This window comes from Coenobita brevimanus, chromosome 40 (genome assembly GCF_032717465.1).
Source record: "Coenobita brevimanus isolate Jiangsu-jjx chromosome 40, ASM3271746v2, whole genome shotgun sequence".
Taxonomy (NCBI): Eukaryota; Metazoa; Arthropoda; class Malacostraca; order Decapoda; family Coenobitidae; genus Coenobita; species Coenobita brevimanus.
The window spans coordinates 67,350,335-67,422,423 of NC_136993.1; the positions used below are offsets into that span (position 1 = coordinate 67,350,335).

General features: G+C 45.0%; 1 protein-coding gene across 1 annotated transcript; it reads right to left on the reverse strand.

Moving 5' to 3' along the window:
* Positions 1-27,612: 27,612 nt before the first annotated feature.
* Positions 27,613-58,030, reverse strand: cathD (cathepsin D). Its single transcript, XM_080270422.1, has 9 exons — positions 57,935-58,030; positions 48,329-48,455; positions 47,224-47,347; positions 40,844-40,962; positions 34,799-34,998; positions 33,328-33,450; positions 30,957-31,074; positions 29,033-29,161; positions 27,613-27,902 (listed from the first exon to the last, which is right to left on the reverse strand). Exons 1-9 carry the CDS (start codon positions 57,988-57,990, stop codon positions 27,741-27,743), a joined length of 1,158 nt encoding a protein of 385 aa, XP_080126548.1. The 5' UTR covers positions 57,991-58,030; the 3' UTR covers positions 27,613-27,740.
* Positions 58,031-72,089: the final 14,059 nt, after the last annotated feature.

Below are 72,089 nucleotides of genomic sequence, written 5' to 3' on the forward strand. Positions count from 1 at the left end.
TCAAAACCCACTGATAGCGGGCACGACCTTTCTTAAACCGAATTAAAAAGAAAACATTTATTCTTCCTAAATTCACTATGAGCTGCTTTGTGGACACAGCTAAAGCACACTTCTCATCCCACCAAGGCATAGGTCTCCTACAAAACTTTCCAGACGTGGAATAGAAGAAAGGCCAGCCTGATAAACAGAAGATATGAAATACTGTTCTTTGTCATCAACACACTGAAAGTTGGGAACATTACAGTCAAGACAGAATACAGTATTCTGCAAAGCCTACCCTGTTAGTTGCACCCACACACCAGCAAGCGAAATGCGTCACCAGCACAGAGTTGCATGCTTGAACCACAATAGGGTAATTATCAATACCATTCAAGTCATTCAAAATCTCACACGAAAAGTTCAGCGAATAATCACGGAAGACCAATGTAAGATCAGTAACAGAGTACCAGTTTGTATATGAAATGTGTCGGGTCTCCCGTGCTCAGAAGAACCAAGTCCAAATCCTCAGTCAAAAATGCCAGGAGATCACTGTAGGTGTTACATATAGTTTCACCCCACAAAGCATGATGGCCATTTACGTCACCTAAAAGACAAGATGGCCTAGGAAGCTGAGGAATAAAATGGTCAAGGCACAGAGGGGCGGGGAGGGAAAGGGGGTAAATAAAGGCAATAGAACATGTAGCACCTCCCTAGGTGTAACTGAACAGCCACAGCCTGGAGGGGAGAAGAAAATGGAACATCAGTATGGCGCAGGAGAGCACAGCCATCTCGAGAACCACAATCCATAAGAGCTGGTGAGTGAAAAACTGTATATCCTCTTGGAGCAGAAGTCATGTCTCCGACCATAGTCTCCTGAAGGCAAACACAGACCGTGAAAGTTAGATAGGAGCAGTTGGCATTCCTCCCAATTTGCCCTAATATCTCTACAGCTCCACTGCTGAGCAACCGTTACTGGGTCAGACATGGCTGGCTATCTCACACAAATAACAAGAGAGTTTTATTGCAGATTTTAAAGAATATTATGAAAGGTGGGTTACATACTCAGCTGCCACACTTAACCTTCCAAAATGCTGAGTTGCTGCACATGGGGTTTTGTGGGGAAGGATCTTAGCATACCACCAATCGTCTATCAGTTCACAGTCCCTAAGTCCATTGGACCCAACCTGGGGCTCTCTCATTATTTATGTAAAATGTTGCTCTGAACCGTCACCCTAGGGTGACAATGGTTTCTACGGGGTTAAATTATGAGATCTCTATGTGAGGCCTGTTCAGACTCATAGTAAAATGAAAAACAAATGCATTCGGGGTTCGAATGCTAATGACTGGCAAAATCTTGGCAGTTACTTCAACAAGCAAGGGATGAGGCTATGGCACACCTAATTTTTGACTTGGCTCGTATCTCTGACTGGGGTAAAAATAATCTTGTTTTTAATGCATCAAAAACTCAGTTTTTACACCTATCAACCTGACAAAATCTTCCACAGGAGTACCTACTAATGTTTAATAATATCCAGCCGAATCCTGCATCATCCTTGAACATGCTTGGGGTTTTATTCACTCGGGACTTATCTTGGAAAGATCATATTACATCTTTTGTAAAATCTGCTTCCAAGAGATTAGGTGTGCTAAGCCGACTCCATACCTTCTTTACCCCTGCATAGTTGTTGACTTTGTACACAGATTTTATTTGCCCCTGTGTAGAGTACAACTCTCATGTGTGGGGAGGCTCCCCACATACAGCTCTTCTCAATAGGGTGGAGTCAAAGGCTTTTCGTCTCATTAACTCTCCTCTTACTGGCTCCCTTCAGCCTCTGTCTCTTCGCCGCACTGTGCATTGTTGCATCTTTATCTCTTTTCTATCTTGACTTCAATGGTCTCTGCCCTTCTGAACTGTCTGCTTGCATCCCTCCATCTCTATGACAGGTGCATAGCACCCGTCTAGCAACAAACTTTCATCCCTTTTCTGTCCAACTCTCTAATGCAAGAGTTAACTGTTACTCCCAGTCCTTCATTTATGCAACAAGTCAACTCTGGAAATGTCTCCCTCTGTCTGTATTTCCTACTTCCTGTGATCTCCAGTCTTTCAAACAGTGTGTCCAGGCATCACAAAATGAAGGGATCCTGAATTTGGCTTTCTTTTGTGTTGCTTTTGTTTTATCTCAGAAAGAACGGTTCACGGGTCCCTGGCCTTTGGTTCCTTCTTTCTTGCATAAAAAAAGCTACCTACAAACCAAGCTTTAAGAAAATATCTGTATCCATTGCTGAGATATTGACCAAAATGCAGTTTGAAGTATAGCGGCTGGTATTTGGTCATCTTTAAACAAATAATGACCCAAAGTTGATCACTTCTGCCTACCCACATAGTTGTTATTTCCTCATGGTTTGGTGAAAATTCTTCCACAACTTTTCAAGATATTTTGGGCACACACACACACACACACACACACATGGGCACCGAGCAGGGAGGACGCACGCCGCATCTCTCTGGAACTTGGCCAAACTTGGCCAAGTGGCTATACCTAAATTAGTATCTTTATATGAGTCAAGCTCTGTACTAGGTTAAACTAAATGGTGTCCTAATATAAAAGAGGAAGTTTGTAAGACTCCTGTTCGAATATCAAAATAAACAAAGAAGTAAAGGAATGCACCATCAGTGTCAGCCGATTTGTTTTGACTGTGCCAGCCACCAAGGAATGTAAGTAGAATCTGTGCTCTTAGTACACATGATGTGCACCTGCTTTAGTAAAGCAACTTTGGAAAAGAAAAGGGATAAAGGTAGAAAGCAGGATGATGATTTCTACCAAGAACTGGTTGAAATGGAGACGTATAACAAGCCGGTAGAACAGGTTAACAGATTGGAGATGGCATTTCAGAATGAAATGGATGAAATTAAAAAACAGTTGCATATGCAGAAGGAGGAAATAGAAAAATTAGGAAAAGAAGTCAACAAGAAAAACACAATAGATGAGCTGACAGTAGAAGTGGGTTCACTTAGAAGGAAAATTGGTGAAATGGCAAGTAGAGTAGTCAACCACAAGAGTGTCATGGAAGAGTTCAAAAATTATACAGAGACAATTAGGGAAGTAAGCAGTCTGATAGATCAGAGCAGTGACACTGAGGAGAAGATAACACAAGTGAATGAAGGTGTGCAAAGCTACAAAAATGATATGGAAACCACTTATGCTGAAATGGTGGAAGTAAAGAAAGACTCAGAATCAAGAGTTGAAGAAAAAAGCATTAAAAAGGAAATGAAAAGAATAATCCAAAAAATCCTAAATTGGTTAGAGATTCAGCAGATATCAATAAATCTATAGTAATCACTGGTATAGAAGAGGAAGAAATAAAAAACAAGATCTCGAGAGACAAAAAGGAGATGGCAAATGTAAAGAGTATACTGATGGGAATATCAGAGGAAATTTGTAATAAAGACAGAAGAACACAAAAGGCTAGGGAAATATGAGAGAATTAAGTCAAGGCCCCTTAAGGTAACCTTCCAGAGTGTAAACACTGTGGAGGAAATATTAAAAAATGCTAAGAAACTCATGGACAGAGTGGAATTCAAAAAGTATGGATAAAAAGATGCCTAACTCAAGAAGAACTGGAATTACTAAAGAAGAAAAGGGAGGAAGCAAAAGCAAGGAACGAGGGAAGATCAGAGGAGGAGAAGAATACATTTTTTTTACAAAGTGATTGGATTGCAGGTTCGAAAGTGGTACATAAACAGGAGGGAATAAAAAGGAGGAAGGTAGTAGATCCAAGTCATGACAAGTATATAAACAAGATGATTAAGTTGATGTACTCAAATGTGGATGGAGTGGTATCTAAATTATTAGAGATGAATGATTATGTCAGAGAAAATGAACCACATATAATATGCCTAACTGAAACAAAATTAACACCAAGGATATCCAATGACATACTAAACTTAGAGGAATATAATATATGGAGAAGAGATAGAAACTTAAAAAAAGGAGGAGGAATTATAATATTAACTAAAAAAAATCTAAAAGTCAATGAAATAAAACTAGATATACCCTCATAAGTAGAACTGATTGCAGTAGAGATCAACATATCTGAAGGGAAAGTAATTGTAGCCAATATGTACATGCCACCCAGATCAAACACATGGGAAAGAGACGAATATGAGGACCTGGCAGAGAGTACAATTCAGAGTTTAAGAGCATTACTACATAAAATGGAAGAGAAATCGGAAAGAATTATACTAACTGGAGATTTTAATACAAACATAAATTGGAATACTCTAGATATAATTAGCCAAGAAAGCTGTTGGGACCAAAAGCTCCTGGATCTCATGCAAGACTTTTTCCTAACGCAACATGTGAGGGAAACCGCCAGAAAAAGAGGACTTTATGTACCTTCAGTGCTAGATCTCATATTTACTAGTCAAGAAAATGATATTGACAGTTAATATATCACCCTCCACTCGGCAAAAACGATCATGCAGTACTAAATTGCAACTTCAGGATAGCATGTGACATAGTAAACAGCAATGAAAATTACAAAAAGAGCCTAAACTATAAAAAAGGGAAATTATCAAGACCTAAAGAAGTATTTCTTAGAAGCTGATTGGGAAAAAGAGCTTAGAGGACAAGATTTAAATGCTGTATATAAAAAAATTCTGTTAATTTTATGAAATAGGAGTCCAGAAGTACATCCCACAGCACAAAGAAGCAGATAAGAAAATACAGAAATGGTTCAATACAGAATGTAAAAAATCAAAAGAAAGAAGAGATTTGTTGTGGAACAGATACAGAAGACACAATAGTGAAAGGGCATATAATAATTACAAACAGGCAAGAAACGATTATACAAGAATAAGGAGGGAAGCCCAAAAACAGTTTGAGGAGGATATAATAAATAAAAGTAGTGATCAACCGAAGCTATTTTACAGCTACATCAGAAGCAAAACCAAAGTAAATTCAGTTCCCCAAACAGAGCAATTGATCAGTGGAATGCACTACCGAATGAAATAGTGTGTGCCAAAACAATTCACAAATTTAAGGATATGTACGATAAATATGGTTTAAGACACGGGACAGTACGAGCTGGACTCATTCCTGTAAAGATACAATTAGGTAAGAACAATTAGGTAGGTAAGAACACACACGAAATTACATCGCCTCTCAGTGATAAAATGACAATACAAATCATTACTTGTGTGTAGCATCCCAGCTCTCTTTATGGTTCTTTTAGCAGAGTGTATTGTTAACAAGAGTGAATGTCAAACTCTAATCCCAGAATAATATCAAATAACCAGCATGTAAAGAGAAAGCCATATTATAACACGGATAAATAATTGACCTATTTACTGTTATTTTCCTCTCTACATTACCTACTGATGAAGTTACTTTTGTTATATAGCCTCGTTACTCCATCTGAACCAGTTGTTGATACTCCTCCAATGACGATTGCACATGATACAATAAGCAATTTTTTCACATATAAGATCTGATGCATTTGGAATCATATACCAGCACAGGTAGTTGACAGTTCCTCGACAAAGCAGCTCAGAATTTTGTCAAACATGACTTTGAATACCTCCTCCCATTCTAAGCCTGCCCTTTTTACCCCGGGTTATGGGTGTATTTCCATTTCCGTGCTTGTTTCGTGTGGTGGGAGAGTTGGGTGAAGAAAGCTTTCATCCCTACTATACTTTTCTTTCACTAATTGATTAACAACTTATACCTGATAAATTCATTCATTGTATCTCTGAGGTACAGGTCGTAAGACCCTCTGAGGTACTACTTCTCCTTGGAAATCCCACCCCGATCTCTCTCTCTCTCTCTCTCTCTCTCTCTCTCTCTCTCTCTCTCTCTCTCTCTCTGTACCAAAAATTTCCTATAATGTCTTATCCCAGCGATCTTAAAGGCAAAAGTCGGTGAAATCTGCATTTACCTTCACTATATTTGGGAGGTATAACAGGTGAAGGGTTTTCTTTGATGGCTAAAATATGCATTTGTAATCCACAATAACAGCCTGTAAGAAGTGTGGTAGTTGGGGGCGCTCACCATCCACTCACTCAATGTAGAGTGATGCCATATGAGCTCAACACTGAGTGACAAGCCAAATGGTTTCCTGCATCCAGGAAACCATTTACTACGCTGGGTGGTAACCATATAACCGGGGTTTCTGGCAGGGTTAAGTGTCCCCCAGATTCCCCTATTCAAAATCACTTGATCATGGCAGTCGCTTCAGAGAGCCTCGGAGTGCCCAATACCTGCCCAGGGCCCCAACCAAATGGGCAGACTCGCGTGGCCATGTGGAATGTGAGAGGTGTGAATGAGGAGAGCAAGAGGGTGGAAGTAGTGAATGTGTTCAAGTGTGCAAGATATGCTGTGATGGCATTGTGTGAAACGAAGATGAAAGGGTGCACAGTGGAGGAGTGGGAGGGTGTGAAATGTGTAAGATCAGGAATGAATGGGAGAGGAAGACGCACGGAAGGAGTTGCTTTGTTGATGAATGAGGTGTGGCAGAATGAAATGAGAGACTACAAATGTGTCAGCTCGAGCTGCATGTATGTCAAGTTCAAGTTTGAGAAGATGAAAGTGGCAGTGATTGTAGCGTATGCACCATGTGAGGACAGGAGTGAGGGAGAGAAAGACAGGTTTGGGGATGAGCTGGGTGAAGTAGTGGGAGAAATGCCCAGGAGCTATAAAGTGATCGTGATGGGGGATATGAATGGAAGAGTAGGCACTGGTCCTGAGGATGACATAATGGGTTGTTTTGGAGTACCAGGAGAAAATGATAATGGGAAGCAATTAAAGGATATGTGTCAGGAGAGGAGGTTGTGCATTTGTAATTCGTATTTCAAACACAAAGATGCACATAAATATACATGGTATAGAAAAAACGGGGATTATGTTGAAAGAAGTCTGATTGATTACGTGCTCGTAGAGAGGTCGATGATGGGAATGGTTGCTGATACAAGGGTTGTGAGAGGACGATGTGGAGGTCTGTCAGATCATATGATTGTGGTATGTAAGATCAAGCCGAGAGAAGTGAGGTGGATCAAGAGAGAGAAGAACAGTCAGGGTGAAAGACTGAAAGTTGAGAAGCTGAGGATCAAAGAAGTGGCAGATGATTACAGGACCAAAGTAGAGGACGAGTTAGATTCAGTGAACTGGAATGAATCGGATCTGGACAACCTGTGGAATGCATATAGGGATTGCCTAGTTAGGAATGCTAAAGAGGTGTGTGGTGTGGCAAGAGTATCAACAAAAAAGAAGGGTACAGCATGGTGGGATGAGGAGGTTAAGAGAGCGGTGGAGGAAAAGAGGAAGAAGTGGCTAAAGTGGTTACAGGATAGGGGTTCAGTTGAAATAAGAACTGAGTATATAGAGAGCAAGAAGCACGTAAAGAGACTATTGAAGAGGAAAAAGAAGGAGGTAAATGATGATCTGGGAAGAAAAATGAATGTAAACCACACTGAAAATAGGAAGTTATTTTGGAAAGAGGTGCGGAAATGTAGAAGTGAAAGCGGAAAGAAATGTGATAGTAAGGATGCAGGTTGTAGGTTACTAACCCATGGAGATGAAGTGAGGACCAGATGGAAAGAATATTTTGAAAGCCTGATGAATGGGAATAGAGAGTAGTGCGGCTGTAAACATGATTGGTTTTGGGGGGGTGCAGAGAAGGAATGCAGTGCCAGGAGACGTGACACTCGCACAGGTGAAGAGTGCTGTGAAACGGCTGAAAAATGGGAAAGCAGTTGAGGCTGAAGAGGTGTATGCAGAGATGCTTAAGTGTAGTGGAGCGAGTGGAATGAAGTGCTTGTAGGAGATATGTAAGAAGGCATGGATGAGTGAAACTGTGCCTGCAGAGTGGAAAAAGGCTGTGATTGTACCCCTGTACAAAAATAAAGGTGAGCGAAGTGAGTGCAAGAATTATTGTGGCATAAGTTTATTGAGTGTGGTAGGGAAGGTATATGGAAGAATTATTATAGAGAAAGTAAGAGAGATATCAGAAGTCCTAGTGAGTGATGAACAAGGTGGCTTTAGGAGTGGCAGAGGATGTGTGGATCAAGTATTTGCAGTGAGACGGATAGCTAAGAAGGCTTGTGAGAAGGACCATAAGGTGTTTATGGCGTTCATGGATCTGGAAAAAGCAAATGACAAAGTAGACAGAGAGGGATTGTGGAAAGTTTTGCGTATGTATGGTGTAGATGGTAAGCTGCTAGGTGCTGTCAAGAGTTTCAGTGGACACCAGAATCGAAGAGAGTGTCCTGAGATGGTATGGTCATGTGGAAAGAATGGATAACAATAGAGTGGTGAAAAGGGTATACCTGAGCAAATCTGATGAAGGGAGGAGGTGAGGTAGGCCAAGGAGAAGGTGGAGAGATATGGTGGATGAGTGTTTGAGGAAGAGAGGTTTGGAAGTCGGTGAGGCTAGGGAACTGACAAGAGATTGAGCTGGCTGGATGAATGTTTTGAGGAGAAATGCATGATAAGGGATTTTGGCACCCCTTGTGAGCATAGCAGCGTCCGGATTGACTCAGTCGGATATGTTTGTGTGAAGCTGCAGAATGTGGTGAATGGTTTTTTTTTTTTACGTATCCAGTAGAGCCAGGATTCCGGGGGCTTGAATGATGAGTAAATGGAAGTGTGGCCTGTTTGGATTGGGCAAGTTTGTGCTGTATGGACATTGCTACTCCTCACCCTGCTCTTGGGTGGGAAAGGAGGTCCGGATGATGATGATGATGATGAAGATGATCGCTTAAGAACAAAACGGATACTGTGCAATCTTGCTTCAAACAGACACTTTATTGGCATAAACTAATAAAGGACGCATTTTACAAGAAGTATTAACGGACCTTGTTTGCCTGACTGTTCATGTTCCAGTAGGAACAGATTATGTAAACAGACTAAAATGCAGTATAGTGCCACAGGGGGCGACCCGACATCCCCACAAGGAGCCCATAGAGGAGCAATGACAGCGCGCTGGGGCTCAGGGCTACAACGGCATAACTCTGCCTGGGCCGCACGCCCCTATGACCCAGAGCTCGCCCGCTACCACCATAGCAGAAATACCAGACTACCTTCCAGGCGAGCCTTCCCCAACCAACATCGAGGTGGAGCTGTTACTCCAGCTCCTGCCAGCACCCTGAGACGGCCTGCAGCTGCTCAACCCTCCTGAAGGAGACGGCCTGTAGCCGCTCTGAGGGAAATCAAGAGACAGCCTGCAGCCACTCCCGCCTTCGTCAGGAGATGGCCTGTAGCCACTCTGAAGGTGCCCTCCCCGAGATGGCCTGTAGCCGCTCTGAGGGGAATCAGGTGACAGCCTGCAGCCGCTCCCGCCTTCATCAGGAGATGGCCTGTAGCCGCTCTGAAGGTGCCCTTCCTGAGATGGCCTGTAGCTGCTCAACCCTCCTGAAGGAGACAGCCTGCAGCCGGTCCCACCTTCATCAGGAGTTGGCCTGTAGCCGGTCTGCAGGTGCCTTTTGGTCTGCTGGTAGCTCCTCCTTTCCCCAGGCCATGGCCAGTAGCCGGGCCTTGGCGACGGCCTGTAGCCGCACCCCTAGAAGGCCATGGCCAGTAGCCGGGCCCTACGGCAGGAGACGGCCTATAGCCACTCTACCAACAGGAGCTAACCCCTGTTCTCCCACCCATGACTGAAGGAGTACTGAAGAGGCCCCGTAACTTCCCCCGGCCTCTTCTCCCTGCAACTGGCTCTGGAGAAGACCCACCTGATGGACCCCAGCGTAGGCCGGTGCCACAGCCCCTTCCTGACGGCACAGCCGAGCACCAGGGACCGCAAACCCCAGACTGCCCCAGGATCCCCGGGCGGGATCTCCCCACACCCTGACTCTGGAGATCTTCGTGCTCCGTCAGGCACCTGAGCGAGAAGTTCAGGCACTTGTTCAGCCCCAGTTCTGAGGGTCGTACTCCCCTCCCCCAGCCCTGAGAGCGCAGGGCCCTTCGCCACCTGCAGCCCCAGACGAGAGAGGACGCCCTTGCACGTGATCCCGTGGCCTCTGGATGCAGAGGCCCCCGGCGGAACCCAGCCCCGTCAGTAGTAAAGCTGTGACACCTCCGCTGCCCTTGTACCTGACCGCCACAATGCCCAGATCAGAAAGGAGTGACAGTGATAGCATAGTGTCCCTGACTCAGTGACATGAAGGCAGGGCAGTGAACTAACCTCATAACGGAAGTCAGTAGGAATGCAACAGTGGTAATATCAAAGTGGTGAAGTGAGTAAAAGTGACAGTGCAACCTTGAACGCGGCCACACAGTCTATTATAGTGAATACGCTACCATCGGATAACACCTCCTAATACTAAAACTGTACACAGACCCTAGTGCTAAAGTAACACTTACCAGCGGTAAAACAGTACCAGCTTCTCCACGAATATATAAAACTTAGACTTCCTGTAACTAATAATACAGAAACCTCTGCCCCAAGTGCTATTCATCTTGACCCGAGCAGTATCCTGCGCGATACTACTAACCCATATCTAGGCATAAGAGTTGTAATTGTCCAGTGTATCTGTAAACGTGACATCTACCCGTTCCACTCTACAACTTAGTAATACACGTGTAAAGTTGTTGCCCTGAGTTTTTGTGTCCTGCCTCTCTCCTATTTGTCTAAGCTCCGGTCTAGAAAGAGATCCCAGCTACACACTAGGCGTTTAAGGGACGGGAAGCCGATCCCTAAAACACCTAGCATTACACAGGCAGTTTTGTCAGTCCGTCGCAGGTGGGCCTTGATAACCGCGGCATATACTTTTATATGTAGGTCAAATGTGTTATTCATTATAATTTATATCTTTCTCCTCCCAGTAATAGTGGAGATGCATAGGAATATACCACAGGGTTCTATAAATCACAATAGTCCTATATAGGCTTATGAACCGATGAATGATCATTGTCACAAGTCCAAAACATGAAAATAATCCTTTAATCTGATTATGAAGATTTTTGAGGATGGTTACCATTTACTTTTATACAGGTAATGTGATAAACGGTTCATACTTGAACAATCTGTTCCACAGAAGACCCGGTCCAGCGATTAAACATCGGAGTTTTACATGTTTTTACTGAATGTGACATGAAAGTATATCAGCGTTCATATTTATAAAAGGTGCCTTTTTATATTTGCACCCTGAAACAGAGTAGCAAGCATTCATTTCAGATGCATTATACAGAAACAAATACAGATAATTTTGCAGTATTTAATAGTAATGGCCCTCATTTCACAGGCTGTTTGATTAAGCGATATACTACTCAAATTATCGTATTTGTACGGTTCATATGCACCGTATCTTTTTCCTCAAATAGTATAAATAGGATCAACTGGGGAGGATTATATTCCCTGATAATAAAATAAAAAGTAATTATTGATAGGCTGTCACCCTGTTCAAAAGCATGCTACATAAGGGCATGTAATGGCAACATTAGTTTAGGCCACGGTTCAGTATATCGAAATAGTCCAAACGGGCGAATAAAAATAATGTGGTGATGGTAAAACTGAGTACCAGGAGGCGGTACAGTATTCATAGCCGTTGCCTGAACTATCACCTAACCTGGCTGGTTAGATGATGGTTCAGGCAACAGCTGAATGGGAGAAAAGAGCGACCAGCCTAGACTGGCGCATTATATTTAATGCTTTCGCTTTATCAGACTTGTAAAACAGATTGTTAAATCGATTCTTAATATGTTATCATCATCATCATCATCATCATCCGGACGTCCTTTTCTACCCCAGGGCGGGGTGAGGAGTTGCAACGTCCAGACAGTCAAAGTTTGCCCAGTTCAATGGGTCATGCTTCCATTCGCTCATCATTCAAGCCCTAGAAATCCGGGCTCCATCAGATGGGCAAAAAAGAAAAAAAATTCACCCCGTTCTGTAGCTTCACATATACCTTTCTGATACAGCCAATTCGAACCCTGTCACGTTTAAAAGGGGTGCCAAATCCATGGTTATGCGCTTCTCTGCAAACAATTCATCCATCCATTGTATTGCCATTAAACTCTGTGTATGTATGCACATATCTGGTGACTACTCATGAATTTGGTATGTCCATTGCATTAGAAAACAAAAGGATAAATATAAATGTTAAAACAGTATTGGTTATGAGATTTCTTCACATTTTACATAAAAGATATGGAACATTTACTGCATTGGGACGTGACGAAGTCTGTTCTAGGTTCTTCCACGACTCACAACTGCAACTTTCTGTTTTCAGGCTGGTCTGTATGGGCAGTGGAAAAAGGAAACACTGGAAGCCGCTGCACGTGAAAGTCGAGTAAAACAGAGGAAAGAAATAAAACAGCAGGGGCAGGAAGCAACAGAACACAGTCAAACTAATTTTGGGAGTCTGTCCATTTCCCATATGCTGGGACCTCTGCTGCTCCTCCTGGTGGGTGTCATCCTGGGCAGTGTGGCCTTTGTGATGGAAAGGCTACTGGTGTTGGAGCCTCTCTCTTCTCCTACACCAGGACCTGCGAAACTAACATTAGACTCATAATTCTTCCTTACGATTCCTGCATGAAGATTTTTTTTTTTTTTTTACTGATATAAAACAGGCCCATAACATAATTTAGTATCTGACCTCTTCAGTCTTAGGACGTCATTATTGTTACATTCATTCTATTAATAATCATTTGGAGGAAACATGAGTAATGTAAAAAATACTAGTCCACAAGTCCTTACACTCATGGGGTGTATGCAAAGTCAGATTCTGAAAAAATGAAAACTCTAAGTGATACACACGAATTTTACCAGGTTATAAAAGCTCGTAACACAAAGGTGTTAACATTAATTGTTCCTGCAACTCTTAGGCAATGAACATAGTTAAAGTGAAAGTAATACGACCCAATTATTAACGCATTTTTTGCAAAGGAATTTTTTTTCACCTTTCATGCATCGAAAATGTGACTACAATAAGATAGATGTCTGTTGTTGACATTTGGCAAGCCTATCACCAAGACAAGTGTTAGAGGAGGAAGCCTTCATGGTGTGGCAAGAATGTAACTGGGCAGTTCCCTTGCCTTTCTATAAACGTCCCTTAACACCCTGTCCCTGGAAATGGCGATGCTGGATCTAAAGTATAGAACAACTTTAAAATTCAGTTTACTGAGTTCATATCCAGCTGAACCTGGGTCAGCAACAACGACAACAAAATCATCACCATCACCGTCATCAACAGCAACAAAATCCCCACCATTGCCATCAACAAAAACAGCAACCAACACTACCACCAACAACAACTGGATCAGTGAAACAGATAGTCCAAATAAAGTCTTCAGGTATTTCAGAATCTTTAATTCAGCTCTTCAACGTACAGGTATAAAAATCCATAGTAACAAATGAAGCACTATATGGGGCTTAATAAAATGAAGTTCCTTGAGTAAGAAAATCCTTAGGCACTAGAATAAAGCACTATATAGGGCTTCAGTAGAATAAACCACCACCGGTGTGAAAATCTTTAGTGGTGACTGACTGACTGAAGAGGTTCTAAAATAGTTCCGCATCTTCAAAGGGCAATGACCCTCCAGTAAGCTTAAAATCTGTAGAGTACATTCATGGACAGTAATAATGGGACAAGGAGGATGCCAATAGTCTACCACGAGAGAGAAAGTTAATTACACACTTCCCCCCTCCACACACACACCCTCCTTACCCCCACCAAAGCATTGATTTGCAAAGTGTACGAATCGTAGATGTAAAGCCTCTCTCTCTCTCTCTCTCTCTCTCTCTCTCTCTCTCTCTCTCTCTCTCTCTCTCTCTCTCTCTCTCTCTCTCTCTCTTGGCGCATGTAATGTTAGTTTCATTTATCTTACAATTTCGTGTATCATTAAGTTTTTTTTTTTTTTTTTTTGTGTCCGACTCTGGGCATAGGCTTCACAGCCTGCTATCAAGGCCCAGCAGTCCTCCTACATACCATACACCTCTAAATGTCACCACTTCGGCGCTAACACCCACCGTCCATATTGAATACATGCTAGGGCTGTCTCGTACAGGACTGGTGTATTGGTATTAGCGGGGGTAGTTTTACGACATGTCGGCGGGTCTTCTGGTAGATCAGTAAAGCCTGATTTAATGAAATTCAAATCCTTTAACTGTTCCCTGCCCCAGCCGGGATTCGAACCTGGGTGCCCCAGCCGGGATTCGAACCTGGGTCCGTAAGGACTGCAGGCCACCTCTCTACCGATTGAGTTCCACGAGAAAAAATTACTTTTTAGTTTTAACATCTATCTGTGAAATGACCTCATGGTGTAGAATTTGGTATTCACATATTTATCCATAGTTTTCAAAGGTATATTATAAAATCCAAGTAACACCGACATAATATATGATTACTAGCCATATAAGTCTGCCACATATCCACGACCCACCCACTCATCTCAACCAACACAACCCATCCCACCCTGGGCTCGTGTTTTGTCTTTGGCTACGAGTGCACAGATGGTCATCAGCTTGAAATGGCAGTTCTTGATGGTCTTGGGATCCACTGTGGCACGAGATACGTGTACTTGCCGCCACTATCACTGCACTTTTACCACGAACCACCGCGCCTCGAGACGGGAAAACAGCTGAGCTCGCTCACGCAGCGTTAGGAGATGAGCCATTCTGGACTGCTTTCTCCACTGATACCTGATATAAAAAGTCATAAATTAAATTCTGCCACTCAAAGGACCGACACAAAATTTCTCATAAACACAGAGCAATATTTACAAGAGTTACATATAATTCCTGGTGGTGGGTGGGGGTGCCCATCATCCACCCACTCAGTGTAGTGGTACTCTGTTTTTAGGGTAGCTCTACATCGAATGGCAGGGCAAATAATTTCGTGTAAACCAGGAAAGCATTTACATCGCTGGGTGGTAACCTTATAACCAACCAACACGTGTTCCCTACGTGACAACAAGTGGGTTGGCGGAGGGTTAGTGCCCCTCCCCGGAAAACATCTATCTATCTATCTATCTATCTATCTATTGCCAGACGCCATAATCCTGTAAGGGGTGGCCATTTGACTTTGAGTTAGTTGTTTTACGGGGAGGGGCACTAACCCTCCACCAACCCACTTGTTGACACGTAGGGAGCACGTATGGTTTGGTTATATGGTTACCACCCAGCGCTGTAAATGGTTTCTTGGCTTACAGGAAACATCTAACTAAAAATAAGGACAAGAAGCCACGGACCAGGACTGACCAAAAGGTGACGACTAAGGACTGAACAAAGGACATGATACGGATGGCGATGTGGAATGTAAAGGATGCAAATGATTAGGTGAAAGAAAGAGAGATGGTAGATTACCAGTGGAGAAGGGAGAAAAAGTGAGCAGATGGAGAGAACACTTTAAGGAATTGTTGAACATAGAGAATGAAAGTAATGTGAGTATAAGTGGCTGGGGAAATACTAGGAGAAGGGAGGTGAGAAGACAGGAAGAAATCAGTAGGATAGAAGTTGTGGAAGCAATGAAGAAAGTCAAAATGGTGAAAGCCCCAGGAATTGATGGCGCGTGTGGTGAAATGCTGAAGCATGGGGGAGAGATAGTAGTAGAATGGATGTGAAAGATGTTCAGATTAGCCTGAGAGGAAGGTAGAGTCTCGGAGGATTGGAAGTCAGGTATAATTATTCCCCTGTACAATGGGAAAGGGGAAAAAGAAGTGTGTGGTAATCATAGGGGTATTTGTCTTCTAAGTATAATAGGAAAAGTGTATGGTAGGATACTTATTGACAGAGTTAGGGAAATAACGGAGAAATTAGTAGGAGAAGAACAGGGAGGTTTTAGGAAAGGAAGAGGTTGTGTAGATCAGAGATCTTTAATGGAAAAGTTTCTAGACAAGGGAGAGAAGTTGTATGCAGGCTTCATGGATTTGGAGAAAGCATATGACAGGGTGGATAGACAAGGATTGTGAAAAGTATTAAGAATATACGTAGTAGACGGTAAGTTGTTGAATGTCATGAAGAGTATGTATGAGGGTGCTAAGGCTGCAGTGCGTGTGGATAGTGAACTGAGTGAATTTTTTCTATTTGAAGGTTGGGTTGAAACAGGGATGTGTCATGTCTCCATGGTTGTTCAATCTGTACATGGATGGGGTAATAAAAGAGTTACAAGGTAGGACAGTGGATGTTGGAATGGCCCTGGTGAGAGAGGGCAGTGTTTGGAAACTCCCTGTACTGTTGTTTGCAGATGATACTGTGTTGTTGAGTGAAGATGAAGGGGACCTGCAGTGCTTGGTGGATGAGTTTGGGAGAGTGTGTAAGAAACGGAATCTAAAGGTGGATGTAGGGAGGAGTAAAGTTATGGTCTTCAAGAGAAGTGAAGTCAGTGAATGTACAGTGAAGCAGGATGATGAGGAAATGGAAAATGTGAGTACTTTTAAGTACTTGGGTACTTGAAGGGTGAAGTGGTTGAAAGGGTACAACAAGGAAGAAAGGTTGCTGGTTCCTTGAAGGCAGTGATAAGAAGCAGGGAAGTGAGCATGGAAGTGAAAAAGTTACTACATGACAGTATTCTGATACCAACTCTACCGTATGGAAGTGAAGCTTGGACGGTGTTGGAGGGACACAAGTCAAGAGTGAGAGCAGTGGAAATGAGTTATTTGAGAGGAGCCTGTGGAGTCACGTGGAGAGACAGACTGACAAATGAGGAAGTGAAGGCACGTTGTGGTGTGGATGTGGGTGTGATAGGAAGCGTTGGGAAAAACACACTGAGGTGGTTTGGCCATGTGGAAAGGATGGAGAGTGATAGACTGACGCGGAGAGTGTATTTGAGTGAGGTGGACGGGGGGAGAGGGAGGGAGAGGCCAAGGATGAGATGGAGGGATAGAGTGGAGAGGTATATGAGAGAGAGGGGTGTGAGCTGAGAGCAGGGCAGTGAAATAGCGAGGGACAAGGCGACGTGCAGGCGATTTGTTTGTGGCCACCCCTTACGAGATTAAGGCGTCTGGCAATAGATAGACAGAAAGATAGATAGACAGATAGGAGCCATCAACGTATATTGTTATTTACATCTATAATAATATAGTGGGCTGGGAGCAGGGCAGTGAAATGGCTGGAGACAAGGCGACATGGAGGCGATTTGTTTGTGGTCACCCCTTACGGGATGAAGGCGCGCTGGCAATAGATAGATAAGTCGCTGAAAATGTATCGCTTGTGCATAATACTCAAGTTTAAAACAAGGAAGAATGCGTCGTGGGCCATCCCCTATACTCACCCCCTCTCATATACCTTTCTACGCCATCCCTCCATCTCATCCTCGGTCTCCCTATCCGTCTCCCTTCCTCCTCCTCACACACACACACTCTTATTTCGTGCAGGGATAGACTAATGTAATACAGTAATTATATGGAGAGCTGCGTTTAATTAGCAGGTGGGTGTGAATAATTTGGGTCTTCTTTCATTACATTTCAGAATACAGTGAAGAACCTTCTTTTGCCATATTAACCACTTCACTTCCCCACACATCAGTCAGAATGTGCTTTATTATCCATACGTACTCTTGCAATATTCGAAATCATTATATATTATTTTAGTTTCACCAAAATTACGTTTTCTTTCACCCAGGTCGCTAAGGAGAACGAATGGGTGATAGGGATAACTAGTGTGTTTACGGCAAGGCTGAGAAATGAGGAAGTGAATGAGCGTTGTGTTGATGTGGATGTGAAGGTAGGTGGAGAGACAGGCAAATGAGGAAGTGAAGGAGCGTTGTGTTGATGTGGATGTGAAGGTAGGTGGAGAGACAGGCAAATGAGGAAGTAAAGGAGCGTTGTGTTGTGGATGTGGATATGGAGGTACGTGGAGAGACAGACAAATGTGGAAGTAAAGGAGCGTTGCGTTGTGGATGTGGATGTGGAGTTACGTGGAGAGACAGACAAATGAGGAAGTGAAGGAGAGTTTTGGTGTTGATTTGGACGTGGAGTTAAGTGGAGAGACAGACAGACAAATGAGGAAGTGGAGAAGCGTTGTGGTGTTGATGTGGATGTGGAGTTACGTGGAGAAACAGTAAATTGTTAGGGGAAGTACCATGAGATGATTTGGCCATGTGGAGATAATGGAGAATAAGAGACTGACTAGGAGAGTGTACATGAGTGATATGGAGCGTGGTATAGGGAGAGGGAGACCGAGGAAGAGATGGAGGGAAGTGGTGGAGAGAAGAATGAGAATAGTGTGAGCTGGAGAGAGGACACACAGATGCTGGAGGACAAAGTGGTATGGAAGCTGTTTGTGGCATAACACTTCTTCGTGACTAGCATTATATTCCAGAGTTAATCTATTGTTACACCTCAGCAATGAAGAGGGAGAGAGGGCAATAAAATATATATATATATATATATATATATATATATATATATATATATATATATATATATATATATATATATGACGAAGACAGTAATGATAATAATGATGATGATGATGATAATGATGACGATGATGATAATGATGATGATGATGATGATAGTGATTGAAATACCAGCGCGGCACCCACCCATCAAGGAGACAACGGAGGGGCTTAATTACCTGGGCGGATGTCCAGGCAACAACGGCGCATCTCCCTTGCGACCCGGCGACCCTCTTCCGCGCAGCCAGGCCACCCGGCAGTGTACAGAAATGGTACACTGCTCGCCAGAATCGGAGTGAGAGTGTGAGACTTGCAGTGGCAAGTTCCCAGGCACACCCTCGGACGCCGAGTCTTTTGGATCGGCTCCACAACTAACTGAGGACTCGGGGGGAGTCTCTAGAGTCGGCAAGTTGGCAGTTTCTGACCTGGCAACCCTGGAAGGAGGGTACGCTCCGTCGGAGCTGTGGCGAAAGCCGAGAATGTACGTCCGACCTCTTCCTCCAGACGTTCCCAGGGCAGGAGGCCCTAGCCTTCCGACAGGAGTGCCCTCGCACCCCTGTCCCACGGAGAAGCACAGGCAGTGTCTGACGGGGCTGACTGGGGAGGCTGGAGTTTCTTCCCCTACAGGCTCCCCGCCTCCTGAGTCCGGACCAGACGAGGCGCCCCCAATGCCCGGAATCCGGACCCTGCAGCCCGGGTCACCACAGGCACTGACGGGCTCCACCAGGACCAGAGGCCGCAGCTCTACCCTGCCGGCCTCCCCCTGCAGCCTAGGCCGCAGTCCCCAGAGCCAGCTGACCTCCCCAGGTGCTCGCCGAGGCCGAGGAGCCTTCCTCGACGCAGTGTAATGGCGTGTATAAAGCCCGCGTTGCCTAGAGGCAATGTGGGGATCCTCTCTTTGGCTCAGTGGTAACGTGCGCGCGTATGAAGCGCGGGGGCCCGAGATCGAATCTCGGCCAGGACAGTGATTAATTTGTTAAGTTTCATTTTGGTTATTACAGCAGGTGGTCGCAGTCCTCCTCTGACGGCCTCCCCGGACCGAGGTGCAGGCCGCCTTACCTCGACGGCACCCTCCTCCAGGCCGACACTCAGGCCGGGCCTCCACCAGGCCCTCCCTCGGACCCCAAAGACGACCAAGGGCAGAAGGTGTACAGCCCGACTTCTGACCCCTTTCGGTCCCAGCCCCGAGAGCCCTGCCTCCTGCAGGGCCGACGCGGCGAGAAAGCCACCCCAGACGCCGCTCCATTACTCCTGGACTAGTGGCAACCCCACGGGCCCCGCCGTCCTGTCTAAATTATACCTCTCTCTCTCTCAAGTCATCTTATGGTGGTCCAAACTCGGTGGTTAAGTGGGTAGGTTGGTTTGTGGGTGGATAGGGTTTGTAGGTGGGTGGAGTGGGGTGGGTAGAGTTTGTAAGTGGGTGGGGTGGGATGGGTAGAGTGGGTGTGGTGGATGGTGAGGTGAGTGGGCTTTCTGGGTGGATGGTGAAGTGAGTGGGCTTTCTGGGTGGGTGGATGGATGTGTTGCTTCCCAGACGACAAGCCAGGAGCCAGGCTTAGTAAACTGGGTGACTGGTTAGGTATATGGGTGGGTGGATGGAGAAATACAGGTCCAGTGGGGGGTGGGGTGAATAGCTCCGTGGCTGGAATGGGTACAAAGAGGGAAAGTAGGTCAGTATCATACAGTATCGTTCAATGCGTCCATCTTGGTCACCTAATGTCTGCTCTCCACGTTGCTCAATCTCTGGCAGCCTCCCTATTCAGCTCCTTATCCCTGAGGTCACACTGTATGACCTCGTCCTAGACCTTTCCCTTTCCCAGCCTTACCCCCAGCGTTCCCACTTCTCACCTTCCACACCAAGTTGTCATCCCCCATCCTCTCCACATACCCAAACCATCTAAATCTACCTCTCCTCATCACAACACCAATACACTCCAGCCCCATCCTTTCTCTTAATTCTTCCATCTTAAACCTGGCCCCCCTCCCCAGGCCTTGCACGCAGGGACGCACTGCACATCCACCTAATCACTGCCATTGCTGTACGTTTGAGCCTGTGAATATCCTCTTCCTTTACTGCCCAGGTCTCACTGCCATACAGCATTACACTCCTAACACATGCTGCATACAAAGATCCCTTAGCACATAGGGAGAGCCCTCTCTATGTCAGGAGAGACAACAGCTCCCTGAACTTCTTCCAACCACTCCTCACTCTAGCCACAGAGCTGCTCCAGCCCCACCTCCAGCACATAACATGTCCCCCAAATAACAAAACTCTTCCACACACTCAAGTGATTCACCAGCAAAATCAATCCTTCCGCTCCTGACAATCTCCACCTGCTCTCCCCGACACACCGCACACATAAAATCAGCATTATCTAGCAGCCTACCTCTGATACCACTACATCTCTTGTGCACCCATTTATTGTCCTGGTCAACTTGTTCCTGGAGATATCTTTGGTGATATAACACTGCTTGTCTCCAGCTTGATCCAGCAATTCACTTTATTGGTCATGCCTGGATAAGGGACTTCATGGATTCCCTGGCAGCTTGGGAGGAATGATGGTATGCACAGCTTAGGTGATGCTTAGAACACTGTACATCCAGGCAGCATGGCACATCACATTGACTGTAGGCTGCAGGCACTCGAGCGAGATGAGGTGGGGGAAGCAGGGGAGTGAGGTGGCTGGACTTAGGGGTCTGCATTGAGGCACTGACAAGTTACCTGACCTGCACTATGGGATGAATGTCTGGACACAGGCTGGTTATGCCATATTTAGACATGTTTGAGCCTGTGTCCCACAATGCAGTGGATCTACCCGGGATGTGATAGTTTTGAAACTGAACAACCCACTGTGTTATTGGTGATCAGTGTTCTTAGAGTGCAGCCACCTACTCTACCGTCTGTCCTCATCTGTCACTAGGTTCCAGTGTAACTCTTATCAGACAACTGGCTCTGTAAACTTGGAAGAAATTGGCAAATCAGCTTTATAAATTGTTGTTCAACCCTGACCTGTCTGGCAGAGCAGACCCATCAACTGCTGGCAAGCACCACCCCTGCAGAGCTGTCCCGTGCAGTAAACCAATATTCCTTTGTGGTTAGGTGAAGCATGGGGAAAAGTGGTGGTTTGATTATTGGATGGATACCACAATGGTCTCTACCTTTTCGTTTCATTTTCGTTTTCGAAGGCTCCAAGATGCTTGCATGCGTCAGCCTTGGTCACCTAATGGCGGCTCTCCATGCTGCACGATCTGTTGCAGCCTCTCTGTTCAGTCCCTTAACCCTGAGGTCACACTTAATGACCTCGTCCCACGTCTTTCTCTGTCTACCCCTCGCAATCCCACCCCCAATATTAACACTTCTCACCTTCCCCACCCAATTATCATCCACCATCCTCTCTACATACTCAAACCATCTCAATCTACCTTTCCTCATCACAACACCAATACACTCGAATCCCATCCTACTTCTCAACACTTCCATCGTAAGACGTAAACCCAGCTCCCACAGGCCTTGCACCAGGGACGCACTGCACATCCACCTAATCACTGTCATTTCTGTACGTTTGAGCCTGCGAATATCCTCTTCCTTTACTGCCCAGGTCTCACTACCATGCAGCATCACACTCCTAACACATGCTGCATACAAAGACCCCTTAGCACGTAGGGAGAGTCCTCTCAATGTCAGGAGAGACAACAGCTCCCTGAACTTCTTCCAACCACTTCTCACCCTAGCCACAGAGCTGGCTCCAGCCCCACCTCCAGCACACAACATGTCTCCCAAATAACAAAACTCTTCCACACACTCAAGAGACTCACCAGCATAATCAATCCTTTCACGCCTGACAATCTCCACCTGCTCTCCCCTACACGCCGTACACATAAAATCAGCATTATCTTCCAGTCTACCTCTGATACCACTACATCTCTTGTGCACCCATTTATCACAAACACTGCACAAGATGGAATTACTTCCCATGCCTTTGTGACAAACTGTACATGGCCACTCTCCCTCTTCTTTGACTGTACCGCCACCAACCCTAGATATCATCACTTGTTTTATCTGCATTTACTCTTAAGTCCTTGTGCCCCATACCATCTCTCCACTTCCTAAACCTTTCCTCTGCCTCCCTTTCATTCTCTGCAGTCAACACCAAATCATCAGCATACAACATCTCCCACGGGAGTCTGTTTCTGAAGTCACGTGAGAGGGCTTCAAGTACCATGATAAACAACAAGGGACTCAAAACTGACCCCTGATGCACACCAACATTCACGGAAAACTCATCACGCAAATCTCCATTCACTCTTACCTGGGTGCAAGCACCCACATATATGGCCATAACCACCCTAACCAGCCACTCCTCCAAGCCAAGCTTTCTCATTGCCCACTTCACCACCTCTCTAGGGATTCTGTCAAAGGCCTTTTCCAGATCAACAAAAACAAAATAAAGATCCCTTTTCTTACCAATATATTTTTCCTGCAGCTGTTGAACAATGAATATAGCATCAGTGGTCCCCCTACCTGGCATAAACCCAAACTGCATCTCATCAATATTCACTCTTTCTCTAATCATACCTTCTACAACTCTCTCCATTACCTTCATTATCTGATCTAAAAGCTTTATACCTCTATAATTTTCTCTTTCCAGCGCATCACCTTTCCCTTTGTACACATTTACAATTACACTCTTCAGCCAATTATATGGGACAACACACACATACACAGTATAATCATATTTATCGGGTCAGTGCCTAACCTCACCCCTATATATCCTGAGGCCTTCAACATTTCGGCAGTCAACCCAGACACATCTGCTGCCTTCCCCACCTGCATCCTGCCTACTGCCTCACTCACAGTAGCACTGGATCTGCTGGCTCCAAACCTTCGCTATCCCAGTCAAACTCCTCATTCAACAACTGGCTATAATGCTCTCTCCATGCAGTTAACAATGGCACCATAGTGAGTTCCACATCACCCCTGGTTAAATGGTTACCATCCAGCATTGTGAATGGTTTCCTGGGTTACAAAATACCTTTAGGTGTGGAGCCACCTGAAGAGAACAGAAGAGCAATAAAAAGTGACATGAAGGGAAGTGAAAAATAGCACGAGTAGAGGGTAGACACAGAAACAGAATAATAAAGGTGAAGGAAGACGGTGTGTGCATGATAGTCAGCACCACCTACCACCAAGCTTTAAAAGTAAGGGAATATTGATAATTTCTCTACAACTCACTGAGGACTTATAAAAAGAAAAATCATCCATCCATCCATCATCCAATTCTGTGCTGCCCCATGAGGAGCATAGGAGCCCAGGGCTAGGCAAGTTGGTCCTGACATTTGAGTGACCAGCCTCACTCATCCCTGAGTGGCATTATGTGAGCAATAAACCACAACCACCCCTTGGATATAAACCTACACCAGCTCAATCCGATTGGAGCGCCGTAATTACTCACTAAACCACCAGGCGCCATAATTTGGTTATATGGTTACCACCCAGCATAGTAAATGGCTTCCTGGCGTACAGGAAACCACTTAGCTTGTCACTCAGTGTAGAGTCACCCACAGGCAGAAGGAAAAGGAAAGAATGAAGGAAAGACAGACAGAAGAGGGAGTGTAACGTCACCAGTAGGCAGATGGAAAGGGAGAGAATGAAGGAAAGACAGAAGAGGAAGGAAGGAAGAAAGGAAAGGGCAGACATCCAACACAGCACTACACTGAGTGAGTGGATGGTGAGTGCCCCCACCTACATGAAAAATAAAACAAATACGAATAAAAACAAAATTGGGGGGGAGAGAAATCAACATAGAATTATAACTTGAGTATATTTTAATTTCAGCTGACAATGTGGTCCCTAAATTATGTAGGAATCAGTAATACAAAACTGCCAATACACTGTAGACTAACAATACAAATTAACACAAATTTTATTACACTCCAATGGTGTCAGCAACAAACTTAATTTGTCAGTTAAATAATTAAGATTTTAACCACATTACTAAATACTGGACATACATCCCTGTCTGGTGATCCATTATATAGGCATCACTAACTGTAATACTGAAAAAGGTTATATTTCCACTAAGAGTAACACCAACATATATCATTGTATAGGTACTATTGCCAACTACAAGTCCTGTCACCTCTCCCCCTTATCTGTCTAAGGTCTATGAAAATCAGTGTCTTGAGTCCTAAGCAAGTGCTACAGATCCTTGGCCAAATAAAGTAATCAATTTCAGTTGCTAAACCACAAGACTGATTTTCAAAGCCCAAGGAAGGGACAAGAGTGAGAGCAGTGGAAATGAGATTTGAAAGGCACATGTGGAGTTACATGAAAAGACAGACTGACCAATGAGGAGGTGAAGGAGCATTGTGGTGTGAATGTGGATGTGACAGGAAGCTTTAGGAAAATTACACTGTGGTGGGTTGGCCATGTGGAGAAGATGGACAGTGAGAGACTAATGAGGAGTGTGTATGTGGGCGAGGTGGAGGGGGGGGGGGGAGACCAAGGATGAAATGGAGGGATGGGGTGGAGAAGTACAGTGTGTGAAAGGGGGGTGAGAGTTGGGGAGAGGGCAGCATCATGGCAGAGGGCAGGGCAAGATGAAGATTTGTCTGTGGCCAGCCCTGATGGGATTAAGGCATCTGGCTATAGATAGACAGACAGATAGTTAGATAGATAGATAGCTGCTGCAGAATCACAAGACTGATTTTCAAATTCCATGGAGAGAGGTGATTTTCAAAGTCCATGGAGAGAGGAGGAGGAGAGGTGAGGGGACTTTTAATGCCGAGTGCAGTGTAACGGATAAGAAATATGACCCTATGGAAAACTGATCCCTGGCTTACTTTTCTATACAGTATATCAAATTTCCCCCAAGTCACTTTTATCGTATGGATAAATGACCAACCCTCAGGAAAGCTGACCTCTAGTGTACAGTATGTGTCTCAAACCTGCTGTTAAGTTAGGTAGGAAAACTGACCCATCTTTGGGGAAATTAACTTGTGTAAATATTTCAAACCAGTATTAAGGCTGGTTAAGCTGGCCACTTTTCCGCAGCTGTACATGTGGGCTCTGGGTTCTGGTAAGGGCTGACTGGTTATATTAGTGCCTTCATGTGGTGGCACTAATATAACCAGGAAGCTCAAGTACCTGCTTAAAAAAAAAAGTCCTTCAACTTCCCATCAAAGGAGGATGGTAGACTGCAGGAGATGAGCAACTTAAGCCTGAAATCCACTGGTTCAGGTTCAGATGAGCCTGATGCCACAACAACAGTAAGTCCTGTAGGGTAACTGATCCACAGGGCCAAGGAACACCAAAATATCCTTAACTATGTCATGATTATTATTTAACAATTGATCACAGCTATATGTTTGTTCTATATACTGCAGTGTCACTACCATTCAACTGCCGAGAACAGAATACACATTTGAACACAACCAATGCATAATTCAAACCAAACATTTTCTTCCACAAATTCAACAAGTCACTGCTGATATGAAGTCCTGGTTCTAAAGACACAATAAAGGCAACAATTATTCTCATTAAGTAGTGAGTGCAAGAGACTATTAACCCTCCACTCCAATGAGTAGTTTTAATCTTATTCTTGCACCCACCAGGCAACTTATTCAACTTAGGAAGGACCTCTATAGTCTTTGCTCTTGCCTGACAAACACCCCTAACCTTTTCCAGTTCATTTAGATACTCCATACCTAAAGGTTTTTCACACAATGGCAACACAGCAATGAAGGTGTGAATGACTCAGTTCTCTCGGGTGGTGGTGGGGTTAATGATGGCTGTGTGTATCCCTCATGGTGCAGGAATTGGGATAATTAAAAATCTAGTGCCAGGTAGCAATGACCATATGGCACTGAAGCTAGAAATAGAAGATACAATAATGTATGGTATGAGGAACTGTTAAAAAAATCATGGTGCAGGATGGAATGCCTTCATGTGGTGGCACTGATATAACCAGGTGGCTCAACTGCCTGGTTACACAAACATCCCTCAATTACTTCCCTGTCATACAAGAGGAGGATGGTGGGTTGCAAGAGAAGGGCAGCTAAAGCCTGTAGTTCTCTAGCATCACATTTCAGATAAGCCTGGGGCCACAACAAAACTGTACATTGGGCAGACTGGTAAATCACCTTCATAGGTAGTCATGGATTTTTTTTTTTTTTAACACTCTCCCAGGCCAGCCTTGCATAACTTTTCTACCCCGTTCCCAGGCCAGCGGTGAGTTTTCAACAAAATGAAACTGTTCTGCCTGTGGTCACCAAATTGTTGTACTACATATTTGAGCCATGAAAAACTGCTCCAACAATTGATGCACCACCGCGTCATCGGCCCGCAATAGTGTTAACCTACGCTTGGTACTTCCACACAAGTCTACTCAGGTCTGAAGAGACTTTTTAAACCAGAGGGATTAGACACAGCCCACATTAACCCCTTCTTTGCCACACAGCTTTCTTAAGTTGCATAATAACTGCCTGGAGGATGTAAGAATAAACTGAAAATTATGGTGGATTTAAGGGTTAACAGTAGATCGAACTTGGAAAAAAAAAAAAAAAAAAAAAAGGCTACAGGATAAGGTGTAGTGTTACATAATAAGTAGAAGGTGCATAACTACAATTACTATTACTGAGTACATAATCTCCAGTACAGTCTTCACTAAAGCAAAACTCACTACATAGTTAATACCTTGTGTTATTGAAGATAGTACAAAATCAAACCTTATCACATTCATGTAGGTAATTCATTCCAACAATCAACTTTCTTGCTTACCTTTCTTACACTCCAAAGCAGTAATTTTAAGGTTCCAACATTTTTTTTTTTCTTCCTTGTTCTCTATCTTAAGTAGTCTTAGCAAATTCTTCCCTGTCATCATCATCATCATCATTTATGTCAAACTCTGTGTATAAAAGACTAATGAAAATGTCTGCTGCAACCCTTATGTTCTCTTATTAATTTCCTGCTCTCCATTTTAATTAACAGTACCAAATTCAACCATATTATTACTTGTGTCAAACTGGATGATGAAAATGTCTCCCAAGGCCAACATGCAATAATTTCTGGTTCCAACAAATAAAAATCTTGCCTAAATGTCTTTGTTGCTGTTGTTGTTGTCGTCATCTTTGTAATCCAAAATATTCTCAATTACCGATTCAAACAAATTACACTCGACTAACTCTCTCTCAATTTTCATGACTTTCTTTTCAGTCATTTTCAATCCGTACTTTCTTTCTCTGCATCTCGACTAGCCATAGCAAATCTGACTTATTAATTCCCACGTCACACTCTCTACAAGCAAACAGGGTTCACTACTTTGGCCAAAATTTCCTGCACATCACTTTCAAAAGCATTTTCTTTTCCTTTCTTTTCTCTCTCTCCACACCACTTCAATAACTTTTTCTTTCTTTCCTTTCTCTCTCCATGTTAATTGGCCACAGCAAACCCGACCCTGTTATTGCCCAGGTCAAACTCAGTGTAGAAGCGGCCGATGAAGATGTCACCCAGGATCCAGATGGGCCCCATGGGTGGTGGCACATCCAGCCCTATGAACCCGGACAGGCATGTTGTTTGTCCGAACTGGCTCACCTGAAAAACAAGCAAAATATATACAATACGGCTATGTAGGGTGCATGGAGAATGAGAAACTGACTAGGAGAGTGTATCTGAGTGAGGTGGAGTAGCAATAACTTCAGTCCAATCAACCCAGACAGGCACATCACTTGTCCGAACTGGCTCACCTGAAAAAAACAAACAAAATAAATAAAGCACAGCTATGTAGGGTGTGTGGAGAATGAGAGACTGACTAGGAGAGGTGGAGGAGTGGCAATAACTTCAGTCCAATCAACCCAGACAGGCAGGTCACTTGTCCAATTTGGCTCACCTGAAAATGAAAAAATACATACAACACAACCAATACAGAAAGAGAGACTGACTAGGAGTGCATGTGACTGAGCTGGAAGGAAAGAGCGGGAGGGAGACAGCAGAAAAAAAAGACTGACTAGGAGAGTGTATGTGGAGGGCACGGAGAATGAGAGACTGACTAGAAGAGTGTAAGGCAGAGGGGTCACCATACTTCCACAGCAATGACCCTCATCCATGCATAACTGGCTCAAACTGGCTCACCTGCAAAGAACAATGATATGGATACTACCGTACTCATCATCATCATCATTAGTCCTTGTCATCATCATCATCAATCATCATCGCTTCTTTCCCCAAGGATGAGAAGAGGCAGTGCCCATAAAGCAAGATATTACACATTACAAGAGCTACCATCATCATCATCATCATCCAGACCTCTTTCTCCAACCTCAGGATGGACTGAGGCAGGGTCCATAAGGTAAGAATCCAAACAGAAGGAAAATTAACCAAGTTCATCAAATTACAAAACATACATACTAGAGGGATGGAGTGGAGAGGTATATGAGAGAGGGGGGTGTGAGCTTGGGGAAGGGCAGTGAAATGGCAGGGGACAGGACGACATGGAGGTGATTTGTTTGTGGCCATTTCATACGGGATTAAGGCGTCAGGCGATAGATAGATATAAACATACTGCACTCACCGTATAAAAGCAATCCTTTCCAGTGAGTGTTAAGGCCTTTCCACTGAGAACAAAGGAGATGGTGGGCAGATCTGGGAGAGACACATGACAACGCAAGAGCTAAGAGATACAAGACGGAGACAACAGAGAGACAGCGGGGCAGTAACGTACTCACCCGAAGAATGTAGTCCTTGCCAGTGAGTGTGAAGGGCTTTCCATTGAGAACAAAGGAGATGGTGGGCAGATGTGGAATCATGTTGCAGTCCACTGACCACTCTCCACCCATGATAGGCTTGGCTCCAATCTGAAAATATTATATATACTTTACTACAGACATCCTCCTCCTCCTCCTCCTCCTCCTCCTCCTCCTCCTCAAGACCTCCTTTCCCACTCAAGTGCAGAGTGAGGAGTAGCAATGTCCAGACAGTACAAACTTGCCCAATCTAAATAGGTCACATTTCCATTCACTCATCATTCAAGCCCCCGGAATCCTGGCTCTACCAGATACGCCAAAAACATTTACCACATTCTGCAGCTTCACATAAACGTATCCGATTGAGTCAATCCGGACGCTGCCATGCTCACAAGGGGTGCCAAAATCCCTGATCATGCACTTCTCACAACATTCATCCAGCCAGCTCGATCTCGTCAGTTGCCTCGCCTCACTACAGACAAGGCTAAGAATAACAAATGAAATAAATTACCACCCTACACTCTTGTTTATATGGGGAAAATGGAATTGGATGATGAATGGATGCATGGAATAAACTCCCCATGACTGGCTGGGCTCCATTTGATACTGTAATACTTTGATACCAACAAAAATAAGGATACAAAAAGAATACACACACTACTAAAACTCTCCCCTATGATGGCCTTGGCAACATGGAAAATATAAGATTAGTAGTACATGAGCAAGTTGAGGAGAGACGGTGGACAGAATGGAGAATTAGAGACTGACTAGGAGAGAAAAAAAAAAAAGAGAGAGAGAGATGGGGGTGGGGGAGACCAAGGATGAGATGAAAGTATGAGGTGGAAAGGTATACAAATAATGATAGTGAAACCTGGAGAGAGGGCAGTGTGATGGTGGTGTAGAAGGTGACATGAAGGTGGCTGATTTGTGGTGATCCCCTACAGGATTAAAGTATGGATAAACTTGCCCCCGTGACACACCAGGCCCCAGTCTGATAATAAACCATACATGCAAAAAAAAAAAATGGACCCTCTCAAAGAATGTCCATATTGAGGCCAGCCAGGGTACAACTGATGTGTTCTGTGCATTATATTTACCTTTTGTTTAGGAGCTGAAACCCAAACAAGTTACCTGCAGGTGGTATATAGGAACTAGGTACGTCACTCAACTGATGGGGTTATGCGTAAAGCCTTTAAGTTTTACCTTGTTCTTCATCTGTGTTTTCTCTGAATGCTCTGCAATGAGATTACTGCTACTACTAATTCTACTACTACAGCTATTACTGGTGGTGGTGGTGGCAACCATCATCCACTCACATGATACAGTGCTGCTTACTTCTTCGTTGATCATTCATTTTCTGTCTGTCCTCCTCCCTTCCTATTTCTCCCATCCATCTTCTCAGTTTTTATTGCCAGTACTCCTTTCCACTTTCCGTGGCTCTACTCTGTGTGACAAAACTAGCTGTGTTCTGCAGCCCAGGATGCCCTCTACAATGCTAAGTGGTAACCATATAACTGAATTAACAATGTGATGTGGAGCCTACTATGGTGCCCCTGTTAACTGGGTGGAGATGCAAATGCAGCGTCCAACCAGGAACCACACCTCCACACTCCTTCCCACACCTCATTGTGGTGAGCCACTATTCACATGGGAACATGGGTTCACTGCACAAGATGGCCATACAAGGGGTGGTTGCTTGCCTGTGGTTGATGGGTCTGCTCAGACAGACAGATTGGTCTACTGCTACTGCTACTGCTACTACTACTACTACTACTACTACTACTACTGCTGTTACTACTGCTACTACTACTATTACAATATTGCTATTACCACTACTACTACTACTATTACCACTACTGCTACTACCACCACCTGCACTGGTACTAAAGCTACCAGTAGTACTTACCTTCTTGTTAATCTGTCGTGCCTCCTCAGAGGGTGCAGCGATGAGTGAGGTGCCGGTGTCAGCAATGGCCTCACAGCCACCCTGGCAAAATGGCACTGTCCTGCCATTCATCTGCATACTGGAAAAAGATATACACTTGGTTTATATCACCTATCTGTCTACACACACACACACACACACACACACACACACACACACACACACACACACACTATTTTTATTTATCAGGCCACCATCAGACAATAATAATCAGTTAAAAGCAAATATCTTTTACTTCCATACTTTCAAATAAAATTCTCTTGCTGTATCCAAAATACACTAAAAAGAAAAAAAAAGACCATCAGATGAATGTAAAGGCAGCTGGGCTACAAGGCCACTGCATCATCCACATCACCACTACCTTCCCTGTACATCACCCAAGGTAGTCATTTATCCTACCACGCCACACCACGTGGATGCACAGCAGTCTACCGGCACCAGCTGACCCCAACACAGTGTGAACCCAGGTGCTAACACTCCACCGGCTTTGTATGTCCCCAGCAATACTAACAACACAACCTTTCAAGTTTATTTCCTGGCTTCTCACAATTTACAGTTCACTGGTGATTGGGAGGAGGGGGGGGGGAGGCAAACATCATCCGCTCACATTATACACTGCTGTCTTTAGGTGACTGTACAGAGTGACGCAATGCAGCAACCATCCAAGTACCAAACCTCCACACTCTTCCCTGAGCCTCAATATGGTGAGGCATTGTCCACCACAAAGGAACATCAGTTCACTGCACTGGACAATTGTGAAGGGATGGTTGCTTGCCTGCAGTTGACGGGTCTGCTTGGCCAGACAGACAGATTACTCTGCAACTACTACAGTACCAGTGGTAAGGAAAATAATATGATACAGGTCTTAGGAACAGAACCTTGACTTACGGTACAATTAGAACTTCCTGTTAATGCTGATAAAAAGATACTGTGCTGGTACATCCTGAATAATGGGAAATATCAACCTGTCTAACATTTTCTTACGGCTTCTATCCTTGCTAAACCATTGTGATATTTTCATCTTCTGCCATCCAGGGTGGGTTGTGGCTGTGTAGTAATAATTTAATCCACCCATACATCCACAGCAGTCTGGGGCTAGGTTACTCTGTCCACACGTTCAAAACAAGGGTAACCAAACTCACCTGCTCCTTAGTGGCATTATGTGGCCAAAAAACATCAGTCTTCTATCTATCTATTGCCAGACGCCTAAATCCCGTAAGGGGTGCCCACAAACAAATCGCCTCCATGTTGCCATGTCCCCCGCCATTTACTTCAATCTTCCTTTTCATAAAAAACCTTTACACTTACACTCTCAACCCACTTGGAGTGCCTTAACCCACTAAACCATCAGGTGTCATATAGCTATATGGTTATCATCCACCAGAGTAAACAGTTTCCTGAATTACAGCAAATCATTTGGCTAGTCACAAAACATAGTCACTTGTAGGAAGAACACCAAGTGAGTGGATGCTGGCCATCTCAACCTATTACTTCATTCTAATTCATCCAACTATCCCTCCTTCCACTTGGCAATCCAGCATCGGCACTGCCCTACCAGGATCAAAGGCACCTTGGATGGGTCTAAACAGTTCAATCTAAACAGTCCACAGACTTATGGCAAGATTGACCATTCGCTCACGCATTATGTTAGCAATGAACCCCAACCATTCCTCAGACTTACACTCTTATAGCGCACCTGGTTAGGGTGTCTTCACCACACCACAAGGCTTATATATGCTGGCTTGCCTATATGGTTACCACCCAACATATGGCTTCCTTAATTACAGGAAACCATTTAACTTGACTCTAATAAATGATTAACAACAAGAATAATAAAGATAAAGACAAATAACAACTGTAGCAGTAATACAGTGATCTTCTTTCCTCTTCTGTCTTTCTTTCCTTCATTCTTTCCTCTTCCTTCTATCTGTGGGTGACTACACTGAGTGACAAGCCAAATGGTTTCCTGTACACCAGGAAACCATTTACTGTACTGGGTGGTAACCATATAACCAAATTATGGCGCCTGGTGGTTTAGTGGGTAATTAAGGTGGTCCAATCGGATTGAGTCTGTGAAGGTTTATATCCAGGGGATGGTTGGGGTTTATTGCTCATGTAATGCCACCCAGGGATGAGTGAGGTTGGTCATTCTCATCTTAAATGTCAGAACCAACTTGCCTAGCCCCGGGCTCCTACGCTCCTCATGGGGCAACGCAGGATTGGATGATGGATGGAAAATAAAAATAATAATAATAATAATAATAGTAATAATAATAATAATAATAATAATAATAGTAATAATAATGATAATAAACTGTAACACTACACTCACCCATCCATCTTAAACTGCCAGTATGCCTGCCTGTCCACGGGTATGTAGGTGAAGTTGCCGGTGTACTTAGCAGGATCAGACCCTCCCAGGATCAACTCACCACCCTCGGCAGCTGTGGGGTCCCTGAAAAACATACATCATCAGCATCTCAATCACCATCATCATCATTCTCAACCACCATACAGGCAAGTCCTGGTTAAAAAGCAATCACTTTACGAGAATTTGCTAATACAAGGTCTTGAAAGCTGCACCACCGCCTGTTTAACGAGCAGGTAAAATCCCCCAAATCCCAACTCACGAGAATCGAGATGAGGGTGGCACCACAGCTGTCCATTTTCTACTGCTGTTTTTTGTATTTCCTGTGTATTAACCCTTTATCCCTGCTTAATACTGTCTGTCACAGGTGTTGGTGGTCAGTGGAGGTTACTTGGCTGGTTGTTCAACCCATCCCTATTTTACCTATACAGTAATTTATGTTAGTCTGCTTATATTAATGCTGTTTGTATATTTCAGGTTTATTACCCTCTTGTATTAACCCCTTATTCCACCATAAAATTATTAGAAAGTCAGTTTTGGTGGTTTGGGGGGAGCATGCTCAGAGGCCTTGCTCCCTAACCCAAGTTTTCCCATAAGTTCTTCGCTTCGTTTAACGAGAATTTGGCTAAAAGCAAAATCCTTGCTGCCAATTAGCTCGTAAGATTGGGACCCGCCTGTATTCATCACCATCATTATCATGCACCATGTTAATCATCATCATCCACCACACACATCATTATCATCATCATCCACCACAGTCATCACCATCATCATCATTAATGTTACCACTGTTGACATCATCATCACCAATGTCACCATCATCATCACCCGTTCACTATTATCATCACCACCACTGTTATCATCACCATCATTGTCATCATCACCACAACCACCTTTATTGTCATCATCATCATCACCACTGTTGTCATCATCCACCACTGTCACCATCACCATCACCACCACCATCATCATCATCACTGAAAAACTTACACATCAAGCACACAAATGATCTGTAAACACTTTTGACAGAGCAACTCCATGCTAGAGGGTGTCCCATGAATGTGAGTGTGATGGAGAGGGGGAAAGGGGAGTCCAAGGATAAGATGCATAGATGGGCTGGAGAGAATGGATAATGAGAGACTGACTAGGAGAGTATGTGAATGTAGGGGATAGAGGGGAGGAGGGACTGAGGATGAGATGCAGGCATAGGGTGGAGGTACGTGAGAGAAGAAGGTGAGTTGGTGAGAGGCTATGCAAAGGGCAGAGGACATGGTGACATGGAGGAAACTTATTTGTGGCCACCCCTTACAGGATTAAGGTGTTGTTAGAGACAGACAGACTGACAGATAGACAGACCAGCCTACAGACATATATAAACAGACAGACATAGGTTGGACAGATGGATACAGGATGCAGCAGCCCCTTTGTACCCCACCTGTTAAGATAGAAGCTGAACACAGGCGCTGGTACGAGTCTCTGATCCATCATGTTGTAGAATATGGGCCTGACGCCATCCACGGCAATGCGGTCATATGCCATACCCAGGATGCCGTCAAACTTGGCTGCCACAAACGTCAGGCCCGGCTCACTCAGCGCCTCAGCAAATGTCTGATCCTTCACTGCCAGCGTCCCAATCTGGAAAATATCAGTCATAAGATACTGCACCAATAAGATTCCAGGGGCTTGAATGGTGAGTAAATGAGTGTGAGGCCCACTCTTCATTATACTATTTTCTTCAGCATCTCAGGAAATGTCTGATCCTTCACTGCCAATGTGCAGTCTGAAAATCCATCAACTAATGACTCTTTGCTCTCAATGAATCCCCATACTGAGGCAGGCCTTGGTACAGTTGACATCTTCTATCTATGGACTGGAAGTTGAAACAATTGCCCAAACCAGCGACAATTTCCCAACAGCTGATGTAAAGTTTGGGGATAAGGAAATGTTTATGTATAATACGATATTTTAAGTGTAATGATTTCTGTGGTTTATGCTTTACAGTAACGGCACTGCTGCTTCACTGTAGAATTCACAGCACTGTATATACAAAAATATGCCACAGCTGCTTAGCACATAAATCATGGGGAAAATCTGCCATGTCCTTGGTAAGTACATGCACACACACACACACACACACACACACACACACACACACACACACACACACACACAAAATCTCAAATTATTTTTTTTTTTTTAAATCTCAAATTATTATTTTTTTTTACTATGGTTAATAAAGGAAGTGATGAAGTATATGTGCAGCAGTTCCTGGATTAGTGTGTGCCAGCTTACCCACCACAATGTTCTATCCATCCATCCATCATCCAATCCTACGTTGCCCCATGAGGAGCGTTAGGAGCCCGGGGCTAGGCAGTTGGTCCTGACATTTAAGATGAGAGTGACCAATCTCACTCATCCCCGAGTGGCATTACATGAGCAATAAACCCCAACCACCCCTTGGATATAAACCTTCACCAGCTCAATCCGACTGAAGCACAATAATTACCCACTAAACCACCAGGTGCCATAATTTGGTTATATGGTTACCACCCAGCATAGTAAATGGTTTCCTGGTGTACAGGAAACCATTTGGCTTGTCACTCAGTGTCATCACCCACAGGCAGAAGGAAGAGGAAAGAATGAAGGAATGAAAGACAGAAGAGGGAGTGTAAAGGTACCCGTAGGCAGAAGGACGAGGAAAGAATGAAGGAAAGATAAAGTTTAATATTTTCAGCAACAGAGTAGTTTTTTGTATTTATACCAAAGACTACTTATGGATACGTGATGGAATGCACATTGAAATATAAGTATGCAAAGTTACTCGTCAATAACCACAACAGTTTAGCCATGCTCGGCAAAACAGTAAAACAAGTGTGGGTAACCACATTTATAGCCTTCCTTTATATAATGTTGCAGTCCTCAGGCTAGAAGGAAAATGTTATATCTGGTCATATTTGTACCTGTGGTCTGCACCGTGGTGGATATAACTACACAACACTACCTCTGAGGACCTGAACAAGCATAATATATGTTGTATATGATCAGTTTTATGAAAGCCGAGGATGAGATGGAGGGATGGAGTGGAGAGGTATATGAGAGAGGGGGGTGTGAGTTGGGAGCAGGGCAGTAAAATGGCGGCGGACAGGGCGACGTGGAGGCGATTTGTTTGTGGCCACCACGTACGGGAGTAAGGTGTCTGGCAATAGATAGATAGACAGACTTTATAGGCATGCTATATGTAGTTATGGGATAAATACAAATACCGTAAACTGGGGTGAATTCGGACATGGGGCGAATTCGGACATTATTGTAATAAAAAGTTATTTAAATTAATTAAAAATTAATGAATAAACGTATTAGAAATCTGTTTGTGCTCAATTCTTTGTTATTCTTTACTGTACTTTGTGTATAGAGATCTTTAATATATCATGTGGCACATACCTAATATATACTAAAAAGCAAACATATGTAAAAAGAATGAAATTCGTAACATTGGCAAACTTTCTTTGGCAGAAGTGTTGATGAATAGATGCAGGAAAGTCTTCTGTGCTCAGACATACTTTCATGAGTAGTGTAAAAGTGCAAAGTAAGTAATTGGCATTATCTTCTCAATTAATCTCATAATTGGACATTTAATGAATTTTTCAAAATTTTTATGCAAATTGGAGTCAATTCGGACATTGGGGTCAATTCGGACAGGGGGAGTATGGACGAAAAAATAACTTTTTTTACAACATACTTTTGCCTACAATTTGCCAGATGTGGATATTGTGTGTAATTGGGTTCATATGTGTCATTTACAGGTATATTTTTGAGCTGTTATGGTACTACCTGTTTAAGCAAGGACACCCAATGACTCGAACATATAAGAAAGGAACTGGTGGAGATCGAGGACCTTATCGTTGTGAAAAAGATATGGGGAAATTCCAGCAAGCCTGTGCAGACATTTCAAGTGGAAAATTAAGTGTAAGACAAGCTGCGGTTAAGTATGGATTTGCTAAAGCACTCTGAATGATGCTGTCACGAGGAAGCATCCTAAAAGCAAGGTGGACAAACTTCTCTTACTGCAGATGTTGAAGATATAATTGTTAAGCGTCTAAGAACTATTTCAGAGTGGGGATTTCCTTTTGATACTTTTGAGCTACGTATCTTCATTAAAACCTATCTAGACAGACGTGGCATAACAATTAGGAGGTTTAAAAACAATCTCCCAGGCTACGATTGGGCACGCAGTTTCCTGAAGCGTCACAAAAATGAAATTTCTCAACGCTTCTGTCAAAATGTAAAAGTGTCCCGAGCTTCAGTCACCCCTGAAATTATCAGCTCTTACTTCAAAAACCTCGAAAAGACAATGAGGGATGTACCACCCGAGAATATAATAAATTACGATGAAACTAACCTCTCGGATGACCCAGGGCGAAAGAAGGTAATTGTCCGTAGAGGATGTAAGTATCCCGAGAGGGTAATGAATTCAACCAAGGCATCCACATCAATTATGTTTGCATGCACTGCATCAGGAAATCTTTTACCCCCCTATGTAGTCTACAAGTCCAAACATCTGTACGACACCTGGACAGAAGGCGGTCCTCCAAATGCACGTTATAACAGGACTGACAGCGGCTGGTTTGATGGAACCACATTTGAAGATTGGTTCTTCAAAATTATTATCCCCTACACAAAACGACTGATGGGAAAGAAAGTTATCATTGGAGACAATCTTGCCAGCCACATAAGTGTAGCTGTTGTCTCAGCCTGTGAGGAAAATAATATAGGTTTTGTGCTTCTGCCCCCAAATTCAACAAATCTAACTCAACCTCTTGATGTCTCTGTGTTTAGACCAATGAAAGGCCACTGGAGAACCCTTCTAACTGAGTTTAAGGCAACCTCTTTAGGTAGAAAATATCCTTCACTCCCCAAAGCGGAGTTCCCAAAGCAGCTAGCAAGACTTATGGAAAGACTTCAAAAAAATATCAAGCAGAATATTCAGAGTGGATTTAGAAAGTGTGGAATTTTCCCTCTGAATGCAGAAGCAGTTTTATCTCGTGTCCCACATGCCGGCAGAGCTAGAAATGAACCACCAGAACAGTCAAATGGGTCTAGAAACACTACAGTTGGGCCTGCAGTTAACCCTCCAAGCCACCAGGATGATGCTGGTGACACCCCTTGCAGTAGTTCCACATCCAACATTTCAGCAGGGACAGCTCTTGATGAGTCTCTATTAAAACTCCTGTCCTCATTTAGGTATGGCACATCCACTTCTACACCAACCCATGGCAAGAAAAGGAAGATAACTGTTGCTCCTGGAAAAAGTGTTAAAGCTAGAAGACTTACAGGGGGTGCTGATGTTGGATCTTCAAGTGACAGTAATAACAATTCAGATCCAGATGAACCTACAACAATATCCGAGAATCTGCCATCAACTTCAAGAGCTGCCACTTCAGGAACAAGTGCTGGAAGACCTCAACAGAAGAGAAAAAAGACAGCAAAATCTAAGCAGCCTGTAAAACTTCTAGCGAAATCAACACAGAACATACCAACACAGTCATCACATATCCATGAGGAACATGAGCTAATAGAGAGAGAGCTAATATCTGAATCAACAGTAACAGAAAATGAGACAACAGAAGTGGACAGTAAAGGGGACACGGAAAGTGAGAGACAGGGAACCAGTGAAGCAGAAGAAGCGGCAGCAGATGTAACAGAGATTGCAGGATCAGCAGATGAGGAAGAAGGTGACAGAAGAGAGGAAGAGGTCCGCAAACCAAACCTTCATGAGTGGGTTATAGTACAGGTGTGTGATGAGAGGAAGAAGAAGAAAAAATATTATATGGCAGTAATCATTGCCGTCTCCCCTACCCTTAAAGTTCGCTTTTTAAAGCATGTTTCTGGGACCACAAATGTCTTTGTAAATTCAAATGTTCCTGGTGATGACAATTGTGAAATAGATGATTCTGATATTGTGATGTATGTAGATGAACCAAAACTAGACAAGAGAGAACGAATGATATTTGATGTGAATGTCAAATGTTGGCCACAGTAGAATGAGATGAGTAAGAGTTAGGGAGATAGGGGTGATAGTGGTGGAAGGAAGTGTTTGATGAGAGAGAGAGAGAGAGAGAGAGAGAGAGGGTGGAAGGGATAAGAGAGGGAGTGAGAGGGTTCAAGGGAAGGATGGATTAGAGAGAGGATGGGTTTGAAGTTTTGATAAACATTCTTTGTTAATTTCCAGGAGAACATGAATTATGATTCTTTTTATGTGCTAATACCTGTGCTCAAGGCAGAGCTGGGTGAAAAACTTGTTAGCATTTTAGTTGTGATTTTGAAAGTGCCTAGATTAATTTAAATAAGTTCCTCGTAATATGGGTCTTAAATTGCTGATATTAACATTAACTAATAAGTAAAATGTACCTTTATAATATGATAATATTGTTAAGTAAAACTTAAAACAAGCAAGAAAATGGTAAAGCCAAATAATCATGTTATTAGTCAGAAATGATTAAGTATATACAGGACTAAGGTTTGTAGCGAGATTTATATTATCTACAGGTGTTCTTTTTTATGTAAACCAAAGAAAAACTTAATGGCTGTTGTGTTCATATATCATTAGAGTCATTAGGTTATTTTGTCAGGGAGTGACATTATTTTTGTACTGGAAGGAGACCACTTTTTTAAAAGCCCCAAAATGTCCGAAATGGCCCCACATGCGGCCGAGACTAAACTGGGACCACAGGGTAGTCATCTGCATTCATTTTCTATTTATATACGAATTTATACAGTGTGTCCGAATTCACCAAGGTTTGAGTACAAATTCGGACACCCATTACTATATTTGCTATAATTATATATGAAACATTTAAAATTTTTGACTGCTATGATTCGATACCCTAGTGGACCAGCCCCACATACAATACTTAAGATCTTGGATTGAACTAAAAACTTGATTACATGGTACAAAAAACCGAAAAAAACGTCCGAATTCACCCCAGTTTACGGTACATACAACATATACATATCAATTATCTATCTACACATAGCCACATGCCACAATCCCAAAATGGGTGGCCATTTGGCCTGATTATTTTATGGGGAGGGGCACTAGCCCTCCGCTAACCCTCTTGTTCACACGTAGGGAACGCGTATGGGTTGGTTATATGGTTACCACCTAGTGTTGTAAAAGGTGTCCTGGCTTACAGGAAACCATTAGGCTTGTCACTCAATTTAAAGCCACCTCAAAAGGAAAGAGGAGTAATAAAAAGTGACAGGAATGATGGGAGAAATAGGACGAGAGGAGGACAGACACAGAAAAAGAATGTTAAGTGAAGGACAAAGTACGGCAACACTACGTCAAGTGAATGGATGATGGTCACCTTCACCTACCACACACACATATACATATAACTTAGATCAATATACTGTATGTAACTAGACACCCAGATAACGACATACACACAGACTGATAGAATACAAACATACAACTTACAGTGACGGTGTCAGTGGAAAGGTAACCAGACAGTGATCCAGACCCATACTGGATGGAAAATTCTGTACCGTTCTTCTTGTATGTTGAGGACTTGCGTGCATCATACTTGTTGTGGATCACTGCAACAAGATAAAATTATAAACAGTATTATAATTTACTCTTCTGGCTAACAACAATGAACCATTTTACATTCACGCTTACAGCACACAATTTTGGTGCTGGAATTGATGCCTTCACCTGGTGGCACCAATATCAATGGAAGGCTTCAGTGCCTGATTATAAAAATGTCTCTCAACTCCCTCCCTATCCCCCCAAACAAGGACGTACTGCATATAAAGGTCACCTCTAGCCTACAGTAAATTAAATTCACATTCAGGTAAGTCTGGGGCAACAACAATACAGTTTTACTCAGCTTAGAGAAACTCAACTACAAACACAGGGTTTAGTGAGGACTGGGTGGTGCATTTTTTTCCTTTTTTGTTATTTACTTCATGCAAAAAGTGTCTATTAGTTCCATGACATAAGTACTGTGTAATCCCCAAGAGGTGCATTGAATCAAATCATGTAATGCCACCACTGGATATACACTGGTCATCTGCCCTTACATTTACAGTAGTATATTGTGTGTGTGTGTGTGTGTGTGTGTGTGTGTGTGTGTGTTTCTACCTTTCCCTATTTACACTACCATTATGGAGTATGCTTTGCTATCCTACAACACATCCCTGGCATATAATAAGAACTCTGCATTGTACTGCATGTGGCTTTGCAGATTTCTTAACACCCCTCCCATGGCCACTTATTCTGCACATACATCTTATTTCATTCGTTCATCATCTAATCCAGTGTTGTCCCATGAGAAGCATAGGAGCCCGGGGCTAGGCGAGCTGGTCCTGACATTTAAGTTAAGAGCAACCAGCCTCACTCATCCCTGAGTGATATTACATGAGCAATAAACCCCAACCACCCCTTAGACATAAACCTTCACTGGTTCAATCCGATTGGAGCGCCGTAATTACCCACTAAACCACCAGGCGCCATAATTTGGTTATATGGTTACCACCCAGCATATTAAATGGTTTTCTGGTGTACAGGAAACCATTTGGCTTGTCACTCAGTGTAGAGTCACCCACAGGCAGAAGGAAAAGGAAAGGATGAAGGAAAGAAAGACAGAAGAGGGAGTGTAAAGTCACCCACAGGCAGAAGGATGAGGAAAGGATGAAGGAAAGAAAGACAGAAGAGGGAGTGTAAAGTCACCCACAGGCAGAAGGAAGAGGAAAGAATGAAGGAAAGAAAGATAGAAGAGGGTAGAATAAAAGAAGGATGGAGGACAGGAAAGGGCAGACACCCGAGAGCAGCACTACAATGAGTGAGTGGATGGTGAGCATCCCCACCTACCACTATACATTTTAATATCCTCTCATGTGTTAGTGAAAATGAGTAAGTGAAGAAGAGGATGGAGAATGATAAAAAGACTTGGAGAGTATAAAAGTGATTGAGGCAGAGGGGTGTGGGGGAAGGGAAGACTGATAATGAGAAGGAAGGATGAGGTGGAGAGGCATCTTAGAAAGTGGGATGGGGTGGGGGTGAGCTGCAGGGAATACAGAGTAGAGAACTGGGCGACATGGAGAAGGTTTGTTTGTGGCCACCCCTTGTGGTATAAGGACATCTGGCAATAGACTAATAGATAGATGGATACCATCTATCTACCTACTGCCAGATGCCTCAAGCCCGTAAGGGGTGGCCACAAACAAATCATCTCCACGTTGCCCTGTCCAATGCCACTTCGCTGTCTTGCTCCTAGTTCACACCCCCCCCTCTCATGTACCTCTCCATTCCATTCCTCCACCTCATCCTCAGCCTCCCCCTCCCTTCCCCCCCCCTCCATCTCACTCCCACACACTCTCCTCATTGCTCTCTTGCTCTCTATCCTCTCCACATGGCCAAACCACCACAATGTACTGTATTTCTCTTAACACTTCCTATCACATCCACACCACAACGCTCCTTCACTTCCTCCTTTGTCAGTCTGTCTCTCCATGTAACTCCACAGGCTCTTCTCCAATAACTCATTTCCACTGCTCTCGCTCTTGACTTGTGTCCTTCCAACAACGTCCAAGCTTCACTTCCATACGTCAGAGTTGGTATCACAATACTGTCATGCAGTAGCTTTTTCACTTCCATGCTCACTTCCCTGTTTCTCATCACTGCTTTCAAGGAACCAGCAACCTTTCTTCCTTATTGTACAACAGGGAAGTTAAGAGATACAAAGTGAAATATTAGTGATGTACATTATACTGATATTAAAACACTATAAATGACATTCACAAAAATGTTGAGATGTAATACACAAAAGCAATAACTACGGACGAGGTGCCACAAAGCCTCACATGCCACTCCAAATATAAGCCTTACTGGGCCAAGCACCACACGCACCACTAATTCACATTCATTACTGACAATTATACACTACTGTCTTAACCTCCATTGCCCGGGAAAGTCATTCTGATTTTACTCTTGCTGTCTCTAGGTGACTATGTAACTTGGGAAGGGTAACCAGCTAGGGAGGGTGTGTATGAGTGAGGGTGTAAACTGCAGGAAGGCGCAGCCTGATGACAGGGAGGACAACACTGAGGCAACCCTTCTGTGATTAAGGCATCTGGCTAAAGATAGTGACAGACAGACAGGACTGACTTTGAAACAGATGGAGTAGATAAAGATAATGGTACCAGTGAACTTCATTCTACCCCTTTGAGGCTTGTGGTGGAGGGTAGTGATCATCATCCACTCACTTGATGTAGTTATGTCTACTTCATCCTTCACCTTTTATTATTCTTTTTGTCTGTCCCCTTCGCTTCCTATTTCTCCCATCCTTCCTGTCATGTTTGTTACTCTTCTTTCCACTTCAGGTGACTCTACACTGCAAGACAAGGCTATGGTTTCTTGTAACCCAGGAAACCATTTACTGCTGAGTGGTAACCATATAATCAAATAATGAGGTGATGTGGAGCCTGCTATGGTGCCCCTGTTAACTGGTTGGCGAGACACAAACGCTGTGTCCATCCAGGAACCAAACCTACACACTGTTCCCCACACCCTACTGTGGCAAGGCACTGTCTACTCCAAAGAAATGTTGGTTTACAGCAAGGGATGGCCCAGCAGGGATGGTTGCTTGCCTGTGGTTGATGGTTCTGCTCAGCCAGAGAGACCAGGGTTACTCTATTACTATTACTACTACATTCTATCTATCTACTGGTATCTATCAATCAATTGCTTGACATCTTAATCCCATATGGGGAGGCCATGAACAAACTGCCTCCATATTGCCCTCTTCCCCGCCATTTTGCTGCCCTGCTCCCAGCTCACACACCCCTCTCTCACATACCTCTCCACTCTATCCCTTCATCTCATCCTTGGCCTCCCCCTCCCTCTCCCCTCCTCCACTACTACTACTACTACTACTAATGAATAAAATTACTTGGAAGCAACACGAATACACTGTACAGAAATATCACTGTGCTCAAAAAAAATAAATAAATAAAAAAATAAATAAACACAGGAAGTAGTGTCAATGTGTTTATACTTTTTTTTCCCTCTAACTCTGCCTAAAACTGATATCTCTCCACCTAGAATGCCAACTTATAACAACAGATTAGTGCTAGAATATGATGCTGGTCATCAAGAAGTGCAATACATAGGATGTACAACCATTACATTGCCAGTTTTATGCCTGTTAAAGTGAACAGAGTAGTGTTTAGTTCTGCAAATGACTAACATAGTATTCTCTTGTATATTATCCATAGTGTATGTTGATAATACCTTCCTCTTCCCCTCTATGCTCCTTTTTCCCTTCTCCTCCAGTCTCCACTCTTTATCCTCCTTTCTACTTTTTAAACAAATAAAACACGCTCTTGTTACTCAAACTTAAACCAAAACTATTTTCCCTCACCATCTTGAATGTGGAGATATAACAAGAGATTAGCACTAGAATACAATGCTAGTCATGAAGTGCTGTGGAATGCATGCACAGCTGTGGTATTGTCTTTTTCTGCCACTCAGTTACGTGAAATAACCGGCAAATGCACGAAAATCTGGGCCAAGTTAAGAATAAAAAAACAGTACGGTATAGGCTTTATTAACCCCTTGGGTACAAAAGACACTGTGTTCCCCTCGTAAAATACTGTATTCACAAGAGATATAAACTTGGCAGAATGCTGACCTTTTACAGCCTATTTCCCAGAGGTCAATGGTACAATCAGACAATACTATGGCCCTGCATCCTTTCCACAACACTTTTCATGTTTAGCACCGTATTCCAGTATTAATAATTTGTTATGGCTCAGATTTCAAGATGGAGAAATGGCAACTTTGCATACAGGAACTCAAAGTGTACGGAATACAGTACAGTAAACTGTCATTTTTCCACTGTAATTCAGCCAAGCTCGTCGAAAAATGTAAAACACCAGGTATTGCACAGTAACCCCCACTGGCTCAATATTCAGTTTAGAGCCAGGTAATGTGTTACTGTCCGTCTCTACTCCCTATCCTAAAAACTCTCCCATGAGTAAAAGATGAAAACTATAAAATAATGATACAGAACAGTAACAGAGTACCTGTAATACAGTACTGATCAGATACCACTTACGAGCCAGTTAATATGTCTCAATCCCGAATATTGCATGGAACTGTTGGTTATGTCCTGTTTCCATGCTGGATGTTGCTTAAGTTCACCAGATATTGCTTTAACAGAGCCGAGCCAGCAACGATGGTCATTGCATTGTGCCGGATATTGCAACAATGAATAATTGAGAGTTTACTGTACTGGCAGTTTAATAGGCTAAGTACAGAATACAGGTCAGCTTCAATATACAATCTAGCGTTATGCCATCATTCACTTATATGACACAAACATTCTAGCATCCTTGTTTTTATTATACAATGGCCAGTTTTAATTATACAATTATAATCTCCTGTGAAGCCTTATCTTTTTATGTATGAACGTTGATTTTAATTATTCATTCCTGAAGTTTTTGATATACAACCCATCTTTACCCGACTTTCACATATGTAACCTGACTCTATAGCAAGGTCCACCTGGTCAACATGAACAAACTATAGGCTACTCACAGCATGCAATGTTGGTGTATTTTTAGATTACGCAAATAAGCTGCAAAAGAACAAAAATTTCCACCAGGCTGATATGAATGAACTATATATCACCAACAGCATTCAAGAAAACAAGCTGCCAATGGATGAAGATCTCTGCCAAGTAAAATAATAATAATCCATCCATCCATCCATCATCCCCATGAGAAGCGTAGGAGCCCGGGGCTAGGCAAGATGGTCCTGACATTTAAGATGAAAGTGACCAGTCTCACTCATCCCTGAGTGGCATTATGTGAGCAATAAACCCCAACCACTCCTTGGATATAAACCTTCACCGGCTCAGTCCGATTGGAGCGCCATAATTACCCACTAAACCACCAGGCGCCATAATTTAGTTATATGGTTACCACCCAGCTTAGTAAATTGTTTCCTGGTGTACAGGAAACCATTTGGCTTGTCACTCAGTGTCACCCAAAGGCAGAAGGAAAAGGAAAGAATGAAGGAATGAAAGACAGAAGAGTGCAAAGTCACCCATAGGCAGAAGGAAGAGGAAAGAATGAAGGAAAGAACGACAGAAGAGGGAGTGTAAAGTCACCCGTAAGCAGAAGGATGATGAAAAAATGAAAGAAAGAATGAAAGACAGAAGAGGATGGAAGGAATAGAAGGATGGAGGAGAGGAAATGGCAGACACCCGAGAGCAGCACTACATTGAATGAGTGGATGGTGAGTGCCCCCAAATAATAATCATCATCATCACCATCACCATTCATTTATGCATCCATCATCTCATCCTGTGTTGCCCCATGAGGAGTGTAGGAGCCTGAGGCTTGGTAAGTTGGTCCTAGCATTTAAGATGAGAGTGACCAGCCTCACTCATCCCTGAGTGGCATTATGTGAGCAATAAACCCCAACCATCCCTTGGATACAAACCTTCACTGGCTCAATCCAACTGGAGCGCTGTAATTACCCACTAAAACCACCAGGCACCATAATTTGGTTATATGGTTACCACCCAGTGTAGTAAATGGTTTCCTGGTGTACAAGAAACCATTTGGCTTGTCACTCAGTGTAGAGTCACCCAAAGGCAGAAAGAGAAGGAAGGAAAGGAGGAAACAAGGAAATAAGAGGAAGGAAGGTAAGAAGGAAGGAAGAGAGGAAAGGGCAGCCACCTGTGAGCGGCACTACGTTGAGTGAGTGGATGGTGAGTGCCCCCACCTATCACTAATAATAATAACACTAACACTACTACTAATAATAATAATAACGACAGTACTCACAGCAAGCAATGTTGGTGTAGTGGCACTGTTTTGACGGCACCCACAGATTGGATGAGCCTGTGTCAAACACCACACGGAACGACTGGGGTGGTGTGCCGATGGAGATGGGGCCATAGTACTGCGCCTGTGTGTGTGCAGGGGGAGGGGGAAGAGGGTGTAAAGCTGGTGCATAAATCTTTGTTGCCATAAAGAATCACAGATCTTTTAGTTGCAGTATTTCCATTCAAAGATGTTTTATTATAAGTTATGGATGAATTTACACCTAGCTTTCATTTAAAGTTGTCTCTACTTTCTCTACGTGTAGCCTTAATTTCTCCCTCCCCCTCATTCACATATGCTCTCCTAGTCAGTCTCTCCACCTCCTGTCACTCCACATGGACTAACTATCTTTGGACTGCTTCAAACACTTCCATACACATTTACATGAACACAACACTACACCTAACTTCCTCACTTGACTGACCACACAAACACACCAACCCTACACCACCACACACCAACCCTACACCACCACACACCAACCCTACACCACCCCACAAACACACCAACCCTACACCACCCCACAAACACACCAACCCTACACCACCACACAAACACACCAACCCTACACCACCACACACCAACCCTACACCACCACACAAACACACCAACCCTACACCACCACACAAACACACCAACCCTACACCACCACACAAACACACCAACCCTACACCACCACACAAACACACCAACCCTACACCACCACACAAACACACCAACCCTACACCACCACACAAACACACCAACCCTACACCACCACACAAACACACCAACCCTACACCACCACACAAACACACCAACCCTACACCACCACACAAACACACCAACCCTACACCACCACACAAACACACCAACCCTACACCACCACACACCAACCCTACACCACCACACAAACACAACAAACCAGTATCAAACACAAACAACTTCAACCACATCTCACATCCATGTAATATGAGATAAGGTGGCAGTTAAAAGTAAATTAATAAATACAAATATATACATAAAAGGCAACCAATGTGTATCAGACCCAGCCCTGACACTGTAGCAAACACCATCACACACTCACATCCATGTAGTTTGACAGCGGCTCTGGCATGGGTCCAGTAGCACCCCATCGGCGATGAGTCAGCTTCACTGATGTGTCAACTTCCTGCAGGCTGCGGCGTGCTGACTTGAACTTGTGCAGCGGGATCCTGTGCCAGCAGAGTTATATACTTATTGCCCACTCTTATTACTCTAGCTTGGCCTAATGACAACTCTTTATCTTGAATGATCAGCTATGCTGGTAAAGTATATTAACATTAGAGTATAATGTGGTGGTACACGGTGCCAACCATGATCCACTCACTTGATATAATGCTGCCTACTTTTTCCTTCACCTTTATCACTCTTTTTTTGCCCCCTCTCTTCCTATTTCTCCCATCTTTCCTGTCATTATTTATTACTCTTCTTTCCTTTTCATGTGGCATTACATTGAGTGACAAGCCTAATGGTTTCCTGTAAGCCAGAAAACCATTTACAACACTGGGTGGCAACCATATAACCAACCCATAACATGTTCCCTAAGTGTCAGCAAGTGGGTTGGCAGTGGGTTAGTGTCCCTCCCTGTACAACAACTTGCGCAAACGACCACCCCTAATGAGATTATGGTGTCTGGCAACAGATACATATACACACAGAATGTACTGCTAGTCATGAAAAAGTGCTATGGAAATGATAAGCCACAGCATTGCCTTTTCCTGCTAGAGCTACCTGAAATAAGCTGTAAAAAGACAAAAAACTAGCCAAGTTAAGGTTATAAGAGTAAAGGTGTAAAACTGCCAACCCTTCACCTTGAATGCAATAGCAAGAAATTAACACTTCAATATGCTGGTGGTCAGGAAGAAATGCTATGGCAACGATGCAGAGCCAAAGAATTGTCTTTCTGCCATGGAGTTATGGGGAATAAGATGCAGAAACATAATCCTCTCCCCCTCAGTTAGGGTAAAAGATCTATTGTGCCTTATTCATGCTGCTATCAGGTAATTCTAAACAACTTGGAGAGCCATCAGAGCAGTGAAGGGGGCAATGATAGCTGTATCATACCTCTCCAGTTTGTAAAATCCCTCAAGAGATAGCTAGACAGTTTGGGGGGAGGGGAAAAGAAAAAAAAAAAAATAAGAGAAAGAAAGAAAGGTGTTATCAGCCTCACTGCTGTCATTTTCCTGCAGGGTGCATTGTGCTGACTTGAACTTGTGCAACTGAATCCTTGGAGGCAGCATAAACATTCAACACTCAGGTGCCTATGACTCATTCTATCTGTCTGTATCTACCTACAGCCAGATGCCTCAATCCCATAAGAAGTGGCCACAAACAAATCGCCTCCAAGTCAACCTGTCCCCTACCACTTCGCTGCCCTCTCCCCATCTCACACACCCCTCTCATACACCTCTCCACTTCATCCCTCCATCTCATCCTCTCACATGAACAAAAACAATGTGGCATTAGTTGGCATAAAACATTAAAGCTGTCTCCATCATGCAAGGGTTAATGGTGAGTCAGGCTCCCAAGACTCACTGTTACATGAAGAAAATTGTCTAGAAATACTGTACCCTTTTTTATTCTAACGGGCTAGAACTGCCATCTCTCCATCTTAAACGCTGAGCCTTAGCAATAGGTTAACATTAGAATATGATGCTAGTCACAAAGAAGTGCTATGGAAAGGATATAATGCCACAGTTTTGTCTTCTGCCACTGAGCTACTAAAAAAATGGAAAAAAAATTCTGGGCCAAGTTAAGGCCAAAGAATTAAATCAACCATGGGAGGGTTACTGGTGACAGCTCAGGAATACTCCCAGGCTTCACTGACTCCCTCTCACATGAATAACACTAAATGGCATCAGCTGGGACACTATCAGGGTTGTCCTGAGCAGAGAATATTTAAGCCTAGTTGTTTCTTGGGTGGTGGTAGCTGGTGATCATCATCCACTCACTTGTTGTAGTGCTGCCTACTTCTTCCTTCATCTTTATTATTCTTCTTCAGAGTCTGTCCTCTTCCTATTTCTCCCATCTTTCCTGTCACTCTTTATTACTCTTCTTTCCTTTAAAGATGGCTTTACATTGAGTGACAAGCCTAATGATTTCCTCTAAGCCACAAAACCATATACAATGCTGGGTGGTAACCATATCACCAACCCAAACATGTTCCCCTACATGTCAACAAGTGGGTTGGTGAAGGGTCAGTGTCCCTCCCTGTAAAACAACTAACTCAAGGACAACTGGGCACCCCTTAAGGAATGTTGGCATCTGGCTATAGACAGATACATGTTTCTTGGTGAGTTTCTTTGATGTACTGTACGTTCAGCTTTTTTAGATACCCAGCTCCGCATGGATTCCGAAATGCCAAACATGCATCAAAGCAACACCCCATGAGAAAATTAAACCCTTATTCATGTTGTTATGTCAAGAGAATGGAGAGTGAGAGACTAACAAGGAGACTGTATGTGAATGAGATGGAGGGAGGGGGTGGCTGAGGATGAGATGGAGGGATGGAGTGGAGAAGTATATGAGAGAGGGGGGAGGGATGTGAGCTGGGGGGAGGGATGTGAGCTTGGGGGAGGGATGTGAGCTTGAGGGAGGGAGGCGAACTGGTTGGGGACAGGGTGACAAGGAGGCAGTTTGTTTGTGGCCACCCCTTATGGGATTAAGGTGACTGGCAACAGAGAGATAGATAAATAGATAAATGCTGCTACCACATGACTTAATTCAACTTAGGGCAGAATCTCAGTAGTGGAGGTGTAAACCTGGTATAACTAACCATCCAGGTCAGGCCAGGACCCTAGCAGTCTATCCTGCTAGCTACAACCAGATACCACAAGCCTGTAAGAGGTGGCCATTTGTCTTTGAATTAGTGATTTTATGGGAGGGGCACTAACCCTCCACCAACCCATTTGTTGACAGGTAGGGAACACGTACGGGTTGGTTATACGGTTACCACCCAGCATACGGGAAACCACTTGGCTTGTCACTCAATGTAAAGCCACCTGAAAAAGAAAGAAGAGTAGAAAAATGTGACGGGAAAAATGGGAGAAATAAGAAGAAAGGAGGACAGACACTGAAAATGAATGACAAAGGTGAAGGAAGAAGTGGGCAGCACTACATCAAGCGAGTGGATGATGGTCACCACCACCTACCATACCACAAATCCTAGTGGTAAAAGGGTTAATGAAAATCCTAAGATAATCATCTGTCTATCTATCTATAGCAAGATGCCATAATCCTGTAAGTGGTGCCCATTTGTCTCTGAGTAAGTTGTTTTACAGGGAGGGGCACTAACCCTCTACCAACCCACTTGTTAACACGTAGGTGTTGGCAATAATTAAATACAGAAGGTGTTGTTACTGCACTCTGTAAATATTAAACCCTCCCTCATGAGAAATTGTTATTTCTGCCACAGCCACAGCAGCAGCCAAATCCCTTACTGTGTCACTCTCTTTTTGAAGGATGGAATCTGGCATGTTACAAAGGGACAGTTTAATACGTGTAAATATGGTGAGCATCTGAGTGTTCAAAGACAAGACACTTACTGAGATGCCTTTTTGTGATGTGTTTGTGGGGGTAAAGCTATCAAAGGTGTCCTCTCTCTATTTTACTTTATTTTTTTACTTTTTTTCTTTTTACATGGGAGTGATGAAGGGTAACTCTCTCTCTCTCTCTCTCTCTCTCTCTCTCTCTCTCTCTCTCTCTCTCTCTCTTTAACATTAGAGTAATGAAGGGTAAATATCTCTAACCCTATTTTCTTTTTTTTCTTTTTTTTCACAGATGAACAGAGGAAGGAAAAACAAATTTTAAAAACTCTCTTCTAAACAGGACACACCAGCTTAAGGGCAACACAAACATACTGTAATACTTCATGACACGCAGGTTGAAGCCCTCAGATACCTAGTCCTCATTCACTAGGGCCCTGGGTGGTTGCAATGCCCTAGTTAAGAGTGACAGTCCTGCCTGGGTTCCATCCACAAGAGGTGACTGGAGGTGCTTCAATGATGTAATGCCATCAACGGAAGTACACTGATCATTTATACATCTATCTACTGCCAGACGCCTTAATCCCATAAGGGGTTGCCACAAACAAATCACCTCCATGTCACCCTGTCCCCCACCATTTCATTGCCCTGCTCCCAGCTCACACCTCCCTCTCTCATATACAGTCCCTCTCTACTCCATCCCTTCATCTCATGCTTGGCCTCCCGCTCCCCTTCCACCTCACTCACATACACTCTCCTCATCAGTCTCTCACTCACACTCACTCACTCAATGTTGCTGATCATCTACTTATAAATGTACTGGACTACACTAGTCTAGCCTCAGCACCCTACACCTTACACAGAACACATTACCTTATTTAGTTAAAGACGAGTCATAGGAGCCTGGGAGTGTCATTACTGTCTCCATTTATCTTCTCAAGACTGTATTACCTCAAGTACTTTCTTTTAGATTGACATCAGGCAATTTTATTTTGTCTTGAGTGAGTTACAGCAGCATGAATGAAGTAAATCTACCAGACTACAGCCAAAAACCTAAATTCAGAAGGGAGTGACCACAAACAAACCCTCTCCATGTCACTCTGTCCTCCATCATGGTGCCCTCCCTCTGAATCACCGTCATGTTATGTCTCCACCCCATCCCAACACCTCATCCTTGGCTTCCCTCTCTATCTCACTAGCTAACATATTATATTCTTCTATACTTTTTCTATTTATCTATCTATCCAATGCCAGACGCCTTAATCCCGTAAGGGGTGGCCACAAACAAATCGCTTCCATGTCACCCTGTCTCCTGCCATTTCATTGCCCTCCCCCCAGTTCACACACCCCTCTCTCATATACCTCTCCACTCCATCCCTCCATCTCATCCTCGGCCTCCCCCTCCCTAAACTTTTTACTCTACTAAAATTGCCATCTCCCCATGCTCAATTCTGAGTTGAAACAATAGATCAATGCTAGAATATAGTGCTAGTCATGAAGAAGTGCTGTGGAATGACGGTAGAGCCACAGTATTGTCTTTATCTGCCACTGGGCCATATGAAATCGGGTAGAAAATAATGAAAATATAGGCTTAAAAAAAAAAAATGAAAAACAAAAAAGTAATAGTCCCACATACAGTCTCCATCCCCTCCACATGGCCAAACCACCTATTTCCTTACTTAATTCCAGTATTTATGAAGTGCACATATTTGAGGATGGAGAGTGAGAGACTAACATGGAGAGTGTATACGTGAGGTGGAGGGGTGGAGAGGGAGGGGGAGGCCGAGGATGAGATGGAGGGATGGAGTGGAGAGGTATGTGAGAGAGAGGGGTGTTAGCTGGGAGGAAAGCAGTTAAGTGGCATTAAACAGGGCAACATAGAGGAGATTTGTTTGTGGCCACCCCTTATGCGATTGAGGCGTCTGGCAATAGATAGACAGATAGACATATTTAACCTTGTGCAGCAAAAGCCAGTATACATGTAACTGAAATATCAGCAATTACAGTAAGTACAGGTAATCATCCTTATTAACTAGCATGCGTGCAGGTAATAAGCTACATTAACACCCAAGTTCCCATGACTCGCACTTGCTTTAATAAAATCATACAGTTAGTGGAAAATGTGGTAGGTGGTGGTGATCATCATCCACTCACTTCATGTAGTGCTGACTACTTTTTCCTTCACCTTTGTCATTCTTTTTCTGTGTCTGTCCTTCTCTCTTCCTATTTCTCCCATCTTTCCTGTCACTTTTTATTACTCTCCTTTCCTTTTCAGATGGCTTTATATTGAGTAACAAGCCAAATGGTGTCCTGTAAGCCTGGAAACCATTTACAGTGCTGAGTGGTAACCATATAGCCAACCCACACATGTTCCCTATGTGTCAGAAAGTGGGCTGATGGAGCATTAGTGCCCCTCCCCATAAAACAACTAACTCAAAGACAAATAGCCACCCCTTATGGGATTATGGCATCTGTGTATAGATAGTTAGACAGAATTATACTGATGAATACCCTACACCTACTTGAAGCAATGGTTTATCTTCATCTTGTGAGAGTGTGTTTAGAAAATAATAGTCTCATTTTCCACAGTACAATATTCACAAAAAAGAGAGAAAAAAAAAAAGTCAATATTGAGATTAATATCTCTAATATCCTCACAAAACATACCAGTACAATGCATAACCATACTATTTATATTCTACAATTATATTAGCTTCTTCTCTAATAACTGTCTGTCTATCTCTGACTGACATCCTAATTCCTGTTAGGGGTGGCCACAAACTAATCACCTCCATGTCAATCTGTCCTCTGCTAACAAGCTGTCACCCCTCCAAATCCCACCACTTGCATACACCTCTCCACATCGTCCTGTCTCCCCCTGCACCTCACTCACATAATCTCCTAGTCAGTCTCTCATCCTGCATCCTCTCCACGGGGCCAAATCAAGACACTTTTGAAATCATCTCGAGATACTGTATTTCTTCTTCTTTCCACCAAATCTCTACTCTAATCACAACATATAATCTATCTATCTATATATTGCCAGACACCTTAATCCCGGAAGGGGTGGCCACAAACAAATGGCCTCCATGTCGCCCTGTCCCCAGCCTTTTCTCTGCCCTGCTCCCAGGTCACACCCCCCTCCCTCATATACCTCTCCACTCCATCCCTCCTTCTCATCCTTGGCCTGAGCAAATTATATAACATACATTCACAATATATACATTACCTCTTTCCCTAACTTAATAATTATTATGGTTACACCTGTGAACGCAAATTGTCAGCAGTCTATCTGTCTATCTATCTATAGCCAGACGCCTCAATCCCATCAGGGGTGGTCACAAACAAATAACCTCCATGTTGCCCTGTTCCCTGCCATTTTATTGCGCTCCCTACAACTTACACCCCCCCCCTCTCATATACCTCTCTACTCCATCCCTCCATCTCATCCTCAGTCTCCCCCTCCCTCTCCCCCCATCACTCACACTCTCCCAGTCTCTCACTCACCCATCCTTTCACATGGCCAAACCACCTCAATGTATTTCTCCTAATATTTTCTGTTGCATCTACATCCATACCACGATGCTCCTTCACTTCCTCCGTAGTCATGGAAGAAAATAAATGACACACAATATCCATCATCATCATTATCCTTACATCTGTTTCCTACCCAAGGAGGGGGTGGGGTATATTTAAAGGGAAAAAAAAAAAAAAGCCCTACCCTCATTCAATCACCATTCAGGCCCCTGGTATGGCAAAAATTATACTGTACATTATGTAAATTTTGGTACTACTGTATTGTAGTTTCAGCCAAAAACAGAATTATAAAATTTTGATGTTTTTTCGGTACTTTTGACAATTCTGAGACACTTTTCTTCTATGGCATTTTTGTCGCATCTTATTTTCATTTTACTCTTGAAGGTTAGGTTATGTTATCTTCAAGAGTAATCATCATCATCATCATCATCCAGACCTCCTTTCCCACCATAGGGCACGGTGAGGAGTAGCAACATCCAGACAGTCCCAGTCTGCCCAATCGTATGGGCCACACTTCCAGTCACTCATTATTCAAGTCCCTGGAATCCTGGCTCTATCTGATCCGCCAAAAAACATTCACCACATTCTGTTCCTTCACATAAACATAAATGCCATAGAAGAAAAGTGTCTTGGAACTGTCTTAAATACCAGAAAAATGGGTCAAAATCTTGTAATTCTGTGGCTGGCTGAAACTATAATACCGTAAAACTAAAATTTCTTTACCCTCCACCCCTTTGTTTTTTATTCTTAGTGGTGCCAGACATTTATATTTAGCCTGGGTGAGAATACTGAGGGACTGAGGGAAAGAGGGGGAGCTTAGGCCTAACTGTGTCTGGCAGGGAAACATCTATACTCTTTCCAAACTAACTTGGCGTAATACTGCCATCCCTCTATCTTGAATACTGAGTTGTACAAGATATTAACCCTAGACTATGGTGTTAGTCACAAAGCAGTGCTATGGAGAGGATGCAGAATAATGTGTTTGGCCAATGAGCTATTCATTCATTCATCATCTAATCCTGTGTTGCCCCATGAAAGGTGCAGGAGGCCAGGCCTAGGCAAGTTGGTCCTGACATTTAAGATGCGAGTGACCAGCATCAATTATCCCTGAGTGGCATTACGTGAGCAGTAAACCCCAACCACCCCTTAGATATAAACCTGCACTGGCTCAATCTCACTGGAGTGCCTTAATTACCCACTGAACCACCAAGCACCATAATTTGGTTATGTGGTTACCACCCAGCATAGTAAATGGTTTCCTGGTGTACAATACAGGGAACCATTTGGCTTGTCACTCAGTGCAAAATCACCCACAGACAGAAGGAAGAAAAAAGAGTGAAGGAAACAATGGCTGAAGAGGAAGGATTATGTTGCAAATGGTCAAAAATCTTGGACAAGTAAAGATGGAGGAACTACTGAATATAAGATTAGTACACTGATATTTAGATGCCACAACTGCACTTAACTTTTTTATGGATTTACTGTATATATCTTTAAAAATTTACATTTCATCACCTGCTAACACTTACCTTGTATGACATGTACTGCAACTAACATCTTCCCTCCTATGGGGTTAATAATCTTCTATCAGGGGATCACCAACCCCTCCTGCCATCAGTTGTAACAGCATTATCAAAAGAAAAGTGTTATACTCTTTTTACTCAAGCTTGGCCTGACATTCCCATATCTCTTTTTGCAATGCTGAGCTGTAACAATGGATTAACACAAATATGATACTAATCAGGAAGAAGTGCCATGGAAAGGATGTGGAGCCATAGCATTATCTTTTCAGTCAAGTGAGCTAGGCTACTTGAAATTTGCTTCAAAGGGAAATATTTTTGACCAAAGTTTAGTAAAAGGTCTGTCTATCTATCAACAGCCAGATGCCATTATCCCATAAGGGGTGACTCTTTGTCTGAGCTAGTTGTTTTACATGGAGGGGCACTAACCCTCCACCAACCCACTTACTGACACGTAGTGAACAAGTAGCAATTGTTTGGTTATATGGTTACTACTCAGCAATGTAAATGGTTTCCTGGCTTACAGGAAACCATTAGGCTTGTCACTCAATGTAAAGCCACCTGAAGAGGAAAGAAGAGTAATAAAAAGTGACAGGGAAGACGAGAGAAATAGGAAGAGAGGAGGACAGACATTGAAGAAGAATGATACAGGTGAAGGAAGTCAGGCAGCATTACATCGAGTGGATGATGATCGCTTCCCCTACCATCGGTCAACAAATCAATATACCGGTAGTTCATCCTGCCTATATCTAACACAATACATATAACTTTAATATATGTAAATCAAGTACAATCCCATATCAGAAAACACTGACGTCAATATCACATGACCTGGCCAAGGCATTTTCCCGTATCCATAACAACACTATCAACAACCCATTTCCTCCCAATTAATTACCTCCAATTTAACAGACTCAGCATTACCTAAATTAATAAGGAAACACAAAACATTCATTATATATGGAAATTACGTATATCAGAAATGAAAAATAAAAACCAAGTTACGGTAGGTAGTCCCGTATATAACAATATACAGTATTACTATAAACAAACCCTTTATCACAACCACACTGTTTCTATTTAACTTGAACATTATCAGTATTATCTCACCTCACAAGGTCTGCCGCCGCCACAGCTAATAATGTCAAGATAATAAGGCCCTTCATAACTATTGCTGGAGGCTACGTGCGGAACTGTTGAGTCAACTGTGAAGAGTGAGAAGTCAGCCTGGCCGCTGGCAGGACTAGGGTTGCCATTGATCGCTAAACTTGCTATCAAAATCTGCTAAAAATTTCGTTAAATGCTTATTATAAAAGATTTATTAAATTAAATGTTTATTGTATACAAAATACATATAAATTAAAAGGTGGTGGGTCTTGCCATAGATCTCCACCAAGAAAAAAAAATTGGTTTCCTACATTAGCAAAAATATAAGTTATTCATAAGGTACAGTACTTCAGATCTCAAGAAAAAATATCGAAACTGTATAAAATTTCGCTACAACCAAAAAAGTCGCCAGGAGAAGCGCTCGTCTCCAGAAAAAAAAAAAAATCACTAATTATCCTACTTTTGATGTAGCGAAAAACACACTAAATTGGCACCCTGTTCTAGATCATCAAAACTTTGACAGAAGACTTTCAGAATGTCATAAATTGTCCAGCTAATAAATGCTAAAAATTGTTGCTAAAAGAAGATAAACATCCAGGGAAAAGGATGCTAAACTGGCAACTATGATGAGGACGCGAGGAGTCAGCTGGTCATGTGATGCGGCCCTGTACCGAGCATAACACTGTTGTCATCTGCCAACATTTTAACAAAGGCATCTGACTCAGGTGAACCGTATAATGCTGCATAGTCATATAAGATCTAACAGAGATATCATCTTCATCTGGCTATCATACGTCTCAGTACAAACTTACTACTACTACTACTCTCTCTCTCTCGTGATGTAGTCTTATGTCCTAAATTATCTTTCATCCTTGCTACCACCAAACCGTGGGACTTCAGACCGGGGAGATTAGATTCATTACCTTTGCCAGTAACGTTAATACAAATGTGTCAACGGAGTAAAGGTTTAATGGTGTACAGTCATATATGAACTAACAAAGACTACATGCTAATCTAGCCATTATAATTTCTCAGAACTGAACGTGATGTCATTACAGTCACGCCATAACTTCCCATACTTGTCCGACTGCCAGGCCGCGTTTGCTGTAGGATAACTGTACGTATGCCCAAATGCAGCCTGACTGGAGGGTTGATTTAACTAGTAACCAAGGAGACTACCTCATAACTAATGATTATCGAATTTCATGTAGAATACCAGTACCAAGCATACCAGCACTAAGGGGAGACCACAAGGAGGCGTGGAAAGAGTCAGAACAAAACGGGCATACGTCCCCCGCCACCATGCGCCCCTCTTCCCCTCAACGGAGCCCGCGGGAGATACACCACCCTGCCGCACTACTCTCGAGCCACACCAGCACTCGCCAGGATCGGGGTGGGACTCGTGTAGCAACAGTCCCAAGTAGGACTGCGACGACGCCCGCTATGCTCGTCGGGGAGAGGACGGCCACTGTACTCATCTCACCTACTACCCCCTGTAGTTCCACAACGATGCCCAATGTGCTCGTCGGGGAGGGTACGGCCGCTGTACATCCCTCAAGAAATACCCGCTCGGCGGAGCGAGCCAGACACCACCCCAGGAGGAGGGCACAGGGAGGTGACCCCCACCCCACAAGGAGATGACGGGGAGGCTTTTCCACCCTCCGAACGGAAACGACATATCTCCCCCGTGACCCGATGCCCTTCTTCCTCGCAGCCAGACCACCAAGCAGTACGCAGTTTGAGTGCACTACACTCTGACGGAGAGAGCATACACCAGAATCAGGGTGGGACTTGCAACAGTCAAGTCCCAAGCAGGCCCTCGGACGCCGTGTCCACCGGATCGGCCTTCACAAGAGGAGGGGACTCCACTGGAGCCTCACGTCCTGCAATATCCCAGGAGAGCAGCAACGCAGTAGCATCCTCCGGATCTACTGTGGGAGGAGTGACCACTGGTTCTCTTCCCTCTGCCACCCTTCTTTGGGAGCCAGCACATCAGCACGTCTCCCAGACAACCTTTACTGGATCTACCCAGGAGGGAGGTGGGCCCAGGGGTAGTATCCACTGGATCTACCTTCGAGGGGCAGACCACTGGTTGTCCCCCAGCTGCACCATCCCCCGACGGCAGTAGGGCAGAGTCTGAACCTGCAGCGCCAGCCAGGAAACCCACCAGGCCTCTCCCTCTGGTCGTCCCTGAGACAAGTGGCTGCCCGAAGGAGTGTCCTCCAAATCTCCTATGCCTTGTGTAGGAACCTAGGCAGTGCCCACTGGGTCTGTCTGGGTGAAGGAACGCCCACCAGGTCTCCCTCTTGCACCCTGACACTGAGTTCCGGCAGGGACCGTCTGGCCCACCAAGCCAGAGAGCAGACCACTGGTCGCCTCCCCTCCGTGACCCTGGAGGTTCCTATTGAGGGTGATGCCCCTTGCTCAGCCCGCCCCTCCTGCGGTGGAGTGAGGCGCCCCTCTCCCCGCTCCTCCTGTACAGAGGGTGGGAACTGCTTCCCCTCAGGTACCCTGGCAGAGACCAGCCAGGGCGAGACCACCTCGAGGCAGGGCATCCTGTCGCCGCGGCACCACCCTCACCACTGACAGACGCTGCTGGACTTCCCCAGAGCGAGCAGCCACAGTGCACCCCTGGTGGCCTCCTCCCCGAGGCGAGACTGCAGTCCCTGGTGTCGAGCCACCCCTACTGCCCACCACAGCTGCCAGACTCCTCCCGATGTGGGCAGCTGCGACCAACCCCTGATGGCTGCCTCCCCTAAATGTGACCGCAGCTCCATGAGGGCATTGCCCTGCCTGCAGCCAACCCTTGGCCAGGGCTTGGTCAGGTCCGCCCTCAAGACACCCACCACGACTAAGGGCAGGCACTGTGCTGCACGCCTCCTGGCCCCATTCGGCCCTAGCCCCAAGGGCCACCTCTCTCCAAGGGCCCCTATTAAGAAAGGGCTGCCCACCATCCAGCCCTTCAGCTCCGCCAGGATTCTACAGTGACCTACACTGGGAACACACTCCTGACAGCCCACCCCTACGCCCAGCCACCACCTGTGGCTGCCAGTGTAGCGGCCCCCGTTGCACCATAGCACCCCTCACCACCCGTACCCATGAGTAGAGAGACTCTAAAGCTGTTGTCACAACTCCCCATCAGTGTTACTGCATTACCCTGTGTGAGACAGACCTCCCCTGGTGTCCCTAGTGATGCCCCTGTCCCCCTCCCCGTGCAGTAAATAGTAATCCACAGGAAAGCTCACGTTGAACGTTAGTGTAGGTACAAAGGCGTGAGGTCCCGGCCGCCTTCCATGTGTGACCCCCCTCCCCCCAGTGCAATACACAGTAAACCTCTAAGCATCAGTGCTGTGCCTCTGTCCCTGAGTTGTCATATACTCCATGTTCCCCCCCCCCCATAGTTCTATCCCATCTACGACAAATGAATGTACTAAGGGTTTACTCTCTGTGTCCAAGTTATGCAGGAATACTGTGTCACAAAAGTGTCTCCCATCCCTGTCATGCGGGTGGGCAATAAGTGATATATCTCTCCGTCTCCTGTCACGCAGGTGTAACATAAGGCAGCCTATATCTCGTCTATGTCACGTGGATGTGTTATAGTTAATATAAGGTTCCGTCTATGTCCCATGGATGTGCTATGGAATGAGAGTATACTCCCGTCCCTGTCATGCGCTGTGTATATTGAGATAGACTGTAGTGGAAGTGTTGCGTTACTCCCATCTGTGTATGTGCTAGTGAAACACATCTGATATATTGTATGTATTACATGTGTATTGCAGTGTGGAATTACCCTGTGTATGTGTGTGATATATTTCTCTATATTGGTCAATATTTTGTGTTAACTAGGTTTGGTCACGGACCATAGTGCGTATTGTTTGGTATCTCACTTTATTGTTAATATACGTGTGCCTTTGATCAGTTGGTGTTTGGGCTTCCCCTCCTTGTCTGCATACTCTGGTCGGTCATGAACAAAGAACCCAAGGCCCACACCATACCTGGACCAGAGAAGTTGGAGCCAAGACTATGCTGCATAACACCTCACCTACAATCCCAAGCAGGATCGCGACAACGCCCACTGTGCTCATTGGGGAGGGAACGTTCTCTGTATTTCCCTCACTTGCAGCCCCCACGGGGAGCAGGACTGCGGTGACGCCCACCGTGCTTGCCGGGGAGAGGACGGCCACTGCCCTCCTCTCATCTGCAGTGCCAAGGGCTTGTGGAACCACGGTGGTGCCCACTGTGCCCGTCTTGGAGGGAACGGCCACTGTCCTTCCCTTGTCTGCTACCCCTGCGATGCCCCTTGCTTGCCTCACACCTTCAGAGGCCGAGTGGGACCTCTCTCACTCTCCCCACACCCCAAGGGACAGAGCTAGCTCCCCAGCGGAGTTGCAGCTGGAGAGGGTCTGGAGTGGCCCCATAGTGAGCCTGGGGTTATGGCCACTGCAGCCAGTGCCCCTACGTTGCCCGTCGCTGCCAGACTCCCAGAGGAAAAGACGCTGCAGGCAGCTCCTGACGGCCTCTTGACAAAGGCGAGGCTGCAGCCCCCAACCATAGAGGGACACCCCCAGGACTCCCGGCCGAAACCTTCCCAGACCAGCCGGCGAGCCCTCTTCCACCAAGGGCAGGTGCAAGGCACTGCGTCTGCTCACCCTGTTCGGCCCCAGCCCCGAGGGCCGACACACCCACGCCTCCCTCTACATTGCCCAGCAGCCCACATCGGACAACCCAGCCCACGACAGTGGTCCCGTGCCCTTAAGAGAACGCACTCCCGACGGGACCCCTCCACGTCTGGACGACACCTACAGCTACCCTGTCACCTGTAGCCCATCTCTTGTCCTTTGTATCCACCATAGTGTATTTAATCTGCCCATTTGTACTGTGTCTAGTACTGTATGTTTATGTGACACTATAGTGTAAGGTTGGTTGACCTGTGTTTTTGAGCCCTGTTCCTCAGGTTGCATGCTCTAAACCCGGTATTAAAAAGAACCCCAGATCAGTTCCTCGTACTCAGGGAGCAACAGGTTGAGCCTTGAGTACGTAGCATAACATCATGCAACCACGAATTTGTGAGTGGGACATTTACGTCCAGTGGAAACAAACCTAATACAATATAATAAGTAGCCTTCTTTGTATACCTTTACAACAATAAATACTTCGGTTAACTTCATGTCAGATATCGTGCTCGTGGCTTTTTTTTTTTTTTTCAACAGTGATGCAGGATTTTTTGTTGTTGTAAGGAAAAAGGAACCAAAGGCCTAGAGCCCCCAAGACTGTTCCCTCCAAGAAAAAACAAAACAAACCAAGATAACAGAGCCAAATTCAAGATGAAAAGCAAACTACTCTCTCTCTCTCTCTCTCTCCAGTATATATATATATATATATATATATATATATATATATATATTTATACTCTTTTCACCTGATGGAACTGTGTCATTCTCGTAACTTGATTGCCATGTTGTGGTTGCGTGGATTTCAATAGGCCTTAGTTATGAGGTAGGAATGAGTCTCCTTGGTTACTAGTCAAATCAAACGAGACTCCTTGGTTACTAGTCAAATGAAGCCTCCAATCTGACTACACCTGAAAATTAACCCCTTCACTCGCAAGTCATCTTTTTATAGTCTATTTTTTTTCGTAAACTTTTCTCTCTCTCTTTTTTTTTTTTTTTTAATGTGGGAGGAACTGTAGGCGCGGCCCGGTCAGTCAGTCCCTGTCTAAGAATTTTCACGCGCACGAGGTGCCACATTCTGACAGAGATCTATATGGTCCTGCGTCTGTTTTGTACTTGTGTAGGTGTTAGTTTTTTTTCCCTCAACCAGATTATTATTATTATTATTATTATTATTGATGCTAGGTGTTTTTAGGGCGGCTTCCAGTCCTAAGAACGCCTGGCTTAGTACTGGGTTCTTTTCAAGACCGGGGCTATACCACAAGTATAGGAGGAGCACGGCATAATAACTCAAGGCAACAACCTACACGTATATTCACAAATGTTACACAAGGGCAATAGGATGTCTCACAATATTTCTGACTCATCAGTTCTTGGGCTGCTGAATGGGGCAAGCGTATCGCGCAGGATACGTGATAGACACAGTTCACAGTTCAGGGTGGTACATTTCACAATATGAATCCGGGTGCCTCGGGATTATCATTTTTTACAGTCTCTAGGATTGGTGGCTCCGGGTCACATGAGATTCCTTATGGTCACCTTTGTCACGATCACTGAGGGGTGCACTGACTTGATCTTGTTGTTGGGAAAAAGGGGGGAGGGGGAGGGGAGAATTTTGGTTGACACAGGTGCAAGGGGGAGAGGGGGGGGGCTGAGCAATAACGATCACTACTTTTGACACGGGAGCCTTACTTCTATAGCACTGCAATTTAAGTCACTTTCTAGGCACGGTTACTTCGTGAATCCACTTGTGGCACTTTCCTATATGTCAATGCACTGACCCACACCTGAGTCACTTATAGTCCAGGTAGGGTTGGTGTCGTCCCCCATGGGCGTAATGAAGGGCCCCAGGTGCTGGGGACTGGGGGCAGAGGTCTGACTGGCGGGGTAGGGGCCCAACAACTTCTCCAGACGCCTCTGGAGCCGCTGGGTGGAAGATCTATGTCGCCTCGGCCAGGGGTGGGGTAGGCCTCGCCCTGGGGAGCTGGGTGTGCTGTTGGGGACCCAGGGGCTGCGGTCTGCTCCAGGGTGCTCTGCCGTCAGGAGGGGACCGCAGCGTCATTCCGGGGAGGGGTTCATAAGGAACAGGTCCTCCTCAGGGGCCGCCTGCAGGGAGAACAGCCCCAGGGACAGTACAGGGCCCTGCTGCCTGGCTGCTAGTGGTGGACTCCCTGGCCGGAGACTGGTACTACTGCAGGTGGATGCAGGAGGGCGACGTGCAGGCGTAGAGTGGCTGGAGGCCATCGCTCATCCACGGGCGTGGCAGGAGGCTGTCGCCTGTGTTGTGTCCTCAGGATGCCACCAACCCTGCAGGTAGTCCAGAGGGAGCGGCTGGAGGCCGTCTCTTTGGTGGAGTGGCTTGAGGCCGTCTCCTTAGTGGAGTGGCTGGAGGCCGTTTCTAGAGTGGAGCGGCTGGTGGCCGTCTCCAAGGGGCTGTATGGAGCATAAGGTTCAGCTCTACTCCGATCCTGATGCAGGCCGGGCTGGCGAGAGGGTAGTGTGCCCGGGCTGAGGTGTATGGGTTGGGTCGGTTCTGGGGAGTAGGGGCGCGCGGCTACCCCGGACTTGCGCCCATATAGTACGGACACCCCGTATGCTACATCTAACCCTCTGTTGTCGCCTCCTGGGGGTGTCGTGTCGCTGCTAGATGTTATCATTTCAATTATTATTGTTATTATTACATGATGATGATGATGAAGATGATGATGATGATGATGATGATGATGATGATTATTATTATTATTTTGTTTAGAACAGTATCTATATCACTTTTACATTAACCTGGCTTAAAATTATCATCTCTCCGTATTGAATCCTGAGTTGTACTGTCAGATTAACACTAGAATATGATATCAGTTGTAAAGAAGTGCTACGGAAAGGATGGATAGAAGTAGTATTGTCTTTTTCCTCCACTGAATTAAATGGGCTGTATGGCAAGAACATATAGGCCAGTTAAGGTGGAAAGAGTATAGTAGAGGAGTTGCCTAAGGCTTTATCTAATGCATACAGGTCAAAAAATGTTAGCGAGGAAAAGCATTAGAAGATAGCTGGTAAACAGCAACAACAACAATAAAAATAATAATAATTGAAATACCTGCGTGGCGGGGTAAGCCCGACACCACCACCCCAGGAGGAGGGTAAAGGGAAGTGACCTCCACCCCACAAGGAGATGACGGGGAGGCTGTTTCACCTTATGAGCCTTTCAGGCAGGAATGGCGTATCTCTCCCGTGACCCGACGCCACTCTTCCCTGCAGCCAGACCACCAGGCAGTGTGCAGTTTGAGTGTACTATGCTTCAGCAGAGGATGCATTCGCCAGTATCGGGGTGGGACTTGTAACTACAAAGTCCCAAGCAAGTCCTCGGACGCCATGTCTGCCGGATTGGCCTCCATAAATGGAGAGGACTCTGCTAGAGCCTCTAGTCTTGCTACACCCCAGGGGAGCAGCGGCACAGTAGCGCCCACCAGACCTACTGTGGGTGGAGAGACCACTGGTTCTTCATTCTCTGCCACCCACCTTCGGGAGCCAGCATGTCGGCACGTCCTATGGACAACCTTCCCTGGGACTCCCCAGGAGAGAGGCGGGCCCAGGGGTAGACTCCACCGGAGCTACCTGCACAGGACAGACCACCAGTTGTCCCCCAAGCTGCCCCAGCCACGACGGCCGGAGCACAGACTCCACCGGAGCTGTGGCCTAGGCCAGGAGACCTCACAGGGCTTCCCCCTCCCATCGTCCCCGGGACAGGTGCCCCAGTCCCGACGGCAGAAGGACAGACTCCACCAGAGCTTGCGGCAGTAGCCAGGAGAGCCCACCAAGCCTCCCCCTTCCGCCATTGTCAGGTTCCGCAACACCTGGAGGAGTGCACTCAGGCTCTCCTTCCACCTCTGTCCAGGGTAGGAACTCAGGCAGTGCCCACCAGGTCTGTCTGGCTGACGAAGCACCCACCGGGCCTCCCTCTCGCGCCCCAGTCTAGAGATTCGGCAGGACTTGTCAGGTCCGCCAAACTGGGGATCAGACCACTGGTCGCTCCCTGTCCGCGACCTCCGGAGTTCCTACCGAGGGCAACGCCTCTTGCTCAACTCGCCCTTCCTGTGGCAGAGCGAGGCGCCCCTCTCCCCGCCCCTCTTTCCCGGAGGGTGGGAACTGCTCCCCCGCAGGTACCCTGCCAGAGACCAGCCAGGGCGACACGATCCAGAGGCCAGGTGTCCTATCGCTGCAGCCCCTCCTTCACCATCCATGGGTGCTGCCGGACTCCCCCAGAGTGAGGCCACAGCCCACTCCTGACAGCCTCCTCTCCCAGGTGAGGCCGCAATTCTCGAAGCCGAAGGAGCATCTACGATGCCCGCCACAGCCACTGGACCCCTTCCGGTGTAGGTGGCCACACACAGCCCCTGACGGAAGTCCCTGTCAGACAGGACCACAGCCCCACTAGGGCGCCGCCCTCCCCGCAGCCGGCCCTCAGCCCGGGCCTAGCCGGGTCCGCCCCTAGGACTCTGACCATGACGAAGGGCCAGCACCGTGCTGTGCACCTCCTGGCCCTATTTGGCCCTAGTCCAGAGGGTCCCACCTCACCCAGGGCCCCTGCAGAAAGAGGGCTGCCCACCGCACTGCCCATCAGCTCCCGCAAGACCCATGGCGACCTCACAGACGACCTACACCGGGAATACACTCCTGACGGCCCGCCCCCAACGCCCGGCCGCCACCTGCAGCTACCGGTACAAGGGCCTCCTTCCCGGCACGCCCTAGCGCCCCCTCCCCGCCAGCCCCGTGAGTAGAAAGACCCTGTGGTTATTGTTTGTCCCCTAGTGACCTAAAGACACGATACCCAGTGAACCAGCCCCCCCCCCCCGGTGTCCCCAATGCTACCTCTCCTTCCCCCGTGTGGAATCAGTGAACTTGCCTCCACAGGGACGCCCACGTGCAGAGTGTGAGGCAAGAGGCCCCGGGCTGTCCCCCCAGTGTGAACTTCCCCCCCGTGCAATACACGACAGACTCCCTCTCAGTATCAGTGCCGTGCCCCCCACCCCCTTGTCCCCGTAATTGTTGTATGTTCTCCCCCCCCCCCGTGGACCAGTCTAATTCTGTGTAGGCTACGTCCAGTGTATATACGTAAGGTACATTCACTGTGATTGCCCCCTGTAGAGGTACTGTGTAACAACAGCTCCTCTCCGTCCCTGTCACGCGAGTAGACAGTAAGTGACATGTTCCTCCGTTCCCTATCACGCGCACGTAACATAAGAGTAGCTAGGATATCGCCCATGTCACTTGGATGTGTATAACTGGCATAGGGTGCCGTCCGTGTCACGCGAACGTGTATGGGGACGAGAATATACTTCCGTCTATATCACGCGCTGCATATACTGAGATAGACTGAATTGTGAATGTTATACGCACGGGAACAGAGCACACCTGGTATATTGTATGAGATATACGTGTATTACTGTGTGGGAATTGTCCTGTACCAGTAGAGACATTACTGTCTTGGTCAAACTCTCTATGAACTAGGTGGAGATATTTAGTGTAGAATAATATAGTCTTCTGTGCCAGATTACTATTCTGTATCATTTAGGTTTGGTCACGGGCTGTAGTGTGTAATTGGTTATTGTTAATATATATCTGTGTCTTTGACCAGTCGTGTTTGGACTTCCCTTCCTTGTCTGTGACTGACCCGGTCGAGAGCAAAGAACCCGAGGCTAACTGTACCTGGACCCGAGAAGTCGGGGCTCAGACTACGCTGCATAACAATCATCATCATCATCATCATCATCATCTAATCCAATGTTACCCCATGAGGAGCGTAGGAGGCCGGGGCTAGGCAAGTTGGTGCTGACATTTAAGATGAGAGTGACCAGCCTCACTCATCTCTGAGTGGCATTACGTGAGCAATAAACCCCAACCATCCCTTGGATATAAACCTTCACCGGCTCAATCCGTTTGGAGAGCCGTAATTACCCACTAAACCACCAGGCGCCATAATTTGGTTATATGGTTACCACCCAGCTAGTAATTGGTTTTCTGGTGTACAGGAAACCATTTGGCTTGTCACTCAGTGTAGAGTCACCCACAGGCAGAAGGAAGAGGAAAGAATGAAGGAAAGAAAGACAGAAGAGGGAGTGTAAAGTTACCCGTAGGCAGAAGGACAAGGAAAGAATGAAGGAAAGAAAGACAGAAGAGGATGGAAGAGAGGAAAGGGCAGCCACCCAAGAGCAGCACTACATCGAGTGAGTGGATGGTGAGTGCCCCCACAATAATAATAATAATAATAATAGTAATAAAAATAATAATAACGAGTTGACGGCTGCCCTTTTTTTTATGCAAGGAAGAAGGACCCAAAGGCCAGTAGCCAGCAAGATTGTCCCCCTCCAAGAAAAAACAAAACAAAAAAACAAGATAACAGAGCCAAATTCAAGATCCGATCATTTCGAGATGCCTGGACACACTGCGTTGGAAAGACTGGAGATCATAGGAAGTAGGAAATACAGACAGAGGGAGACAGTTCCAGAGATGACCTTTTGCATAAATGAAGGACTGGGAGTAACGATTAACTCTTGCATTAGAGAGTTGGACAGAAAAGGGATGAGAGTTTGTTGCTATAGATGGGTGCTACACGCCCGTCGTAGAGGTGGAGGAATGCAAACAGACAGTTCAGAGGAGCAGTGACCATTGAAGTAGCGATAGAAAAGAGATAAAGATGCAACAGTGCGACGAAGAGACAGAGGTTGAAGGGAGTCAGTAAGAGGAGGAGAGTTAATGAGACGAAAAGCCTTTGACTCCACGCTATTGAGAAGAGCTGTAAATGTCATCTTTCCATCTTGAATGTTCAGTAGTAACAAAAGCTTGCCCCGAGAATATTGTGCTAGTCACGAAGAAGTGCCATGGAAAGCACGAAGAACCACCATTACTCAGGAATCGAAATGTGAGTGACCCAGTACCGTCGGATGAAAGCGAACCGAGTACAGTAACCAAGGAGACTCAGTGCTATCTCGTAATTAATATGTACCTCATAATCGCAACGAATTTTATACAATCACCTCTCTCTCTCTCTCTCTCTCTCTCTCTCTCTCTCTCACACACACACACACACTAATGAGAGTAACACCATTATCAGATTAAGACATGCATATCTAATCTCTCTCTCTCTCTCTCTCTCTCTCTCTCTCTCTCTCTCTCTCTCTCTCTCACCGCTCGCTGGTGCAGTGGTAACGCTCTCGCTTGCCAACTGGTGGACGGGAGCTCGCGCCTCGCTCAGGTTGCGAAAAGTTTCACTGACGAAGTGGGTGGTTACTGTCCCCCTTGAGCAAGGGGACGGGTGTGTGCGTGTGTGAAGGTCACAGCCTTGCCCTTAGATCAGACTATATGAGCTCTCAGCTCCCTTCCGGGAGGGTAAAAGCTGACGATCACGACCATCAAGTGATCCTGACCGACCCGGTGAATTACACACAGGTGATGATGACTAAGGTTGTATGTGCAAATTACTGATTTCTCACTAAACAATGTGCATGACCAGAGAGAGAGAGAGAGAGAGAGAGATAACACGCCAAGGGAATCCGAATTTCAACACTCAGGCTCCTATACCTCACTCGCAGCTGAACAAAATCATATGGAGTGAATGAAAAAGACAACTAGAGGCGTGCACAGATTCTCAGATCAAGGGGCAGGATGGTGGCAGTGCTTCTTATCTCTCTCACATCCTATTCTGATATTAATGTACTGATTCCCTCCAGTTATATGTAGTTCTTCTTGCTATATTCAAGGGCTTTAATCCAGCTCGTGTTTAAACTGAGTAACTCCATCTCCTCTCATCTTTTTTTTCTTTCTTTCTTTCTTTCTTTTTTTTTTTACCGGTTTCTCGTTAACATTTTCTTTACTTGATACAGCCTCTAATAATCCCTTGAGTATACCTTTTCCAAACGGGCGGAAATGATCCTAACTTTGCAAAAATAAAGTAGAATATACTGTATGTAATCGTGCTGACGCGGTTAACCTAAAGATCTATTCCCCAGGGTTGCATTCCATTCGTCTTTATATATACCGTAACTCTTTTCACATTATTTTACTTGGTACATTGCACCTCAGTTTAATAATTTATGTTATTGACGCAGAGGATGTTGATATTAAAGCCATATAAATTACGTAAAAAGGAACATTAGCGTATAATATGCAAGCTAGATTGCAATGGAAGATGGGCCGCGTTATGCTAGGTGTGTTTAGGTTGACCTCTCGTCCTAAGAACACCAGCTACTGAATGGGGTTTTCTTTCGGGACCGGAACTAGGACACACGACAAGAGGAACAGGGCATTAAAACTCAGTACACCAACCTTGCACATATATTGCCTTAATCTGATTTCCTTACAATTTACAGCAATTATATACAAGTGATGTGGACGGTGTCAGGCTTTGGTACACAACAATTACTGCACACAATTTTTACAAGTGTAATCACTACCAGTCAATAATATTCACTAGTAGTACCTAGGAGTTACAGGCACAGTCTATACAGTCCATCCCGTACAGTCCTAGTGTACTACTCATTAGTTTCAGACTTAGGTAATTCTCACTGTATATCAGAGGTGTCTATGGTGAGTATGGACACCAGCAGTCTTCGCTGTACCACAGACACCAATAAGACATATGACAGACACTGTCAGTCCTTGTTCTATGTGGTGATACTGGTATTACACTATTGGGCTTCTTGGGCTGCTGAAACCTGGGCTAATCATCAGTGGCGCCCGGGCGTAAGAGGCTGATCATCGGGCGTGCCCTCCCATGGGAGACACGGGACTACTGCAGGGGGTGAGGTGGCCCGGGTGGGGCTGCGATCTGGGGTACAGGGAGGCCCTTCCTTAGTGGGGCCTCGACCTGGCAGGTGGCCCTCAGGACTGGGGCCAAACAAGGCCAGAAGACGCGCCTGCCGCCGTTTGCTCCTGGCGGAGAGTTGTCGGCGGGACAGGCTTGGGAGGTCCCACCCCGGAGTTCTGAGGACGTCCCTGGGTGACTGGGGGCTGCGGTCACCACTGGGCTGGACCGCCGTCAGTCATCTGCAGCATCCCTTCCGGGTGGCGTCTGTCAGTGCCAGGCGTTGTCCAGGGGCGATCCGTAGGGCGTGGATTCCCTCTCCCGGGATTGGGCCCTGCCACCACTCCTCAAACGGCAGCTCCTCCTAGGGACCACATCTGTGGGGAGAGTGAGAAGAGCGTCCTGCTATGGCCACTGAGTGACAAGTGGGCTGAGCCAGGGGCTTTCTCCAAAGGGGGAGCCCTAGAGGCTGTGGATGAAGGGCATACTGTGGCCGACCCTTCCCCAGTATGGACAGTGGCCGATACCGCAGTGCTGCTCCCGGAGGAGGAGGAGGAGGCAGGCGAAGGGCGTACAGTGACCGACACTTCCCTGATGTGGACAGTGGCTGACGTTGCGGTTCTGCCTTTACCTGGCTTGCCAGCCAAGGTGAGTACAGTGGCCGTCACTTCCAACCCGAGGCGTACACTGG

Coding starts and splice junctions, on each gene's coding strand:
- cathD (XM_080270422.1), bottom strand. CDS start 57,990: ATGAAGGGCCTTATTATCTTGACATTATTAGCTGTGGCGGCGGCAGAC. Junction 47,348..48,328: donor CGCTGTCAAACTACATGGAT/GTGAGTGTGTGA, acceptor GCACACACACAG/GCGCAGTACTATGGCCCCAT. Junction 29,162..30,956: donor CACGACAGATTAACAAGAAG/GTAAGTACTACT, acceptor TAATATTTTCAG/ATTGGAGCCAAGCCTATCAT.